Source organism: Tamandua tetradactyla, chromosome 11, assembly GCF_023851605.1.
Source record: "Tamandua tetradactyla isolate mTamTet1 chromosome 11, mTamTet1.pri, whole genome shotgun sequence".
NCBI lineage: Eukaryota > Metazoa > Chordata > Mammalia > Pilosa > Myrmecophagidae > Tamandua > Tamandua tetradactyla.
Window position 1 is genome coordinate 87,275,004 of NC_135337.1, and position 72,089 is coordinate 87,347,092.

The 72,089-nt window shown below is 36.5% G+C and overlaps 2 pseudogenes; both read right to left on the reverse strand.

The window, feature by feature from the left end:
* Positions 1-31,207: 31,207 nt before the first annotated feature.
* On the reverse strand, positions 31,208-36,827 carry LOC143649221 (olfactory receptor 7A10-like; annotated as a pseudogene).
* A 14,944-nt stretch (positions 36,828-51,771) lies between these two features.
* On the reverse strand, positions 51,772-52,690 carry LOC143649222 (olfactory receptor 7A10-like; annotated as a pseudogene).
* Positions 52,691-72,089: the final 19,399 nt, after the last annotated feature.

Below are 72,089 nucleotides of genomic sequence, written 5' to 3' on the forward strand. Positions count from 1 at the left end.
ATGAGTATGATTATTGGTTAATAAGTTGGTTCATTTGTTTACTGCATTTTGGTATTTAACAAGAACTTTTTGTGGCTAAATGATCTGGAATCCATATCTTTCTGCTCATTTAATGAGTCCCTGAATGGAAATTCTGTTGGTTGGTCAAAGAATCTCTCTTTTCTGATGGCTTTAATAATTCAGTAATGGACTCTAGTGTAGAACTTGATTGGTGGAAAAGGATGAGACTTAATTTTGCAATAGTGCACTGTCCCAACTTTTCAGGCAGAAAGTTTGAAATTTGTATGTAGACAGTCATGTGTGCTTGCATATCTTTCAGTTACATAAATATATGGGAGATCGAATTAACAATTAGACAATTTATTGATTTTCTTGGTAAAACACTAAGAGAGGGTATGTTGAATTCTGTCCACTTTGCCTAATATTTCTAAAAAATTATTTTATATAACATACATATTACAGGTCACATGCCTTTTATTTCATTTACTTATTTTAATTTTTATTGTGAGAATATATGTAACATATGCAATTTGCTATTTTACCATTTGTAAGTGTATAATTCAGTGGCATTAATTCCTTTTGCAATGTTAGGTCAATGCTTTTTGAACCCTAACTACTTTTTTTCTCCTTCAACATTTATTTTTCTTTGAGATAACTGTGTGTGTTATTAATTGTTTCATATTAAATGAGGCTTTATTTTTGTGAACATTTTTATGGAATGTCAGGATAATCCCTAATATTTTTTTACCTATGTTACAGGTTATCTCATATGTGCATTCTGTGCATAAAGTAGCACGAATATTGAAAAAATGATTTAAATAATTAAAATGATGTATGTGGATACACCTCTGTGCTTTTTATTTAGCTTTTGTAATTTGCTTCTTTTAAATGTTCTTCGGTTTGCTAATTTTGTAACAATTTTACTTGCTAAAATATTTTCCACTAGGTTGGATATATGCAACTTATTTGCATTTTATTTTAAGTATTTTACAGTAAAAAAGAAAAAAAAGAAAAACCCAAAATCTGTAGGCTTGCCTCATTGAGTTAGATGAAAATTTTAATAAGCTCTTACTTCTCTGTCCTCTCTTCAAAGCCTAACTATCTAGACATAATTTGAGTTTTTAATTCAGATAAGTTTTATTTTTCCTTGTCTCCTGTAAGATATCTTCTGCTTTAACTTTTTAAAAAGCACTTTTTCTGCATTATGTTTATATCGTGGTATCATGACTTTTTCCAATACCAGTGATTTTCAAACTTTGTCATGCCCTGGAGTCACCTTAAAGGCTTGTTAAAGCAAGGAGTGATTGGTCAACCCCTCTGCACCCCTCAAGACTCTCTGATTTAGTAGGTCTGGAGTGAAGATTTGTATCTCACATTGTGGTCAGAAGCTCTCCTTGCCTCACATAATTTCCACTTCCTTAATTTTTCACGTTGTTATGCACCAATAAATTTCTGGTACCCCTAAGCTCCATCTTAGCATCTACTTGGCAGAGAATCCAACAATATGCACATTTTATTCTTTATTACTCAGAAAGGAAGACTTCATTTTCAGGTATAAGACACCACCTGTAATAAGTATAATATGGCTGCCTTCTCTGTTCTTCAGATAATTCAATTAATTTTCCTAAAATGTGTACCATGCTTTTTACTTAAAACTGTGCTTATGTGACACATTAGGAAAAAAAGGAAGCTTGAATACTAAAGTAGGCAATAAAATTCATAGATATCATAGGAAGACAATAACTAAAATAAATCAGGTAAGTACATTTATATTAAAATAAAATAGATAAGGATAAAATGCATCATTAGGAATTGAGTGGTCTATTCATATTGATAAAAGGCCCAACTCATCACAGAGGTACAGCAGTTGTTATACATTGTATGAAGATATCATAGGATCAAGTAAATAAACCAAAAAAAGAGAAAGAAGAAGATATAAATCAACCATCACAGTGAGAAATTCCAACAATTCTCAAACAAACAACATACATATAATATCAATTACATGTGAGAAAAAGATTAAGGAGTTGGTTTATGGACACATTTTGAATGCCTTGTCCAACTATAGAAGAGCACCCATTCTCAAGTACACAGAAAACATTAACAAGGAGTTAGTAGAATATTAATCAAACCTCAATAAAATGACATTAGAAACAAATATGTGAGACTGTTTTATTCTTGTTGGGATTTCATATCCCAGGTAATAAAAATGAAGGGAATTTTCTATGGCCTGGGGAGATGATATCTTAAGAAAGAAAATAGAACTGTGCACAGATCTACAGGAAAGATGAAAAGAATAAGGGTCATTTGGAGAAGTACTGCTGAAGATGATGATTAGTTATTTATGCTAACATAATTGCTAGAGTTTTAAATTAAGAAATGTAAATAGACTTTTTAGACTTTATGATGATTTTCCAGCTAGATTCTTCACATATTTCCAGTCCTTTCTAGTTATAGGTTAGGATCACCTCCCTCTCCATATCTTTGCTTCAACTCAATGTTTGAGCCTTGAATAATAGACATTCACAGGGGTTCTGTGGTTTTACTCAATTTGTTGATTTTTCATAAAGGACTATCCAAAAGTTTGGTGGGGTAGATGCTTAGGCTGTTTGGTTGTCAGCTTTCTGCTGGACCCTTCAGATATTGTGCTTCTGGCAGCCCCATCCAATTTTGCTTATGCTGTGGAACTGAACCACTAAGGAGGTACATCCTTCAGTTGGAATTACTCAATCTTCAACCTCATGTTAATACCACTGCCAAACTACAAAGCAGTTAATAAAGTGTTAATGTAAACAAGCATTTTGGCTCCTGAATCAAGAACAAGTTGCAAATGCCAATATGAAGGTACTGCACTTTTCCATTTCTTACACTTTTGTTTACACATAGTGTCATTTTCTGACCACCCCCCATTTATGTAGAATTCAATCAGGACATTCCAGAGCCTATGTTATGTTACTTGAAGCAGCTAAAATTCTAATATCTTAGTAGAGCAAACTGTCGATACAAAGAGAATATGCTGCCTGTGCTTTCATCCTTAATTTGGTCATTGTATTGGATAGAAGATAATCATGGTTTGAGACTTTTGCCTAAATATCCCTGTACCCTCTATAGGATGCAGTCCAAGAACTACCAAGATGTTCTTGCCTTGGTTTTTGCCATTGAAGAGATCAATAGGAACCCCCATCTTTTACCCGACATTTCTCTGGGATATCACCTCTGTAACACCATACACAGTGAACAGAAGGCACTGGAGAGTACCATCTTTGGCAATCAGGGCTGGACAAGGGCATCCCTAATTACACAAGTAGGACAGAGAAAAAATCTGTAGTAGCCCTTACAGGGACAACATGGGCAGTGTCTGCTTAGATTGGGATATTCCTTGAACTCTACAAAGTACCACAGGTGAGCCTGGGTGGAGGGGAAAGGAAATGTCTCATTTGGTGTCATTTTCAGTTACTTCTCAAGTAAAAATAAGGGAAATGTGTACCTGTGCTTATGCATCTCTCGAAGGGTACAACCAAGTACACAGAAACTTGGCAAGATGTGCTCAGGCCTTTATTTGGAATAGAAAGAAGAGTGCGGGGAAAGGAGAAGAAAGAGTTTCCTTGACTTCTGAGAATCATCAATTATTTTCTAGAAATTTCAGTGATTGGGGCACGATGAGAAAACATAATAAGAAAATATCCCCTCTACCACTTTCCATCATTGCTTAATATTCATTGGACAGAGTTTGTGCTCCTCACCAATCCTCTTCTTTACACTGGTTCATTTCCTGTCCCCTCTTTAGCTTTCCTATGACCTTTTTGATCCTGACCTAAGTGGTCATGGCCAGTTTCCATCTTTCTATCAGATGGCCCCCATTGACACATCTCTGGCCCTTTGCATGGTCTCATTGATGCAGCAGTTTGACTGGACCTGGGTGGGACTGGCCATCTCAGAAGACAAGAGAGATGGATAGGAATGGAGTCTGTGAAGCCTTTGTGGAATTGATCCCCTTCACTGAGAGATTATATTTCTCAAAGGACTGGCACTATCATTTGTGGATCAAGGAGTCCTCTGTGAATGCAGTTGTCTTTTATGGAGACTTTGACTCACTGCTAGGTTTTAACTTTCACAGATGGGAATGTTTAGTGATCTGGAAAGTCTGGGTCACAACCACACAGTGGGAATTTTCCTCCAGTGAGAGAGAGTTTCTCCTTGACACATTCCATGGAGCACTCATTTTATCACAGCACCATGGTGAGATACCCTGTTTCAAAACTTTTACTCGGACAGCTAACCCTCTCACATACCCAGAAGACTTTTACCTCTCTAGGTTGTGACTCACATATTTTGATTGCTTGGTTTCCAAATCTGATTCTAAAACACTGGAGAACTGTCCACACAATGCCTCCTTGGAGTCCATTCCTTTTTGGCAATTTGACAAAGACATGATGGAAGGAAGTTATAATGTGTACAATGCAGTGTATGCCGTGGCTCAGACCCTTCATGAAATGCTTCTTCAGTGAGCAGAAATGCAGTCAGTGGGAAATGAAGATTGGCTGGTGGTTGACCCTTGGCAGGTAATGTCTCTTACATTTCATACTGCATGTATTTCAGAAAGTGTCATAAACAAGCCTTTCTGGGAGTTTCACATATGTTCAAGCCAAGTAATTTAGGTTTCCCTCTCCAAAAGCACAGGGGTTTATTCACTTGTTTCCCTCTCTATGAAGCAAAGCTTGTTCTAGGAGTACAGGTCATCAGAAAGAAGTTGCCAAGTGGCAGAAAAGAAATGAATTATGAATGAAGGTCAATACTTTGTGTTAACAAGGACCTCAACATCATACCCCCCAATGTTTTCAATAAATAATATCTAGACTACTTCCATAAAACTGTTAAATGACAACAGGGAAGGAAATAGTTCTTTAACTGACATGTAAACTGGGCACCATGATACATAATTTACATAAATTTTCTCACTTAATATTGCAACCACTTCAGGCGTTGCTAAACTTGTTTTATAAATTGCTCTGGGAGAATTCAGATAAGAAGGAGTGTGGTTAAATTTAATTCTTCCGTTATATTTTCCTGCATCCCATAACTACAGATTCTTTTGATCTCCTTGTCTTTGGAGTTTTCTCTTGTAACTGACTGAAATTTCATAAACACCGTGATATTTTAGTCCTCTATATGCTTTCATTTATTGTAATTCACTGGATGCTAATAATAATAGTGCATTATAAAACTGGGATTTTAGAGACTTTCCCAAATTTGGATTTTTTGTCCTCAATACTGGGTTGCAATGCCTCACAAAATGATGTTTTACTTTTAGCTTCACCCATTTCTGAGGAACCTCCAATTTATCTATCATGCTGGTCACCCAGTGAGTTTGGATGAAGAAAGGAAATTGGATGCCAGTTATGACATTCTCAACTTTCAGGATTTTCCAGAAGGTTTTGAACTTAAAGTGAATGTAGGGCAATTTGCCTCAGATGCACCACACAATCAACAATTGCCTATATCTGAGGAGTTAATAGAATGGACCACAGGATTTTCAGAGTTGGGTGGAACCAACACCATGTTTTTTTTCATATTACACATAAATTATCAAAATCTTAGCATGGTTGTTTTCTGCCTCCTTCCTGCTCACTAAACAGCCACATCTGGGCATTTAACAACTCACCCTTCAAGTTGAAGAATTTTTATATCCACGGTCCAATGTAAGGAAAAAGAACACATTTTCAAATTCATATTTCTAAATTATTATATATTTCATGCTATACAATGTACATGACATCCCACCAATTGATTTGATTTAGGTATTTAAAATTTAAATATATCGATGGTACAATATCCCAGACAATCTGTTTATTAGAGAACTAAAGTTGCATAGTTTAACAACACATATCTGATTTTCTTCAGACTCCTCATTCTGAATGCAGTGAGAGGTGTCTTCCTGGATTCTGGAAAACTGCTCAGGAGAGAAATCCTGCCTGCTGTTATCCTTGCAACCCCTGTCCAGATAATGAGATTTCCAATGAGACAGGTAAGTGTGCCCACAAAGTCCCCACCTCTCCTTTCTATCCCCTAATCACAGAACAAATTGAACAGGATATGGAGGACAAATACAGAGTCAAAATTATTCCTTCCTGGTTTGAAACTGATAAAAAAAAAAAAAAGCTATGCCTTTTCCCTGATACAAGCTTGTGGGGACAGCCATGTTTCTTTAATCCTGATTCAATATCATAAGATGGAAATACTTTAATTGGGATTATTTCCATGGAAATGTGGCACACCTGAATGTGGGTGTAACCTTTTAATTAGATGGAGATGTGACATTGCCCATTCAAATTAGTTCTTGTATTAATTTATTGGAGTCCTTTAAAGGAGGAAATATTTGGAGAAATCTCAAATGCAGATGCCGACACACATGTTTGGAAATGCAAAAGCCCCAGGGGACATTGGGTACTGAGAGAGGGGTCTAGCTGACTGAAGTTAGGCAGGTGCTGCAGATCTCCCAGAGACACAAACATGTGGAGATGCTTGGCATACTGACACAGAGAAAAGATGCCTAGACACGAACTTTGGAGATGTAGAATCCAGCAGAAATCAAGTTTTGCCTTCCCATGAGATACTACATAAGGCTGAACTCAAAGTTGTTTCCTGGAAAGCTAACTGAAGGCCCATGTATGCTTAGAGAGAAAACCACAGGGAAAAGAAGCTGGAGGAAACATAACTGGGAACAAAGACACAGCAGATGACAATCACCTACCGTGCCATGTGATAGACATTGACCTTTCTTAAGTTATCTTTCTGTGGACGCCTTAGTTTGTACCCTTTTTTTGGCCATAGAGCTGTAAAAACTTGTAATTTGATACATTTCCTTTAAAAGCTGTTCCATTTATGGTATATTGCATTCTGGCAGCATTTAGTTAAACAAAACACAATCCTTATCAAATTAGGAATAGGAGGGAAACATCTTAATTCCATAAAGAATACTTACTGAAAACTAGAGCAAATATCAAACTTGTGGTGCAATGTTGAAAGGATTTCAGGACAGAGAGTTTAAGAATGAGATACAAATACTCAATATTTCCAGTTCTATTAGTCATTGTCCTAGAGGCTCTACCTAATGGAACATTGGTGGGGAAAGAAGTGAAAAGAATAATCACAATAAAATTTACTTCACTTGCAGATGATATTATTGTACAAGATTAGCAAGGGAAAGATTTTATAAACTGAGTTTAGTGGACTGCATATTAGGTTAATATACAAATTTATAAACTTGTATATGCCAGTCACCAGGCATTCTAAAACAAAATTTTAAAAGATGATATTTATAATATTTTGAAAATATGATATGCCTATAACCAAATTTTTTTTAAATGTAGAAAAATTCTGCTCATAAAGTTATAGAAGAGCACTAACAAAAATTTTAATACTGAAATAGATGAGGGTATAATCCGTGCCCTTGAATGAAAAGATTAACTATGTAGAGCTGTCGGTACTCTCCAAATTGATCTATTGATTCAGTGCAATTGCTATCACAATAACAGCTTTTTGACAACTTATGAAAGTTATAAAATTATGAAAGTTAGTATAAGATTCGCATGAATATAGAAAGTAGAACAACTTAGTTAAGGAAAACTGGAAAATAAAGAATGAAATAGGAGTCTTTAGGGAGTCTTTATTCTGCCTGATTCAAGTTTATAAGTCACAATACTGTGGTTTCAGCATAAGTTTTAAAAAGAAAATAAAAGGCACCAAGTGGAAAATCAAGAAACCCACTGATCACATATGGATTGATCAATATCAGGCATGTTGTAAATCTAAATGTAAAAAGTAAAATATCCTTAATGATATCAGAGGAGAAAAATATTTTAACCTTGGGAAAGCAAAAATTTCTTAAACAAGACATATATGATAACATCTTTAAAGGGAAATTTAAATAAATATAAATATATTAAATTACAGTTCTCTGTTCATCAATGAAAAGTAAAGTCACTAGTGGGACAAAATATTAAAAATAGATCAGGCCAATAAGAAATCACATATAGAAGATTGTCTTAGCTTGTAAGCTGTTGGAATGCGATATACCAGAACTGGAGTGGCCTTTAAAAAGAATAATTTAATAAGTCACAAGTTTACAGTTCTAAGCCTATAAAAATGTCCAAATTTACCCATCCAAAGAAAGATACCTTAATTCAAGAATGGTCTATGGGTCACGGACACCTCCGTCAGTTGGATAGTCACATGGATGCATCTGTGAGTCCCTTGCTCTTGGGCTCCATGCTTTCAGGCTCTGTTCCTATTGGGGTTCCTCACTTTACTTCTCCAGAGCTACCTTTTATCTCTTGGTTTCCCTTGTCTCTCTCCAGGTTCTGGCTTGCTTAACATCTCATGGCAACATTTGCTGGGCTCCAAGCATCTCTGAATGTCGATGTCTTTGTTCTCCAAGTTTCAGGATCAATGTCAGCTCTGCTCTGAAGTTCTTGCTGGCTCTGTTATTTCTCCAAAATATTTCCTCTTTTAAAGGAGTCTAGTAAACTAATCAAGATCCACTTGGAATGGATTGAGTCACATCTCCATGCAATGAAAAATCACACCCACTGTGGGGAGCCGCTTATGGCACCGGCAGTGTGCCGGCCATCATCTTGGTGTCTGGCGCTATCTACTGACCACCTTGTGGTCCAACACCATCTTGGATACTAACTCAAGTTAAGTTTTTATCTCAAGTAAAGTTTCTATTTTCTCATGTCTGCTCTGCTCTGCCCAGAAATCTGCTGACTAGCCTCGGCTGGTCCACCTTTGCTACCTTAGTTTCTGTGGATTGGCCTAGCCACCGTGCAATGCCTATCACCTGCTAATGCCTGATATAAGGCACTTCCCCCATCCTGCTGGATAAATACCCTGGATTTGCCCTCAATAAATTGAGACTTGATCAGAATCCTGTCTTGTCTCTATTCTCTGTGTCTCTTGTCCCACCAATTCTCCCTCCCTCCCTCAGGTCCAGGTTCATCTGTCCCGCAGGTCAGGACAAGTGGCGCCCGACAGGGACCTGAGTACGAGGGGTCCAGTGAAGAACGCTGACTGTGAAACCCCGGCTGGGTCGACATAGAAGAATAAGGCGCAAATAAGAGGCTCAAGAGGAGCAGCATAGAGGACACTGTGGGGGAACCTGCCCTGCAGACAGGATCTTCGGTGAGTAGTCAACGCAATTACGGGACAAGCAATTAGTCAGCATGAAACTTTTGTAGAAGGTTTTAAAGATGCTTTAAAGACACGGGGAGTAAAGGTTAAAGTTAAAGACTTGTTAAAATTTTTTGCATTTTTAAAAGAAATATGTCCTTGGTTTCCTCAAGAAGGTACTATAGATGAAAAAAGATGGGCAAAAGTAGGAGATGCTTTAAAGGAGTGTTATGATACTTTCGGCCCAGATAAAATTCCCATAACAGCATTTTCATATTGGAATCTTATTAATGAAATTCTTAGTGTTCGTTTTAAAGATAGTAAAATCGCCACAGTTATAGAAACCGGCGAGGCTCTCCTACAAAAGGAGCAAAATTCAAAACCAATACAGATTGATTCTGGCACAGATACTAAAGACCTTGAAGAGAAGTTCATGATTACATTTAAAAGAAGCAAATTTCATTTTGAGGAAGACTTGATTTCTTTAGAAAGTGAGGATGAAATAGAAACTCAAACTGGAATAAAAGAAAAATCTAAAAAGGATGAGGCCCAAATTAAACATTCTAAAAATATTCATAAAGAAGGGCTTTACCCGGATCTCAAAACTTATAGAATAACATATGATCCGGAAAATGAACAAACTAACAGCTTGAGGAGGGAGTGGTTGGAGGCAGGGGCACAGGCACTTTGTTTGGCCCAGTGGCAGATGTTTGCTGTATTTTTTCCTTAAAAAAATATGCCTATCTTTGTCATTAAGAAAAAATCAGGAAAATGGAGGTTATTACAGGACTTAAGGGTGGTAAATAAAACTATGGTACTTATGGGAGCTTTGCAACCAGGACTGCCCTCTCCTGTAGCCATTCCTCTTAATCATTATAAAATCATTATAGATCTAAAAGATTGTTTCTTTACCATTCCCCTACATCCAGAAGATCAAAAGCGTTTTGCATTTAGTGTACCATCCACTAATTTCAGAGAACCCTTGAAGAGATATCAATGGAAAGTTCTGCCCCAAGTCATGGCTAATAGCCCCACCTTGTGTCAAAAATTTGTAGGTTCAGCAATTTCCAGCATTAGAGAAAAATGGGAGGCTCTATATATTATTCATTATATGGATGATATATTAATGGCAGGAAATAACGGTCAGGATGTTTTAAAATGTTATCATGATCTAACTAAAGCTTTAGCATCTCATGGACTCCAAATAGCTCCTGATAAAATTCAGTTACAAGACCCATATACATATTTAGGGTTTCACTTAAGTGGAAATAAAATCATCAGCCAAAAAATGGAACTCAGATTGGACAAATTAGTAACATTAAATGACTTTCAGAAACTTTTAGGAGATATTAATGGGCTCTGACCTTACTTAAAATTAACCACCAGAGACCTCAAACCATTATTTGACCTCCTTCAAGGAAATTCTGACCCTAATTCCCATAGGACCATCACCCCTGAAAGACGAAAAGCAATTAATAAAGTAGAGCAGGCTATTCAATCACAATTTGTTACTTTTATAGATTATACTCAACCATTAGCTCTAGTGATTTGTCAAACAGCTTATACACCTACAGCTGTGTTTTGGCAAAAAGCACCTATTATGTGGGTGCATTTGCATGCTTCTCCTGTAAAGACTATTTATCCCTATTATCAGGCAGTTGCTGATATCATTCTTTTAGGTCGTGAACAAAGTGTTAAATATTTTGGTAAAGATCCAAACATAATTATTCAACCATATACTATGGCACAGGTTAATTGGCTTTTTCAAACTACAGACTGTTGGCCTGTTGCTTGTGCTTCCTATTCAGGCCAAATACACAATCATTACCCTAATAATAAACTTTTGCAGTTTCTTAGCACTCACGACTTTATATTTCCACTTAAAACTTCCTTGCAACCGCTTAAAAATGCCCTTTTAATTTTTACTGATGGGTCCTCATCAGGCATAGCCGCTTATGTTGTTAAAGATACCGTTATTCAATTCCAAACACACTGTAATTCTGCTCAACTAACGGAACTGCAAGCAGTCATAGCAGTGTTTTCAGCTTATCCAAACAGATCTTTTAATCTTTATATAGATAGTGCTTATGTTGTTCAATCTGTGCCATTATTAGAAACTGCAGCTCGAATTAAAAATGTTTCTTAAGCAGCTTGTCTGTTTATTCAGCTACAATCTCTTATTCAAAACAGAACCCAACAATTGTTTATTGGTCACCTTAGAGCCCATACTAATCTCCCTGGACCACTATCCTTAGGAAATCAATTAGCTGATCAAGCTACACGTACTGACTGCATGCTGTGCAAACATTATCCTTAACAACCAATTACCTGATTTAGTCACAAAAGCTATTGAAGCTCACAAGCTGCATCATCTTAATGCTCGCACCTTACAGCTAATGTTTCACATCACCAGAGAACAAGCACACCAAATAGTTAAACAATACCCAAGCTGCATCACATATTTACCTACACCACTTCTAGGGGTTAATCCCCAAGGTCTAGTGCCCAATGCATTATGGCAAATGGATGTAACACACATCCTGGAGTTTGGTAATCTTAAATATGTGCATCTTAATGTAGATACTTTTAGTGGATTTATATTTGCTACACCTCAAACGGGTGAAGCAGGAAAACAAATTGTTGCACACATGTTGGCAGCCATGGCTATGCTGGGAATTCCTCAGCATATAAAAACTGATAATGGTCCTGGGTATACAGGTCAAATGTTTCAAAAATTCTGCCAACAGTTACAAATTAAACACACCACAGGCATACCATACAATCCACAAGGACAGGGAATAGTAGAACGAGCAAATTTATCTTTAAAAACCACCATTGAAAAAATTAAAAAGGGGGAGTGGTACCCCACTAAAAAGTCACCCAGAAATTTACTTTCACATTCACTCTTAAATTTAATTTTTTTAATCTTGGATCGAGATGGACGTTCTGCTGCAGATCGATTCTGGTGCACAGAGTCGAAAACACAGTTCGCCACGGTCCTCTGGAAAGATCCATTGGATAACATTTGGTGAGGACTGGATCCGGTCCTGATATGGGGAAGAGAATCAGTTTGTATATATTCCAAAGAATTTGATTCAGCTAGATGGTTGCCAGAGCGATTAACAAAACAAATAGATAATAACAATCTGTCCAGGGCAAAAAAGTTGCCCTGAGAAAAGGCATTTTTCTCTCGTTCTTTCTCCAGCACAGCTGAAGCTACTAATAAACCGGCAAGCCCCGCTATAACCTATTCAACAACGGCTAAGCTGACAGACGACTGAAGTCTAAGAACCCATCTACTGGTAAATACCCCCTCATTAAAATCACATGAATTCCTTGTTCTTATTGCTGATTGGTTCCCTTGCCTTGCTGTTTGCAATTGGACTAGTGACAGTCGCCCCTGAGGATTGGAATCCGTTAGAGAAAATTCTGCTTGCCATAGCATATTTATGCACTGCAGGGTGCATCATCCTGCTAATCTGTTTTCCTTAATCAAGGAAACCAATAGCCTTTATCAATATGGTTTTGTTAAGCTTACTGCCATTCAAAATTGCCACCCTACACTTTCTCCTACTAAGTATGCTCAATAGCTTGGGTAACTCTTTCCATACCTCCGATTCCAACCCTCACCAGCCCTGGAAATGGACCTTAGCATGATGGGAAGATTCAAAAATTATACAGACTCAGATCACAACAGCCTGTCCTTCTTTCATTGTTTATGCCTGTACTTTGATTCTGCTTCCAGAGGGCACACCATGCCTTAACACAGCCCAGTACTACTTGTGCCTGTCCTCTAACCCCAGAAAACGGTATTGCAATGTTCCCAATCAGTATTATTGTCCATATTGGGGGTGGGAAACATTAACCACTGCCTGGAAACCCTCCTCTGCTGATCAATACTTAACTTTAACTTGTGCTCCTTTTGGATGTAAACCTCGTGACCACTCCACTAATTACCTATATGATAGATCAAATTGTGATAAATTAAACTTTACCGTACAGCTTCCTAATGATCCCTCTTGGCTGATCGGTAGAACTTGGGGCATCAGGATCTATGTGGAAGGGTTTGACCCGGGAGTTCTTATTAGAATAAAAAAGGAAACAATACAGCAAACATCTGCTATTGGGCCAAATAAAGTGCTTGTGCCCCTGCCTCCAACTACTCCTTCTCACAAGTCAAGTAAGAGTCATCCTGTCACCTCTCCTATTGTTACTCTTAATAATACAGATTCTTCCACTGCACTTGGACCAGCTGATAACCCACTCTGGCCAGTGCTACAAGCTACTTTCCTTTCCTTAAACTCTTCCTTTCCCAATCTTACTCGCAGTTGTTGGCTCTGTCTTTCTGCCCAGCCTCCTTATTATGATGCCATAGCTGTTAATGCCTCATTTAATATTTCTAATGAGGACAATCCCTCTCAATGTCTTTGGCATAGCAGAAAAATTGGTCTTACCATGCAATCTGTTTTTCATTCTGGGCATTGCATTGTTAAAGTCCCCATCTCCCTAAAAGAAGGTCTGTGCACAATCGTTCTCTTCATCACAAGGTAAATACTATATTCCCCCAGTAGAGGCAAAATGGCTGTGTTCTTCTACAGCACTTACCTCTTGTGTGTCAAGAAAGGCTCTTGCTGAAACAAGAGAAATGTGTGTTTTAGTAACACTGTTGCCCCATATCCTCTTCCGTAACGGAGAGGACCTTTATCAGTATTGGGATACACAGCTTCCAGCTATGCATAGGGAAAAAAGAGAGCTCATCACAGCCGTTACCCTTGCTTCTGTTTTTGGTGTGGCTGGCCTAGGTACCGGCATTGCCTCAATCTCCCTTCAACAACAAAGCCTCTCCAACCTAAAAGCTTCAATAGATGATGAATTAACTCGCATTGAAACTTCCATTACCCATCTAGAAAAATCCCTTACGTCCCTATCAGAAGTTGTTCTTCAAAACAGAAGAGGCTTAGACCTTAAGCAAGGAGGGCTTTGCACTGCATTGGGTGAGAAATGTTGCTTTTACACTGACCATTCTGGCATAGTTAAAGAATCTATGGCCAAGCTTAGGGAAGGAATTGCGAACCGTAAACGCGAGCGGGAAGCCCAAGAAACCTAGTATCAACAATTGTTTTATAAATCCCCATGACTAACTACCCTGATTTCTTCCATCTTAGGACCCCTTATTATCATCCTTCTCTTAATATCTATAGGTTCATGTATATTCAAGCGCCTCCTGGCTTTCATTAAAACCCGAGTTGATACTTTTCACGTTATGATGCTTATGAAACAGTATCAACCTATTCCTCCTTCAAGCCCTATCTCTGATGATGTTATAACTGAACTGTAATTGTTAAGCTGTTTGTTTAAGATTCATTACAGGCATAAATAAGAAGACTTCAAACATTGAAAGAACTTATCAGAGAATTTTCCTGCGAACTACTGTCAACGCATCATCACAGACTATTACCTTACCTTTACATGGCTTACTAATACTATTTTAGCTAGAACCTATCCTCGTCAATAAAGTGATGGCCTTATTGAAACAATAACTAAAATGCCATAAAAATGCAGCCCCTTCAGGTCCACTATCTTAGACTGGTCACGGCAAAGTTACGATGGTAATGAACACCTATAAAAAACACTCCATCTGCACATCCCAAAGTGCAGGACTGGGTAGCCAATGACGGGCAACTGGACACCTTAGTCTGAGCGATCCACCACCTAAGACAGAGGCCTGGCCTTATGCTGCCTTGAACCTCCATGACGGGTAAGGTTGCAGATTGCCTACTTTGTGGTGTCCCGACCTAACACAGGCACAGTCCCCTTGGGATAGGCCATTGTTGCAGTCTCCATCTTTTTAAAATAATAAAAAAGGGGGACCTGTGGGGAGCCGCTTATGGCACTGGCAGTGTGCTGGCCATCATCTTGGTGTCTGGCGCTATCTACTGACCACCTTGTGGTCCAACACCATCTTGGATACTAACTCAAGTTAAGTTTTTATCTCAAGTAAAGTTTCTATTTTCTCATGTCTGCTCTGCTCTGCCCAGAAATCTGCTGACTAGCCTCGGCTGGTCCGCCTTTGCTATCTTAGTTTCTGTGGATTAGCCTAGCCACCGTGCAATGCCTATCACTTGCTAATGCCTGATATAAGGCACTTCCCCCGTCCCGCTGGATAAATACCCTGGATTTGCCCTCAATAAATTGAGACTTGATCAGAATCCTGTCTTGTCTCCATTCTCTGTGTCTCTTGTCCCACCAATTCTCCCTCCCTCCCTCAGGTCCAGGTTCATCTGTCCCACGGGTCGGGACAACCCACAACTGGGTGCACTACATCCTGTGGAGATAATGCAATCAAAAATTTCCAACCTACAGTGTTGAAAGAGGATTAAATGAAATGGCTGCTCTCACAAGAATAAATCAGGATTCAAACATGGCTTTTCTGTGGTATATAGTAGCTTCAAAACAGCACAAATGTAAAGAGGGCTCCCATAGAACAGAGGGAAAAATATGCTTTTGAAAAGAAAGGCATGACATGTGAACAGGGACTTCATACAATAAACATGTCTAAATGTAAAGTTCCTATTAGGAGATAGCTCTCAGATTAATTTGTCAGAAGTAAATGGGAAATAAAAATCTTAGTAAAATAGCTCAAAATAGTCACCATAATAGCTAAACCTAAATGAACACTGTCAAGTGTCAGAAAGAATGTGGAAAAACTGGAAATCTTGTATTGTTTGTTGGAGTGTAAATTATTGTAACCATATGGAGAATTGTATGGTATTATGTGCAAAGGTGAATATCTGCATTTTATGTGACTGGTAAATATAGCATAACATTGATACTAGATATACAAAATGCTCATAGCAACATTATAGCGAATAATCAAAACCCAAAACCAAGCACCATCACTCATAAAATGGGTAAAAAAGGAAGATGTGTTAATAAAACTGAATTCTACCCAACAATATTAGTGAAGGAGTTTAAAACCACGCATGGTAACACACAGATTTAATGCAAGTTGGACAGAATTTGACTAAAATTATCCATGCAATTCATTCGCAGTCCTAGGAGTAAGAGAAAAATCATTGGGCTGATAACACTTTGCATTTCTAACCAGACCAGTGTGTGAAGTTTCCAGATCATCAGTATGCAAACAGGGAGAGAACTCGCTGCCTCCAAAAGGCTGTGACCTTCCTGGCTTATGAAGACCCTCTGGGGATGACTCCAGTCTGCACAGCTCTGTGCTACTCTTTGCTCACAGCTGTTATTTTTGGGGTCTTTGTAAAATGCCAAGACACTCCCATATCCAAGGCCAACAACAAGGATCTCAGCTACTTCCTGCTCATCTCCCTCCTCCTGTGCTTCCTCTGCTCCATCCTCTTCATGGCTCATCCTAACACAGCCACCTGCATCCTCTGACAAACTTCATTTGGAATGGTGTTCACCATGGCCGTTGTCCACTGTCTTGGCCAAAACAATCACCATGGATCTGGCATTCAAGGTCACTGTACCAAGGAGAAGGTGAGGCAGTGGTTGGTGTCAGGGGCACCTAACTTGGTTATTTCCATCTGTTCCCTGATCCAGATGACTGCCTGTGTAATATGGCTGGGAACTTCTTCCCCATTCATTGACATCGACACACACTCTGAGCCTGGCTATATCATCATCAAGTGCAACAAGGTCTCCATCACTGCCTTCTACTATGACCTGGGGTACCTGGAGTGCTTGGCCCTGGGGAGCTTCAGTGTAGCTTTCATGGCCAGGACCTGCCTGACACCTTCAATGAAGCCAAGTTCTTCACCTTCAGTATGCTGGTGTTCTGCAGTGTTTGGGCCACTTTCCTCCCCATCTACCACACCACCAAGGAGAAGGTCATGGTGGCCATGGAGACTGTCATGGTTAGGGACAGGTGTCAACTTGGCCAAGTTGTGGTACCTGTTCATCTGATTGGGCAAGCGCTGGCCTGTCTGTTGCAATGAGGACATTTCATAGGATTAGGTCATGATCACGTTAGCTATATCCACAGCTGATTCCATTTGTAATCAGCCAAAGGGGAGTGTCTTCTGCAATTAGTGATGCTAAATGCAATCATGGGAAGCCTTTTAAGGAGGACTCAGAGGAGACAGGTTACATTCCTGCTTTGGCTGGTGAGCCTCTCCTGTGGAGTTCATCCAGGCCATCCATTGGAGTCATCGGCTTTGCAACCTGCCCTGTGGATTTTGGACTCTGCGTTCCTACGGCCATGTGAGACACTTTCATAAATTTTATATTTGCAAGTGTTCCCTGTTGATTCTGTTTCTCTAGAGAACCCTAACTAATACAGAGACCTTCTCCATCTTGGCCTCCAGTGCTGGATTGCTGGGCTGCATCTTTGCCCCAAAATGCTATACGATTTTGTTAAAGCCAGAAAAGAACACTCAGCATGGACTATGATGTAAAACCTGTTCTGGGGGCAATAAGCCTTCTTAAGTTTTAACTCACATGTTCCTAAAATAAAAGGAAGGCCTGAAGAATACCTTCACTGTACTTGCATTCAGATATTAGATAACAATATCATATAATTTACTTTCTTCACTGAACAAGCAACCGTTATTTTTTCTCTAATATTGTGAAGCATTACAACCCTCAGACAACTTTTCAACCTTAAATTTCATTTGTGATTATTTTTAGTTCCTCACATTAAATTCAGTGAAGAATACTGATATACTAGCTAAATTGTGTGTGATAACCACCTTTATGTCATCTTTGTTTTTCACTTGTTTATTTCTAATTTTCCTGGCAAACAGAATGAATATTCCTCTTTTTTAAGCAGGTGATTTGTTATCTTAATGACCCAGGAGCATTTACAGAATGTTCTCTATTTTCCAACAGATTAACATTGTCTCATTTTAAACAGTATATTACTACCTATAAATCTCCCCCTTTTTAGACCCGTTAATGTATTTCATTCATGTTTTCTCTCTTGAACAAACAGAAGGTTGTTTTAATATGCTGGACTTGATGGTATATTTTGTTTGATAGCTGACATCACATTTCCCTTTCCATTATAGCATCAGACCATGAAGGAGGAGTATATCCTTATGAGATCTGTGTCAATCAAAAAACAGCTGACAGAAATGTTATTTAGTGAAAATCAACTAAGAGATGAAGACTTCATCTTTCTCTCTCTAGGTTCTCTACAGTCCATCTGTCATGGTTAGGGACTGGTGTCAACTTGGCCAAGTTGTGGTACCTGTTCATCTGATTGGGTAAGTGCTGGCCTGTCTGTTGCAATGAGGACATTTCATAGGATTAGGTCATGATCATGTCAGCTACATCCACAGCTGATTCCATTTGTAATCAGCCAAACGGGAGTGTCTTCTGCAATTAGTGATGCTAAATGCAATCATGGGAAGCCTTTTAAGGAGGACTCAGAGGAGACAGGTTCCATTCCTGCTTTGGCTGGTGAGCCTCTCCTGTGGAGTTCATCCAGGCCATCTGAGTCATCGGCTTCACAGCCTGCCCTGTGGATTTTGGACTCTGTGTTCCTACGATCACGTGAGACACTTTCATAATTTTTTTTTATTAATCACAAAAAAGAAAAGAAATTAACACAACACTTAGAAATCATTCCATTCTACACATGCATTCAGTAATTCTTAGTATCATCACATAGATGTATGATCATCATTTCTTAGTACATTTGCATCCATTTAGGAAAAGAGCTAGCAAAACAGCAGAAAAAGATATAGAATGTTAATATAGAAAAGAGAATTAAAATAATACTAATAAAAATATATATATATATAAAAAGGAAAAAGAAAAAAAAACAAAAACAAAAGATACAAAGAAACAAACAAACAAAAAACCATATTTCAGGTGCAGCTTCATTCAGTGTTCCAACATAGTTACATTACACTTAGGTATTATTGTGCTGTCCATTTTTGAGTTTTTGTATCTAGTCCTGCTGCACAGTCTGTATCCCTTCAGCTCCAATTACCCATTATCTTACACTGTTTCTAACTCCTGCTGGTCTCTGTTACCAATGATATATTCCAAGCTGATTCTTGAATGTTGGTTCACATCAGTGGGACCATACAGTATTTGTCCTTTAGTTTTTGGCTAGACTCACTCAGCATAATGTTCTCTAGGTCCATTCATGTTGTTACATGCTTCATAAGTTTAGTCTGTCTTAAAGCTGCATAATATTCCATCGTAGGTATACGCCACAGTTTGTTTAGCCACTCGTCTGTTGATGGGCATTTTGGCTGTTTCCATCTCTTTGCAATTGTAGATAATGCTGCTATAAACACTGGTGTGCAAATGTCCGTCTGTGTCTTTGCCCTTAAGTCCTTTGAGTAGATACCTAGCAGTGGTATTGCTGGGTCATAATCCATTCTGCCAGTCTATGTCTTTTGATTGGGAAATTCAGTCCATTAACTTTTAGTGTTATTACTGTTTGGATAATATTTTCCTCTACCATTTTGACTTTTGTATTATATATATCATATCTGATTTTCCTTCTTTCTACACTTTACTCCATACCTCTCTCTTCTGTCTTTTCGTATCTGACTCTAGTGCTCCCTTTAGTATTTCTTGTAGAGCTGGTGTCTTGGTCACAAATTCTCTCAGTGACTTTTTGTCTATAAATGTTTTAATTTCTCCTTCATTTTTGAAGGACAATTTTGCTGGATATAGAAGTCTTGGTTGGCAGTTTTTCTCTTTTAGTAATTTAAATATATCATCCCACTGTCTTCTAGCTTCCATGGTTTCTGCTGAGAAATCTACACATAGTCTTATTGGGTTTCCCTTGTATGTGACAGATTGTTTTTCTCTTGCTGCTTTCATGATCCTCTCTTTCTCTTTGACCTCTGACATTCTAACTAGTAAGTGTCTTGGAGAACGCCTATTTGGGTCTATTCTCTTTGGGGTGCGCTGCACATCTTGGATCTGTAAATTTAGGTCTTTCATAAGAGTTGGGAAATTTTCAGTGATAATTTCTTCCATTAGTTTTTCTCCTCCTTTTCCCTTCTCTTCTCCTTCTGGGACACCCACAACAAGTATATTTGTGCGCTTCATATTGTCATTCAGTTCCCTGATCCCCTGCTCAAGTTTTTTCATTCTTTTCCCTATAGTTTCTGTTTTTTTTTGGAATTCAGATGTTCCATCCTCCAGTTCACTAATTGTAGCTTCTGTCTCTTTAGATCTACCATTGTAGGTATCCATTGTTTTTTCCATTTTTTCTTCTTTGTCCTTCACTCCCATAAGTTCTGTGATTTGTTTTTTCAGATTTTCTATTTCTTCTTTTTGTTCAGCCCATGTCTTCTTCATGTCCCCCCTCAATTTATTGATTTGGTTTTTGAAGAGTTTTTCCATTTCTGTTCGTATATTCAGCATTAGTTGTCTCAGCTCCTGTATCTCATTTAAACTATTGGTTTGTTCCTTTGACTGGGCCATATCTTCAATTTTCTGAGCGTCATCCATTATTTTCTGCTGGTGTCTGGGCATTTGATCAGATTTCCCTGGGTGTGGGACCCAGCTGGTTGAAAGGTTTTTCTGTGAAATCTCTGGGCTCTGTTTTTCTTTTCCTGCCCAGTAGGCGGTGCTCGTGGCGCTCGTCTGTCTGCGGGGCCCACCAGTAAAAGATGCTGTGGCTCCTTTAACTTGCCAATCCGAATCTTGCAGTCGGCCCAGGAAACCGTGTGTGGAGGGGGGCCGCCGGCCTCTGCGGCTTGGCGAATTGCCGGTCCAAATTGCCCAGCTGGCCCGAGATGCCAAGTGTGGTGGGAGGGCCCCGCTATCCAACGTTCCCAGTCAGACCGGGGAGCCACGTGCATGGAGGGGACCCCAGTTGCCAGCCACCCCAGCTGGGAAAACGTGCGCCCCTTGGGTATCTCACCGCAGCGGATTCTCCCTGCCCATTTAGCCATTCCAGAATGGGGTATGCTGTCTTTTTGGTCTCTGTCGTGGCTCCAGGAGCTGTTTCGTATTGTTTCTGTTTCTTTAGTTGCTTTTCTGGAGGAGGAACTAAGACCTGTGTGTCTTACTAAGCCGCCATCTTCTCCGGAAGTCCACTTTCATAAATTTTATATTCACAAGTGTTCCCTGTTGATTCTGTTTCTCTAAAGAATCCTAACTAAGACACCATCTCTGACCATATTAGTACACGAGAAAGTTTTATGTGTGGACCATTTGCTTAGCTTCTTGCAGAATAACCTTCTGAAATGTATGTATGTTATGCCCTGGTTTCAAGAAACAGTAATGATAACATTCCTTTTTATTAGTTATGGAACAGTTATGAAGCACACTGTTCATTTTGCACTCAGAATCTTACATAAAAGAAATTTTTTCCACCATAAGAAATTTATTTTAGAGTTGATTTCCAAGAATGTCTGTCATTTTTTTCTGGGAAAATAATATGTCTTTCATGAAAATGAGAATTCCTTAATTTTCTGATGCTAAGTAATTCAGACTCCAAGTTGATGCTCAGTCACATCAACTAGAGTAACATTTACAATGATTATATTTAAATTATGATCCATTCCTTGGTACTGATTTTCTCTTTTATTAGCCATGTCCAGTTACACCTGCCATGTCACACTTTCCCCATTGCCATTTCCATATATTTCAGGTCAGCATATGAAATTAAATGGGAATTATTGACGAGTTTGGCAGAAGCCACAAAACAGCTGTTGCAATTGGTGCTATTACCAAGTCAGTGAGTCTATCTTAGGGCATATCAAGAAAAAAAAGGAAATCTTTAAAGCCATTGCTTCAGTTACACCAAAAACGACAAGGTATTTGTATAATCTATTGAGATCTGTATATCTCTCTCTTTTTTTTTCACATGGGCAGGCACCAGGAATCGAACCCAGGTCTCCTGGCATTTCAGGCAAGTGTTCTTGCCTGCTGAGCCACTGTGTCCCACCCGAGATCTGTATATCTCTTGCAAAGATATTGCAATATTTTTGGGTCCAGGACTTTTATATAAAAAGACATTCCAGGAGATTGTGGCATCATGCTAGATGTTGTATTTCTTAAAGGAAGAAATTGATTTCTTAATGGAAAATTAAGAATGAAGGATCAACCCCTATAGATTTTCATACCAGCAACGTGTAGTTTGAATATTTTTGGGCAATATAAAACTAACAGGAGAGGCAACATCTGCTGATTAAGAGTGGGTAAGGAGATTCATGAAGCACTGCAGAAACTGATTGGAGGCTTGTACTCTGGTCTGAAAGTAGGGCCAAAAACTTAATGCAGCATTTCCAGACCATGTGGGTGATGCGCCTCTAACCCCTGTTTGTAGAAGGGATAACTATATGCATGTTTTGTAGTAAATAAATAAAGATATATTTTATTTCCAATAAAGTCAAATATTCTTTTGTAGATCCAACATTCTGCCCAACAGAAATACCTGGGTGATGATGATGTTTAAGTTACATTAGTTTAATCTAAGTGTGCATCTTCAAATAAACTTTATCAACATCTGTGTCTCTGGGATTTCTCATAAATCTCATAGATCTGGTTTATTACCCTGGAACATTTATGGTCTGTGAAAAGTCACTTTATCTCTTACACCTCAATATAATACCACCTGTCCTACTTACCTAATTAAGTGCTATGTAAAATGATGACTTCCCTTTGAAATGAAGCTCTTTGAAAAAGTCTAACAGTGGTTACTCTTTTTCCAATTTATGTATCAACACTGCTTATGAAAAAATGTAATGGAGAGGAGTGAGGAAGAGAACTAAAATGCATAAAGCCCCATGCCCGAAATTTTTTTTCGGTTTGCCTTTCTGAATTCATTCTCCTCCCTTCTCCATGCAGCAAAAGACAGAAAGAAAAAACAAAACAAAAAAAAAACAGGCCTGAAAGGAGGCCTGTTTTTGTGGCTTGGGACTATTTTTGCTGATTTTCTGACCTTTGGCCTTTGTAATTGGCTTGACAAATGCCATTGTAATACTCTTGAATTTGAGATGGAAATATACTGAATTTATAGATTAATTTTAAGTTTATTTGCAATAGCGAGTTTTCCCTTTCAGAGACTTGCTGTATTTTTCCATTTATCCTCTCTTCATCATATTTTATTAGTAATATGTAATAAATAAATAAATAAAATTCATTAGTTATATATATGTGTGTATATAAATACATATGTGTGTATACACATATTAATTCAGTAATTTCTTCCAAATCTGTCTTGGTCCAGAGAGAAAACAGAAAGAGAAACATTGATTTCTCCTCTTAACAGAAAATGAATTCATGTGTGAATTAGCTAAATGGACTTCTTTTTAAAAAGGGGTTCTGTACAATAGAAACAAAAGATTGTTGAATTTTCTATGAGTACTTATTCCTCACAGTTTCAAGCGTGAGAAAACAAATATTTCCAATAGAAGATGAAATTTTCCTGTGGGAAAAATAAAATAAACCTTACTAGAACCACATGTGGTGCACTTCTGATTCTACAGCTAAACATTAATTATGTTTATGTAATTAATTATGTACTTAATTATGGTTGATATGAATATATATATCCTTTGCATTTCATTGAAGTAAAATCATCATCAACTGACCCAGGAGTTAGAAAGACCAAAATTAATCAAAGGCAGTGGGTGATAGATGCAAAAAGACATTTTGTGTAGGTAAAAAAAAAATATATATATATATATATATACTTTAATGATCACTGGCATTGTAAATCATCACTGCACTTAAAAAGATATGCAAAATATCTGGGTTGGTACAAATTAATTAGTGAAGAGGGGGGTTGTCAATGAAAGAACGGGAAATGGGGCAAGATGGCGGCATTTTGAGGTTTGGAATGTAGTTGGTCCTCTAGAGCAGCTAGTACATAGCAAGAAACTGTACAGAACAACTGCTAGAGACATAAGTGACCAGAAACACATTGTACACAAGTCTTAATGGGTGGAACATCTGAGATCCCATACAGAATTGTAAGTCTACCAAGCTGGGAAGGCCAGGGTCCATCCCCCTTAGTCATGGCTGGCTAGTTCCACGAGACAAAAGGGATAATGCAGAGATAATAAGACAGACCAAATGTCACTGGCAATAGTTTACAACTCTATAAATTATGAAGTAAATATTTCAAATGTTTGCATTTTATATAGCGTTTGCTTATAAATGATAATAAGAGTTAAAACTAATTGATCATTTAATAAATGTGCCTGTTTGCAAGTATTTTGTGCCCTAGAAAAGACATGTTTTAATTCTGATTCACTCTTGTGGGGGCAGTCATTCTTTTAATACTGATTTAATATCATTTGGTGGGAACTTTTGGTTAGATTATTTCCAGGATGATGTAGCATGGCCAATTGTGGGTATCACGTTTTGATTAGATGGAGATGTGGTTCTACCCTTTCAGGGTGAGCCTTGAATAGTTTACTGCAGTTGTTTAAGAGGAAACATTTCAGTGAAACTGGAAAGACAATGTAGACGCTTGGAGATCGAGACAGAAATAGCCCAGGGTTCACAGTAATAGCCAGAACTTGAAGAGGATAAATCCCTGCCTCCAGCAGATGCTAAGCTAAGAGATGAAACCAAGGGATTTGTCCTGGAGCAGTGACCTGAAGGCCCACAAACACGTAGAGAGAAGCTGGATGCAATAGAACCAGGAAGAAGGACCAGCAGATGCCAGTCACATGCCTTCCCAGATCACCTTCCTTGAGCCAACATATCTTTCTCTGAATGTCTTAGTTAGGACACATTTATGGCCTTAGAACTATAAAATTATAACTTATTAAATTCTCTTTTTAAAAGCCATTCATTTGGTAGATTGCATTCTGGCATCTGGACAAACTAATGCAATATATTGTTGGCATTTTTGAAGAATGAAAGGTCTTAATTCTAGAGATCATTGGGATCCCCAATGGTTTCCTACATAGAACGTCTGATTTTCTTTGCCCTAGACTTCAGCCTGAGCTTCTGTCTACTTTATCAGTTCATGGGTATTGATAAAAGTCAACCGGGATTCAGGACCACTGCACTGAGGACTCTTTCTCTATTTTTTTCTTTACTTAAATTCTTTCAAGAAACTCTAATATAGATTTAATTATTATATGTAAATATCATCTGAAAAACACTTTCCTGAGGCATGGAACTGAATTTTGAAATTCCAAACGTTTTTGAATGACTTTGAAGCCACAGGACCAGCCACTACACAAAATGTGGTACAGATGTGAACACTGATTATATGTACACACACACACACACACACACACACACATCAATAGCATCCAGAAAGATTATTACACATATAAAGTGCCTATTTAAGTAGAGTGGGCTAGACCTCCAAAACTTGTTTGAAAATAGCTTCAGGGATCAATATATGTGGACATAGTGATGTTTCTATTGTGGTTGGTGGGTGAGACGGGATTCAGAATCCTCATACAAGGACTTTGTCTCACCTGGTTAAAATCTCTGCTCATGCCAAAGAACAGTGAGCTAGAAGTTTCTTATCAGTGTAACCAGCTGTGCAGTGATATGCCATCAATGGTGAGACTGAAATTGTGGTGGTGGGTCAAACATTGAAAAATATGACATCAGAATCTTTATTACATACATACATAAGGTATTAATAAATTGTCCAATCAGGATTTATTTTATTGCATTTCAGTAAAGTATATTTGACTGTGCTCTTATATCCTTTAATTAGAACATTTTTAAATAGTAGACCACTTCATATCCCTTATATTTTTCAGTAGAGGAAACACATATGTAACAGTATTCATGGATGTTTTTTCAATTCCAGTCCTTGATCTGAATTTCTCTATAGTGGGTATAAAGTGTTTGAGATGAAAAGCAAATAAACCAAAGAAAATTGCTCTAAGTAGAATGGGTATGTAAAAACTGAAAAGTTTGGCAAGTGTCCAGGATGTGTGTTTCTCAAGGGGGAATACTTTATATGTGAATTACTTGAATCTGAAGTAAACACATAGTGATGTATGAGTGTATCCTATTTCCTCTAACAAACCTCTTTTCTTTTCCAACTATGTCTCTACTTCATGGAATCACAGAATCTAACCAGTGTCTCAAAATTCCTACTCTTAGGTATCTCACCTGACCCAGAACTACAGCCTCTCTTATTTGGTCTGTTTCTGACCATGTACCTGGTCACCTGGATTGGGAACCTACTCATCATGCTGACCATCAGCTCCGACCCCCACCTCCACACCCCCATGTACTTCTTCCTCTTCAACTTGTCCTTGTTTGACTTTGGTTTCCCCTCTACCATAGTCCCAAAGATGCTTGGATATCCATGCTCAGAGAGGAGTCATCTCCTATAGACGCTGCCTGATTCTGTTGTCCTTTTTATTCTTGTTGAAAGTTTGGACAGTATGCTTCTGGCTGTGTTGGTCTATGACAGGTTTGGGGTATCTGTCTCCCCTCCATACCCAGGTATCATGAACCCCTGCTGTGTGGCCTTTTGGTTCTGCTTTCTTTTTCTCATGAGCCTTTTGGACTCCCAGCTACACTGCCAAATGGTGTCACAACTAATGTTCTGTTCATTGTAGAATTTCCTAATTTCTTCTGTGACCCTCTCAACTCTTCAAGCTTGCATGTTCTGACTCTTCCTCCATTAACGTATTATTATATCTTATGGTTGCCATCTTCGGTGGAATTCTAGTCTTACTGATTGGTTTCTCTTATACATGAATAGCTTCCTCCTTTCTGAGAGTCCCTCTTCAGGTGGGAAGCAGAAAGCCTTTTCCTCCTGTGGCTCTCACCTGTCATTGTTTGCTTATTTTATGTTACAGGTATGGGAGTATGCCTGAGTTCGGCTTACACATTCACACAGGATGAACAGGTGGCCCTTCAGTCCTGATTGGACAATTTATTAATACCTTATATATGCATGTAATCACACATCATAGGATGAGTGTAATCCTTCAGTCATCTATATGCTGGTCCCCTCATGCTGAACCATTTCACCTACAGTCTGCATAACAAGGAAATCTAAATTGGCCCTGAGAAAGATATCCAGGAGTCAACCCTAATCTCAATAACTGTGTTATACTTTCTGGGTTTTGGCTAAGGAAAGACTGAAAAGTCACATATCTAGAAATCAGAGTATGCCCCTTGGTCACTTTTCATATCTCTGATATTTTATTTTCTCTTCAAGTCTCATATCTGAACATTGTTCCTTTGTCATGTCTTTTGAGGTTGTGGGATCATAGCTGTGGGTAGTAGATATTATTTAAGTTTCAATTCCTTTGTTTCTTCATTTTTAACCCTCCTTAATTTAAATGATGTCATTTTACAATTAAACAAATAAAGTATGCTCAAATAAAGAATCTATTAACTAGAGTTAATATATCACTGTCATCATCTACTTCTAGGATAATTTCATTCAAACATTATTTGAATTTCCAGCATATTTTAATCTAGATACATGCAAATCCTTTATCATTTAATCTTTACAGCTTTAGAACAAGACTACTTTAAATATACAGGCTGGATTTCATTTATTTTGAACTGATGAAAAAGCATGTCCATTTTCTCATGAGAAAATGTGAAGATATATTGCCGTCCTTACATCTGGCATTTTCCTTCCTCCTTGTACCACTAGATCTTCTATACAAAATTCTAAGAATTCCTCTGAGCAGAAATAAATGGTTTGTTTTCCTGAACTTATTAAGGTCACTTGGAGGGATATATTTACACCCTCTTATAATAGTGCAAAGACAATATATATATATAATGTAATGGATGGGATTTTATCATTTCTTATTGTTTTGGAGGCATATTTATCTCTTTCACACTGAACATCAATTTATTCAGCATAATGATCGACACAGAAAAACATATTATAAATAATCAGCTTGATAGCTTTTTACAAACTGAATAGATCAATTTTCCATCTTTGAAAAACCAGTAGTGTGACTCTAACACTATAGATTTGTTTTGGTGGTGTATTTCAATTTTACAGATGAATTACATAGAATATATTACTTTTGTCTGGCATATTTCACTGAGTGAAGTGTTGGTTTTTCCTTTGCCTGCACCATATCTTTGATTCTCCTATTAAGACTTGTTATTTTTTTCTGGCATCTAGGTCTTTGATTTCCTTAATTAGATTATTCTGGAGATTGATTCATTCTTTTACCTACATTTTTCCTGTTATATATAGAGACTTTATTCTCTATCTGTTCTTTGTTATTCAGCCCAAATTATTCTAGATCTCTAGCATAGGTTCTGTTTAACTGAACTGAATTTTCTTTTTCTTATGCTGCCTAGATGGAGCCTTTTTTATAGGAGGGTCTCCTCAGAGATTATTGAGGATTTTCCCAGACCACACAGGCCCATGTCTGAGGAGCAGAATGTAGTCAATATCACATTTCCTTGAAGGTGAGATCCAGCAGGTAGTCAGACTTTCCTCTGAAGCCTCTAGACTCTGTGGTTTTCCTATCCTGCCTGGCATGTGGCACTTGTCTGTCCACAGCTTCCCACCAGTGTAAAGTGATGCAGTGTCTTTAATTTCAGCAGCGTTTCCCTGCCAGGGGCATGGTTGAGATGGAAGCTGAGGTAATAAGTGGACTTTTCTTGCTTATGTTTTCCAGGCCTGGGACCTGAATTCCCTGAAGAAGGGCCTCCACTTGACCTGGGTCCTGCCTCTCTTTTCTGGAAGACATACCTTTTAGGGAATTGTCCCCAACCATCCAACTATTGACTTTGTCTCTCAGACATGCCTAAATTCCACCCTTGCCTGAGGCAGTGCTGGAACTTGAGAGTGCTTGCACTTATATCTAATGAGGTGTTAAGAATTTTTTATAAAAGCCTTTTCAGAGCCGAACCCCTGCTGTCTAGGTTTGCCAAGCAAGGCCTTGGGTTGGTACATGGCTCAGTGTGTCCCCTTTTCTTGGGGTCCAGTATTTTGAGGTCTCCAACTCAAAAAGCCTCTGTTTCTTTTTTTTTTTTTTTGGTCATCCTACCCCATTTCTGCTGGGGCTAAAATTCCTCATGCCTTTAATGCTTTCTCCAGGTTTATCTGTGCTGGGTGCTGGTTTTCAGTACTTGAAATGTGTGAATTAACTCTGCAATTGTTACTCCTTGCAATGGAAAATCAGTTTCCTTTCCTCTTATGGAACCAACTGGCCAAGCCTATGGCGGATCATCTCTGGCCTTCCCACCTAGGGAGACTTACAATTCTGTATGGGATCTCAGCTGTTCCACCCATTCAGGCAGGTGTACAATGTGTGTCTGGTCACTTATGTCTCTAGCAGTTGTTCTGTACATTTCCTGGCTATTTACTAGCTGCTCTAGAGGATGAACTAAATTCCACACCTCACTGCTCTGTCATCTTACCCCATCTCCCATTCTTTCACTGACAACCCTCCTCTTCACTAATTAAATTGTACTAGCCTAGATATTTTTTATAATCTTTTTAAGTGTAGTGATGATTTAGGATGCCAGTGATCATTAAAGAATCTAGTGTTTTGTTTTGTTCTTACCTATATAAAATGTCTTTTTGCATCGATCCTCCACCAACTCTGAGTAATTTTGGGCTTTGTCACTCCTGGTCAGTTGATGATTATTTTACTTCTATGAAATACAAAGTACATGCGTAATCATATCCACCCTACATTTCCGTGGTGTGTACAGATCAGTGATATTAATTACATTTATTATGTTGTGCTACCATCAGCACCATTCATTACTAGAACTTTTTCATCATCCAAAAGTGAAGCCCTGTACCCAGTAACCAATAATCCCGCACTGCCTTCCACCATCCCTGGTAACCTGGAATATAATTATTGACGTTAAGAATATGGATATTCTTTGAATTTCATATAAATGAAATCATACAATATCTATTATATTATTATCTTGGTCTAATATATTTTCCCTCACTTTTTAAGACTGTCTGATTTTTTTAAAGTTTCCATACATCATGTCATTTAATGACAATGAAAAATAAAAATTGAACAAAAGGAAAGGTGGATCTAAAGTGGAACTGGTGGGGTCCAGGCATGGGCTGCAGGACTGAAGAGGTTGGGAACTGCAGGGACCCAGAAAATGAAAATGAGGTGTTGACTGTGCTTTATGATGACACAATTCTGGCTTGGAATGTTACCAAGAGGTTGTGTGCATCCATGGGGGTTGGTGAGCAAGATCTATTAGAAAGCAGCAAAGAAAAAAAGGTAATCTGAGGATTTTCAATCTCAGATTATGGCACCAAAAAACCATGAAATTTTCCAGTACTGAATGTAAGAATTTACTTTCTCTGTCATCTGTAGTATTGAATATCTTGGATTAATGGTTGAACAATATATAGTAGGAAATGGGCAAGCCTTCATATTGTGGTTTGGTATTTGTAAATGAGGATTATTATTGTAGGACCTGTCATGAGCAATTTCCTGAAATGTCTGCTGCCTGTGAAAATAATTGTTAAACAGCAATATTATATCACTCTAAGAAACACAGAGGTTAGTGACACCATCAACTGATTAATTGGGAGTTATAATGTCTATTAAAACCTCACAAAATTTCAGTTTGGACTGTGCAAGAGAAAGCAATATGTCATAGGTGACATGAGCATTGTGCACACTTAATCAGATTATGACGCCAGCTTTGCGTGTTCCCTCTTTCAAGAGCCAATGACCACAAACCCTGACAATAGGTACTCCGTGTTTGATACGACAAATGATTTTCACCAAAAGGATGTAACACAAGAAGAGCTGAATTCATCTGTCAGAGCCTGAAGTATGCCTTCATCCCTCCAGCAGCTCCCATAATTGTATAGATATATAATAACGTATTAAATATTTACTGCTGAAAATTCAGGTAGCCAAACCAGACAGAATACTGAATCCAGGAAATACAAACAGAAAAGACAAATGACATGATAGGGAATATAGAAGACACAAATGCTTCTTAGAAGGAAAAAAATTAACGATATAGAAGACTAGAAAATAAGTGCCTTGCATATTAACTTTGTATACACTGAAGAAAACAGTCTAGAATTAGGTCTCCCAATACTTTGACTCTGTTGATCATGTACAAAGTTCCAAATTTCAAACAAAAGGTCCCTTTATTGAAAGAATGTTCCTCAGCCAAAGAGACTTTTTAAGGTGTGCTTTATGTCCTTGTTTCTAAGACTATAGATAAATGGGTTCAGCATGGGAGTGACCACTGTGTACATCACTGAAGTTCTTGAGCTTGCCCTTGGGTTTTGGGTAGCAGCAGAGCTAAGATACACTCCAAGAGCAGTACCATAAAACAAGGATACAACTGAGAGGTGAGACCCACATGTGGAAAATGCTTTATACTTGCCTCCAGCTGAAGAAATTCTAATAATGGAGGACACAATCTTAGAGTAAGAGAAAAGGACACCAGTGACTGGAATTCCACCTGCAACTCCAATTACAAAATACAGCACTAGGTCATTAAGAAATGTGTCAGAACATGCAAGTTGGATTACCTGATTAAGTTCACAGAAGAAATGGGAGATTTCCAACTCTGTGCAAAAAGACAATCACAAAACTGTTAAGACATGTATAAGAGCAGTCAGAACACTCAATATCCATGATGCCAGCAGCAGGAGACCACATAGCCTGGGGTTCATGATGACCATGTAGTTCAGTGGGTAAGAGATTGCCGTTTAACAGTCATAGGCCATGATTGTTAAGAGTAAGTTGTCTAATCCTCCAAGAACCATGAAAAAATACATCTGGGTGAGGCAGTTTCCATAACTTATAGTTTTGGTCTCTGTCTGGATGTTCACCAGCATCTTTGGGACAGTGGTGGAGGTGAAACAGATGTCTGCAAAAGACAGGTTAGCAAGGAAGAAGTACATGGGTGTGTGCAGGTGGGTATCCAAGATGGTAGCTAGAATGATGGGCAGGTTCCCAGTGAGAGTGACCAGGTACATCATCAGGAATAGAGCAAAAAGGAAGGGCTGCACATCTGTGTCTTCTGCGAGTCCCAGGAGGATAAATTCTAAGACTTGTGTTTGGTTTTCTAGTTCTATGTAGCTGATGAAGTTTCTGGAAAAGAGACCAAAGCAATGGAAATTTAACCACAAGCAGTTATCATAAAATTAGCAAAAATGTTCTTGGTTGTAGTGTAATCCTATGAAATTAATTGATTCTTCTTATTGTGTATAGATCCACCACCCTTTATCTGAAAACATCAGGAAAATCAAATGTTATTGCTTTTCCTTGATATTGATGACAAGTTTTCTTTGTCCCCATAACTGTAAACATTTTTGCAGGGCAATAATTTTCACTACAAATGCCCTTAGACTTCATTTTCTTTAGCAGCCATGTTGACCAGTAATTTTGTACAATGTGATGAAAAGGTTTCGTTAATGTATATTGGTGATGGTACCACGCTATTTTTTTTTAGCTTTTTATTGCATGGTACAACATACATAAAAAGCAAAGAAATACAAAAGCAATAGTTTGCAAAGCACTCTTCAACAAGTAGTTGAAGATCTGGTACCACACTAGCTTGAATGTAATTAATATTACCAAATTGTACACTTGAAAATGATTGAAATGAGAAATTCTGAATTGTGTGTAAGTTAGTAAAATAAAGATTTAAAAGTAAAATTACTCTGTCTTCATGGATACGAAGATTCAATGTTGTTCAAATGCCTTTTCCTCACAACATGATCTGTGCATTAAATTCAATCCCATAATAAATTCCAAAAAGATATTTTGTGGACACTGTAAGCTAATTCTAAAATCCTAAAATATCTAAGCAATATGAAAGTAGAAGAAAGTTTCAGGACAAATACCACCCGATTTGAAATCTAACTATAAAGACACAACCATCAACCAAGTGTTGTATTGGTGAAATAGAGACATAGACTAATTTTAGAGAATGCAGAAATAGACCCACTTAAATGCAGTTAACCAGTCTTTCACTAAAGAACAAGAGCAATTCAATGGAAAATGTAGGGTTTTCTTAACAAATGCTGCAGGAAGAATGGGTGCACACAATCAAAATGAAAAGAAAAAAAGCCATGCTTTTTATACATTCACAAAATTTGACTCAAACAAATCTTGCACTTTAATCTAAAATGTAAAGTATAGAACTTCTAGAATAAAACATATAAGAAAATTTAAGGGTTATTGGTTTGGTGTTGAGTTTTTGAATATAGCAGACACAATACATGATAGAAGGGTTTATAAATTGAACATTACTCAACTATTAACTTCTTCTCTGTGAAAAACGTGGATAATTGAATGTAAAGAAAATGCACTGATCCAGAGAAAAATATTTGGAAGACACATTTGAGAAATGGCATGCATCCAAATATATGAAGAAATATTAACATGGAACAATAAGAAAGCAAACACCACAATAAAACATAGGGAAAAGACCTGAACAGAATTCTAGCTGAAGAAGATATACAGTCTGCAAATAAGCAAAAGAATAAAAAGTAGTTCAACATCATTTGTCATTTGAGAAATTAAACAGCAATAAATGATGACATATCACATCATCTAAAATATCTAAGAACCTGAAGACTGACAGAACTTTGGCTGCTAAGGTTGGGGAGCAATGAAAACTCTGATTCGTTGTTAGTGAGAAATCAAAATGGTGCAGCCAGAACACAGTTTGGCAAGTTCTTGTACAACTAAATGTGATATCCACATAAAATCCAGCAATTGTGGTCTTAGGTCTGTAGCTGATTTGAAAATGTAAGTCCACAAAAAAACACAAACATGAACGTTTATAGTACCTTTGTTCATAATTTCCAAAATCTGAAAGGAACCAAGATGTCCTTCAGTGGATAAAAACTCTCTGCTCTATCTATATAATGGAATGATATTCAGTGATGAAGAGAAATGATCCACCCAGCCACAAATGTCAAGGAGGAAATATAAATGATAGTTGCTAATTCAAAGAATCTGTTCTTAATATGCTACAGAACTATAATTTCAATTATATGAAAATAGAGACAATAGAATGATCACTGGTTTCAAAAGGACATTAAGAGGATGGGGGTTGAATGGATGAACCAACGGGAATTTTTAGAGCAGTGAAATTATTCTGTAGTACTGTAATTATAGACACCTGAATTTATGCATTTGTCAAAACACAGTTGAACTTTACAATGCAAAGTGAACCAAATATATGAAAATAAAACGTTCATTTGAAGAGTGAAGGAATTCCAGTATTAAATGCAAAATGTGACACAACAATTGATCTTTATTCCAAATGTATGAAACACCCTTTCTGAGAAAATTAGGAGAAAAATGTGTTGAGAGAAATATTGGATGTTACTGGAGTCTAGAAAATGAATGCAAAAGAAACTGAGTATAGTTACTGTATTCTGGTGGATCAAATTTGAAACACAAGCATTTAGGTTTGCTAAATGCTATCAGAATGCAATATACCAGAAATGGAACAGCTTTTAAAAAGGGAATTTATTGTGTTACAAATTTACAGTTCTAAGGCCATAAAAATGGACAAACTAAGGCATCCAGAGAGATACCTAGACTTGAGAAAGGAGAAATTTGTCAAATGGGAAGGCATGTGGCTGGTGTCTGCTGGTCCTTGTTCCAGGTTCTGTTGCTTCCAGTTTCTCATGTCAGTGGTTTCCTCTCCAAGTGCCTGTGAGCCTTCACTTAGCTCCTCTGGGACAGAAGTCTAGATTCTGGCTTGCTCAGCATCCCATGGGAAGACACATGCTGATGTCTGCTGGGCTCTGCATCTCCAAATATCGGTGTCTACACATCTGCTCTCTCTGTCAACACTCAAGCATCTCCAAATGCCTGCATCTCTGTCAGCTCTGAAGCTTTTTAGAAATCAAATTCCACTTAAGGACTCCAATAAGTAACTCCAACTTGAATGAGTGGAGATACATCTACATGGAAACTGCATAATCAAAAGGCCTTACCCATTAATTGGGTGGGCCATATCTGATGAAAAAGACTGAATAGAACACGCTTCACCCTACAATAGTAAAACAGGGTTAAAAGGAAATGAATTTTCTGTTGTACAGAACAGTTTGAAACCGGCACAACCAAGGTTTTGTTTATCAGTTCTTTTTCCTCCATGCGTGTATACTGGGGCAATGCAATTAAGTAAACAAAGGACAGTTGTGGGAATACATTTCCCAGTGTGGAGTGGGAAGTGAGAGAAAACAAGGGCAAGACTGGAATATTCTATGTTGCAATGATTTAGAGTTAGACACATCTGTATAAATTTGTGTGAAGGTAAACAGAGACACTGAATGTTATATGTAGAAGCATTTATAGATACGTGGCTCTGCACGTTTTAGTAGATGGTCTGCCTTCTCTCAGCAGAGAGGACCTAGGGAGCAATAGCAAGGAGCACAGAAAGGACCTTGACTTTGTCTTTAAACTTTTTCCAATACAAGTTTCCTTGGAGAAATGATGTTTTTAGTACTGTAGCAAGAAATATACAGGAAAAACTTGAATCACCTTGTAGTACCAAAAACCTAAGTAGGAGCTAAAATAAAGCCCTCCAATAAGGGAGTATATCAAAGAGTCACAGCACATAGCACAAAGAGATCACAAAACTGGAAGAAATTGAACAAAAAATGAAGTAGCATTTTATCCAACTCAAATAAAAATCAGTTCATACTGAAGAAATAAAGTATTGAATAATAAGGGTCAAATCCCAAGCAGGAAAATTCCATTAATTTATATACATATTGCTCTATCAATTAAGTGGGGTACAATTTCCACTCCTAAAGTGATGTCTTCACGCAGTAGCTTCTTTCCCAAGAAGATATTTGGTGAAGCACAGAGATGAGGAACTTAAAAGTGGAAAAAACAGGAAAACACTGTTGATGAAGGTCAACATTTACAGTGATAACTCATGTTGATAAGATGTACCCTGGATATGATATGAGAAAATAGCATTTTATTTCTGGTTTCTTTCTACAAAATGCACTAACTACACTTGAATCATAAGAGAAACATCATTCAAATTCCAACTAAAGTACATTCTACTAACAACTGTACTGCACTCCTCAAAACTAACCAACCCACTGGAAACAAGGAGAGTGTGAGAAACTGTCACAGTCATGAAAAGATTAAGAATTTATACCATATTAATGTAATGAGTATATGGATGGCAAATGTTAAAAACAGAGGATCTATGGGTGTGGAGTTTATGGAAACTCTCTGTTCTATCCTTGGAACTTTTCTGAAAGTCTAATACTCGTTCAAAAAATTGTTTTTTTTATAAGTAAAGTTATTTCATAAACGAAAAGGCCTAAGAAACCACAAACTCCAAACTTCACTCCAGATGCAATTACATGCCATGAACAAGAATATCATTCCGAGTTAAGTCTCACATTCTTCATACATAGATTAGAATGATGATACCAATTGCTTAGAATAATGAAATAATTAAATAAAATAAGGAATATAGAATGTCTGGCATTGTGTTTATATCAATAAAGAATATCTTTACATGTTATGATTCAACACCCTACAGATTTCATCCTTTAAACCTCCATTACCACTTTCACTATGCAATTTACAGCCCTCATCTTCTCTCTGGGGTTCTTAAATAGCTATATTCCATTGACATAGAGTAAGCTTTCAACAGGGCATGGCATTCTAAAACACTTTCTATAAATCTGGCACCAACTCTTCAAGACCTTCAAACCCAAATATCAATCTTGAAGACACAGCACAAATTCGCTGAGATCCATCTGCTGCCAACCTGTCCAGACTCATGTCCCACTTTTCATTCCTGGGTAGTCATTATTCATCAGATATTCAGAACACATTTTAAACTCAAACGTGGTTTACAGGTATACTGATCCCACATTTGTGACACTCCTGTCTCTTCTTGGTTTGCCTCTACCCACTTCTCCTCTTGGAATTACTCCAAGTTCTCCTTCAAGGACCAGTACAATTCTCAGCACCATTGTGGAGCCTTCACTCACTGCACAGGATGACTCCAAATCTCTGGATATATTTCACCAGGACTTCAGTGCCAACCTAGATTACTGCTTGTACTCATTGTGATGTTACTGCTCACTTTAGATGCAATCTTTTGAAATAAGAATAACATCTTATTCATTTATTTATTCCCAGAATAATATTTAGTGCCTGCCCTGAAGTATTGGATGAATTAATACTTGTTGAATGATTAAAATAAAAAGTGGATGAATGTGTTCAAACACATACTTCAAAGAGATAATCCCTGTAAGTGAACATTAAAACCAAGTGAGACAGGTTAGAGAAAGAAGGTATCTTGGTGTATGCATTAACTCCTTCCACAATCAGAATTTTTAACTAGGCAATACTTTGGATGATTAAACTCTCTCTGTGTTCCCCTGGTTGAACACTTGAAATTATTATCAATAAAAGGGGTCCGTGCAGTAATAACACATCACCCCTTCCCCCAGTGAGGCCTCTGTGACTCACCCAGAAATCATCAAAGTGTTTTAGTTCACCAATGTTGAATCTTTTTTGAATGAAAGCTAAAGTTGGAAGCGCTGCTTCCAGGAAGGGCAGAGAGATGGAACAACTCATGAGGTCTTGAGAAGACACAAATGTGTTTCCTCTTCACCAGTGACAGGTAAAGTAGACCTGGGATAGTGTAGGAGAAGCCTTTAGAATTTTTGTGCCTTTAGGGATTTCATTCCTTGAGCCTCATTAAAAGGTATTTTTTTGTCATTCTATTCCTCAGACATATCATTCTCTGGAGATAAGGAAGAAAAACAGAATGCACATGGGCCAGTTTTGACCCTTGGGTGAAAGCTGTGGAACTTCATGTTCATCTCTTATCCCTTTCTTTACTTTGGGGTTCTGGTATTACAGGATTCCTCTTAATTTTGAATTGTTGATTCAGGAGAGAGCCTCTGGGTAAACTAAAATATTTTCTGTTTCAAATCTCTCTCTACTGATATTTCATCTCCATTTTAGGCTGCCTTCTGTCAACAGTATTTCCATTTGTTTTACTACTTCTCTTTTCCCTGTCATCATTAGTAATATCTGTTAAACTCTGTCCACCACTTGTTTTCAGCCATTCAATAAATATTTATTCAACAATATTGTATGATAAGCACTGACCGGTGGTCTGAGAATGAAGAAAATTATAAGATGCTGTGCTTCTGCTCACACTGTCTAAATGAGCCAAGAGACATGAAAATAAATAAATATACCATGCGAAGGGGAAGTCCTGGAGAAGTTAGATTCCACATGAATGAGGATTGACTTTTTCATTTTTGTTACAAAGTCCATAAGAATTGATAGGGGCTGTGTTGAAGCTGTGGATCAATTTAGGTGGTGCTGACAATATAATAATATTAATTGTTTCTATCCAAGAATGTAGGATATCTTCTCATTTACTTAGTTCTTCTCTAATTTCATTCAACAATGCTTTGCAGTTTTAAGTGTTCAAGTTCTTCACCCCTCTAGTTAAAGTTATTCCCATGTACTTCATTCTTTTAGATACTGTGGTGAATGAATTTTTTAAAATCACGGATGTGAATGTTCTTTCCTGATGTACAAAATTAACCTGATTTAGTTTGTTAAACTTGTAGTCTACATTTAGCTTGGATTGTTTATAAACTCTAGTAGTTTTTGGGTGGATGCTTTCATATTTTTTGTATAAAACATCATATCACCTTGAATACCAATGGCATTACTTATTCCTTTCCAATTTGATACCATTTGTATTGATCTATTACCCAATTTCTTTAGCAAGGATTTATGGTACAATGTTGAATAACAATGATAAAGGTACCCATCTCTGATGTAGGCAACTCTTGGAGTTTTGTTTTTGGGGGAGACAAGGAACAGATACAATTTATCAAATGGACCTTGAAAGAGACAAATAAATGAAAAACAAAGCCAACCAACCAAAAAACTTTAGGCAGAAGAGATTAAATGACTTTCAGAAAAAAACAACCAAGAAAATCAGAGGCACCCACACCTGCAGAAAACCACCACTCATACCAGCAGCCACAATAATACGGCCCAATAAAAGGAACAAATTAATGACTCAACAGAGATACAGGATTTATGACAGTGAACTAAAGAGTTGCTAAAAATCTTCTAAATCAATTCATTGAGTTATTTAAAATGAAGAGGCAGAAGAAAGACTTATTGAGATAGAAACTAGAACATCTGAAATCCTACATGCAAAATGACAAATAGATAAAAGTATGTAAAAATATTAGTAGGAACTCAGGGAAGTGAATGACAACATGAAATACATGAATATACATGTTTTTTGGTGTCCCAGAAGGAGAAGAGAATGGAAAAGGGACAGACGGATTAATGGAAGAAAGAATCACTGAAAATTTCCCAGCTCTCATGAAAGACATGCAATTACAGATCTTAGAAGCACAGTACAACCCAAAGATAAAAAGTCCAGAGACTTACTCCAAGAGATTTACTAATTGGATTTCAAATCTCAAAGACAAAGAGAGAATTCTCAAAGCAGCAACAGAAAAGCAATCCATCACATACAAACAACACTCAATAAGACAACGTACATACATTTCTCAATGGAAATCATGGAGGCAAGAAGACAGTAGTATGGTATAGTTAAGAAAACTTACCAACCAAGAATTCTATATTTGGCAAAGTTGTCTTCAAAAATGAAGGAAAGTTTAAAATGTTTAAAGAAAAACAGACATTGAGAGAGTATGTGAACAAAAGACCTGTTATACAAGACATACTAAAGGGAGGACTGCATGTAGATAGGGGAATGAATCTGGAGAAGAGTGTAGAAGTGAAGGTTAGCAGTAAGGTTAACTGATAGGGTATGCAAAGAAAGAGAAATAAATGAAAAATAAAATATGACAGATAGACTCAAAAAGATAAAATAGTAAAGTACTGACTTTACAGTAATAACATTAAATGTTAATGGCTTAATCTCCACAATAAAAAACATATATTGGAAATATTAAAAAACAGGATCCACCCCTATGCTGACTACAAGAGACTCACTTAAGACACAAGGGCAAAAATAGGTTAAAAGTGAAAGTTAGGATAAAGATATTTCATGCAAGCAACAAACAAAAAAGTGCTGGGATACCTATATTAAATAAATTAGACTTCAATTGTAAATCAAATAAAAGAAACAAAGAAGGACAGTATCCATTAAAAAGGGGGCAATTCAGCAGGAAGAAATAACAATCATAAATATCTACACACCAAGCCAGAGTTCCAAAATGCATGAGGCAAACAATGACAAACTGAAGGGAAAAGGAGACTCTTCTACAATAATATTTGTAGAATTCAATACATCACTCTTATCAATGAGTGGGACATCTTATCAGTGAGTAGAGGATCAATAAGGAAACAGAGATCTTGAATCTTGAATACATAAATGAGCTAGACTTAAGAGACATTTACAGAATATTGTACCCAACAAGACACTTTTTCTTGAGTGCTCATGGATGAATCTCCAGGATAGATCACATGTAGGGACACTGAGCAGGCCTGTATAAATTTTAAAAGAAAATATTCAAAACGCTTATTTATCTAACTGTGGAATAAAGTTGGAAAAATGATAACAGGTGGAATATATGAAGACTTAAAAACACTCTCATAAACAATCTGTGGGTCAAGGAATAAATTGTAGGAGAAATCAATAAATATCCTGAGGCAAATGAAAGTGAGAACTGAACATAAAAACTTTTGGGATCAGCAAAGGCAGTGCTGGGAGGGAAATTTATTGTCTTAAATGGCTATGTTAACAAAAAAAAAAAAGAAGGAAGACCAAAAATCCAGAAATTAACTGACCACCTGGAAGAAAAAGAGAATAAATAAAGCCAGATGTCAGTTCTTTGAGAAAATCAATTTTATTGATGGATCTTTAGCTAGACTCACAAAGGAAAAAAAGAGAGAGGTTGTAAATAAACAAAATCAGAAATGGTAGGGGAAACTATTTACTGGTCCCACAGAAATAAAGGTGGTAATGCGATAACACTATGAACAATTATGTGCTAACAAATTTAACAACCTAGATGAAATGAATGACTCCTGTGAACAGTATGAGCAACCAGCATTGACTTGCAAAGAAATGGAAGACCTCAGGGAACAAATCACAAATAAAGAGATTAAATCAGTCATCAAAACAACTCCTAAAGAGGAAAATCCCAAAGCCAGGTGGCTTCACATGTGTATTATGCCAACCATTCAAGAAAGAAATATTATCAATCTTGCTAAAAGTGTTGAAGATGAGGAAAAGCTACTTAACTCATACTATGAAGTCAATATCACCCTAATACCAAGCAAGGCAAAGGTATTACAAGAAAAGAAACATACAGAACAATCTGTAATGAATATAGATGCAAAAATCATCAACAAAATACTTGCAAATCTAATCCTGCAGCAAATTGAAAGAATTACACACCCTGGTGAAGTGGGATTTACCCCAGGTATGCAAGGATGATTCAACACAAGCATATCAATTAATGCAATACACCACATTCATAAATTAGAGAGGAAAAACCACGTCATCATCTCAATGGAGGCAGAAAAGCATCTGAAAAAAATTCATCCTTTTTTGATGAAAACCCTTCAAGGAAAGGAACAGAAGAGATCTTCCTTAGCATTATAAAGGGAATATATGGTACTCACATTGTTATTTCTTTTTACTTTTTCTCCTCTTTTCCTCTCTTTGTGGAAGAAATGAAAATAGTCTCATATAGATTGCGGTGGTGGGTGCATAAATAAGTGACTATACTTAGGGAAAACTAGGTGATCCTACTGTAGGGAAGTAGAATGCGTGTAGCCCCTCTGGGGGCAGGTTGGTGGTTCCATAAGAGACTAAATAAAGGGTTGACATATGATCCTACAACCCCGTTATTTGACAAAGTCTTGGAAGAAAGGAACTCAAGGATATGAATAGGTAATTAATTTTTAATACTTCTTTCTAATTTGGATGCCTCTTATTCATTTATTTTTGACTAATTTCTTTTAAAAGAAATTCTACTTCAAAACTGAACAGTGATACTGAAAGCAGCCATTCTTGTCTTGTTCCAGATCTCAAGGGGAACACTTTATACTTTCAACATTGAGTGTAAGATTAGGTTCGTTGTTATATATATATATATATATATATATATATATATATATATATATATATATATGCCATATGTGTGTGTGTGTGTGCGTGCATCTGGAAGTTTCATTGTATTTTTATTTCCTGAATGTTTTTAACAGGAAAGGACATTGGATCTTGTTAAATGCATTTTATGCATCAATTGAGAGATTACCTATGATTTCCTCTTTCTACTCTTCATGTAGTGTGTTAGTATATTACGTTGATTGATTTCCTTATGTTGAACACCCTTGCACCTTGGGATAAATGCCACTTGTTCATGGTGGGCAATTCTTTCAATATTCTTTTATATTGAATTAGTTTTTTGTTGAGGATTTTCTATGTATATGCATAGGTGAAACTGGTCGTTTACCTTTTTTGTTATGTTTTTATGTACCTTTGTATTACACTACTGTTACCCTCAAACTTAGTTCTAAAGAGTTCTGTACTCTTCAGTTTGGAAGAACTTCAGTTTGGAAATATTGGAGTTAATTCGTTCTTGAATGTTTGATAGAATCACCATTAAAACTTTCTGGTCCTGGAAGTCTATTTGTTGGAATGTTTTGGATTACTGATTCAATATCCTTATTTGTACATGTCTGGTGATATCTTCTATTTCTTCTTGAGTCAGTTTAGGTAAACTGTGGGTTTCTAGGAATTTTTCCATTTCTTCTTGTTTATCTAGACAGTTGGCATTGACTATTGAACATAGTATTCACGAAAAATACTTTTTACTCTTCAATATCAGTAACAATGTCCCCAATATAACTTTCAGTCTGAAAACAAAAATGTTTGCAATTTTATTGACCTTACCCACAGACCCGTTTTAGTTTCATTGGTTCTCAATTGTTTTTCTATTCTATATTTATCTCCACCCTGACCTTTAATAATTCCTTCCTTGAAGTAGCTTTATGTACAACTCCTCTTCTTTCCCAATTCCTCCAGATATGAAGTTGGGTTATGGATTTGTGTTCTTTCTTCTGTTCTTATGTAGGCATCCAGAGCTCTAAATTTCTCCCTAAGCACTTCCTTCAAAACATCCCATTAGTTGTGGTATGTTGTTTTACTTTTCATTTGTCCAGAGATACTTTATATTTCCCTTCTGATTTATTTATTCACCCTTTGATTATTTAAGATTGGGTTGTTTACCTCTCACCTTTTGTATATTTTCCATTTTGTTCTTTCATTGATTTCTAGCTTCATTCTGTTGTTGTCAGAGAAGATGTTAAATATTTGAGAAGTGTTTTTAAGTGATACATGGCCTATCCTTGATGTTCTAGTTTGATAGCTGCCAGAATACAATATACCCAAAATTGAATGGCTTTTAAAAGGGGAATTTAATAAGTTTTAGTTTACAGTTCTAAGGTCTAGAAAATGTCCCCAAATTAAAACAAGTGTATAGAAATGTCCAATCTAAGACATCCAGGGAAAGATACCTTGGTTCGAGAAGGTAAATGAACTTCAGGGTTTCTCTCTCAAGTGAGAAGGCACATGGGAACACAGTCACAGTTTCTTTCTTGGCTGGAAGGGCACATGGAGAGCACAGCATCATCTGCTAGCTTTCTCTCCTGGCTTCCTGTTTCATGAAGCTTCCCTGGAGGCGTTTTCCTTCATCTCCAAAGCATTGGCTGATGGACTCTGGTTTGTGGTGCTGCAGCATTCTCTGTTCCCTCTCAATCTCTTTCTTTCTCCAAAATCCTCTTTTATAGTAATGCCAGTAAACTATACTTCCACCTAATTCAACTTAACAACCACCCTTGATTAAATCACGTCTCCAAGGAGAAGATCTAATTACAGTATCAAACATACAATACTGAATAGGAATTAGGGAAATTGCTGCCTTTATAAAATGGGATTAGGATTACATGCATCATTTCAAACTGGCACAAGGAGAATGATCCATACGTATTTGAGCAAAATATGTATTCTGCTGTTGGGTGAAATGTTCTGTAAATTTCTGTTGGGTATAGTTCATTTATAATGTTCTTCAAGCCTAGCCCCTTATTAATCTCCTCTCTACATGTCCTAGCCATATCCATATATGACTACAGTGTATTGAAGTCACCAACCAGCAATTTCTTCCTTAAGTTTTGTAAATGTTTACCTTTTGTATTTTGGGGCTCTTTGATTAGATGTAAAATTTTTCTTATGCATTGAACCACTTATCGATATGTATGGTTCATTCACTGTTTCTGGTAACAACTTTTTAATTAAAGTCAATTTTACCTAATATTAGTTGAACTAACCCAAGTCTCTTCTGGTTGTTATATATTTGAAATATTTTTCTCATTCCTTCATATTCAAACTATTTGCATCTTATGTCCTAACTTTTGCCTTTTGTAAACAACATATATTTGGATCACACATTGTTATCTATTCTGCCACTCAGTGTCCTTTGACTGGAGAGTTTCAGTTATTTACATTCAAAGTAATTACCAATAAAGCAAGACATACTTTTATCATTTGTTCACTAGTTTCAAATACATCCTCTAACTTTTTTATCCCTCATTTTCTTTCGTGCTTCCTTGCTTTCTACATAGATGATTGATTGCAGTGATGCAAATTGATCCACTTATGATTTCCTTTCCTTTATTTATCTTTTAGATATGTTCTTCATTGTCAACATGGGCCTTGTATTTACCATCATTAATCTATTAATAATAGTTTGCAATGATTCTAACCCAACTTCAACAGCATATGAAATCTCAGCTCCTATACCCATCTGCTACCCCCCTTAATATTCTTCTTGTGAAATATAAACTTTGTATATTTCATGCCTAATAACTGAAATATGATGATTACTTATGCATTTATATCTTTAGATCTTCTAAGAAATGAAAAGTTTTGTAACTTACAGTGAATATGAGAATGCTGGCATTTATATTTAACCATTAAGTTGCAATTACTTAGATCTTTAATTTTTCACATGGCTCTGGGCTACTATGTTAGGTCTTTTTGCCTCAAACTGAAAAATTCACTGTAGCAATTTTTATAGGGCAGGTCATGATCTGAAAAGCTCACTCATATTCTATTTATCAGAAAAGTCAAGCTCACCACGTAACACTAAGACCAAGAGAAGCATATATCTAGATAACCCTTTTATAGTCTGCTGTTTATCATTGAACTTTGGAATGATATAGATGCAGGAATCTTTCAGCAGAGCTTCCATTTTGTAAAGGGTGAGTTCTGTATTTATCTTAAGCCTACTTCACTAATGTAGATTATCAAGAACTTTCAATATGAAGTTCTTCCACTTCATAATTGTAATTAAAATGGTTACATATGTGAATAGCTTTTTCTCAAGAAACATACATGAAAACATCAGTGTTCTAAAGTATATATATAAAACCTACCCTAAATTGATGAAAAGAAGATAGATAGAATAATGTAAGAAATGTAGCAAAGTTTTATCATTTGTCATTCTGCATATCTTGAGAAAGATGTTGGGGTTTTCTGATTGGGCTTATATACCATTTTTTGAAGCCACCTTTTATGTTTGTAAGAATTACAAAATAAAACGTTGAAGGAAAAATATACTACAGTTGCATTTTAACACCCCACCCTTCATTGTTCTATATTATATTTAATTTTGAGTCTCAGTCATTCTCTTATTTTCAGCCAACACTTTATTAATCAACAAAAAGTAGTGTGCCTTCCATAAAGACAGGGCTACAAGGTTATTGTGCTGGTTTGAAAGGATGCATGAATCCTAGAAAAGCCATGCTTTAATCCTAATCCCATTCTGTAAAGGCAGCCATTTCTTCTAATCCCTATTCAGTACTGTATGTTTGAAACTGTAATTAGATCATCTCCCTGGAATTGTGACTTAGGGAGTCACATCATTTATTAACTTTTTTTGCATGGGCAGTCGCCAGGAAATGAACCCAGGTCTCCAACATGGCATGTGAGAGCTCTACCACTGAGACACTGTGGCCCTCCTAGGAGTCACATCTTGATGTGATCTTGAGTAATCAAGATTGGTTGTTAAAGTGGATTAGGTGGAAACATGTCTCCACACAATCAGGTGGGTTTTGATTAGTTTACTGGAATCATATAAAAGAGGAAACATTTTGGACAAAGAAAGATTCAAGAGAGCAGAGCAGAATGACATAGCCACAAGAAGCAGAGTCCACCAGCCAGTGATCATTGGAGATGAAGAAGGAAAATCCTCCCAGGGAGCTTCATGAAACAGAAAGCCAGGAGAAGAAGCTAACAGATGATTTCATGTATGCATTGTGCCCTTCTGGATGAGAGAGGACACCTGGCTGTGTTCACCATGTGCCTTTCCAAAAGAGAGAGGAACCCTGGCTGTGTTCACCATATGCCCTTCCATTTGAGCGAAAAACCCTGAACTTCATGGGCCTTTTTGAACCAAGGTGTCTTTCCCTGGATGCCTTATATTGGACATTTCTATAAATTTGTTTTAATTGGGACATTTTCTTGGCCTTAGTAAACTAGTAATTTATTAGATTCCACTTTTTAAAAGCCATTTCATTTCTGGTATATTGCATTCTGGAAGTTAGCAAACTAGAACAGTTATCAACTTGCCAAAAAGTGTTGATTAACTGATCTTCCAAGGATATGAATCTATGTGGTACTCAGGCTTAGTTTCTTTTGGTGGTGTTTGAGGAACCTAGCTGTGACTAAAACTATATCTGCCTTGGTGAGGGCAAATCCTTCTATTCCCCACAACTGAATCTATTCATTAATGCAATTGACAAGGACAAGGGTAGTTGGAAAAAGGATGGCTGCCATTGAAAGAATGGCTCTATGTGTTCATTGATTATTAGAAATTCTTCTTCTGAATTTCCTTTCTGGTGAGCATTCACATAGAATGAAAAAATCTTCATCTTCTGTGCTCACTTGAGATGTATAATAATTCATTTGTTAAATTAGCATTAACCTGGCACTTGGTTTACAGCTATTCACCCAAATATCTGCTTATCTCTATATCTATTATGAAAGGCCAAAAGAAGCATTAGTTTTGCAGAAAAGAACAATTAATGTGGACACCTCGGTATAGCATATGTGTCTCACAGACTGGGAACCACAATAACATCAAAATCTTACCACCTTTGCAAAATTCTTACTAGCCAATTAGTCTGTGGTAGACTGAGATAGTCTTTTCAAATTGAAGAAAACTTTGCTGCATTTGGCTTCTTTTAATCATTTGAAAGGAACAATAACTATTGGGCTTCTTTGTATCTTGAAGGCACTTATATCTCATTTGTACATCCTGATCTGCACATCATATTGAATAGTGGTTTAAGTCTGCATGACAGATGGGGATGTTGTGTGGAGACTTAGGCATGGCCATATAGTTGATTTAAAAAGCAGACCTTAGGATGTTGAAAAAACTTTATATCACATTTTCAGGATGATTGTGACTCATTTTAGAAAGAGCATATGGCTTGTTGCTGGACCCAAAATCCTTAATTTTGGGCCATAAAGATGCCACACAACCTGAGCTGTCCATCATAAAAACGCAAAGTCAAAATTTGGGCTTCCATTAAAGAGATCAAGTGAAAACAATGTACTGTATATCAGAGTTGAATCAACACTAAGGACAAGTGTGTTGGATGAGCAAGTGGTTCAGACTACATGGTGCTACAGAAATCAACTAATCAAATGGTCCCATGGGAGAGTCACATCTGCATGGAAACAACTTAATCAAAATAATGCCACTGAAGTAATAAGTCTGCCCCTACAAGATTGAACTAAGGAATAGAACATAGCTTTTCTGTATTACACAACATCCTCCAACCATCACAGGTATTGAGATTCACACTTGCCTTAGTCCTAGAGCTATGTGGTGGGAAAAGCCCTATGAATGAAATGCTAGCATGCACTCTGAGATCACAGCACCTATGTGATCTTAAAAACTTTATCTGGAAAACTTAAATTTAAATTATATTTTCTAAGCAATGACAAAATAGAGTCAAATGTAAACCCTCCCCTCTTCCACCTAAGCCTTCAACATTTCTCAGAAATATGGTTTGACAAATTAATTAAGGCACAATTGAAAAGTCACCATTAATACTAAGAAACGAAGGTACCATAACTAATAGATGGTTGAAAAGCAGGTGGTGGACATAAGCCTCTAACTGTTGCAGATGTAGAAATTACTCAGGCACAGATCAGAAAACAATTATCTGTTACACGTTTGAAAAAATTAAAAGGAATCTTGTATATACATACAATGGCCCAAAAATATTTCAAAATAAATCAAATAGATCACCTAGGGTTTAAATATATGTGATGAATTAAAAATTAAAAGTTTCTGTGGATTGGAACTGAGAGAAAATTATCTGAATAGAATTCAATAACACCTCAAGAAAAAGAAATTATACATAAAAACATTTACATTTGTAAGTTTTACCTGTATCTCTTTCTCTGGGTTCATGCAGTTACTGTAAGTAAAGCATTCCTTGACATTACATTTCTGACCCACAGGCAGAAAAAAGCTTCTCTGACTCATTTCTATGATTTTTTATTCCACTAGCTCTGTTTCCATCCTAGATAATAAATAAATACAAAATATTTGCATTCTTGAAACTCAAGGAAATGAAACAGTTATGTAATCTCAGTTTGGATGACATATCTCAGAGCTAAATGGATGCATCCCAATTCTTCTGGGAAGAGTGATCTGAAATTGAAATGAAAATGAGAATATCGACATTGATAGAAGACCATGAGGAGTTGCTTTCCCAGAGCTTCTCATAGATGCTGGTAATTCATTATTGACTTTTCTTGGGATCTCAGATCATGGCACAGGTGGAAGGATTCACGGCTCCTATGTTCCACGGATGCACACTTTGACACTGTCTACACTTTTATGGCACATTCTAAGTATTAAGGAGTCTGTTACTGCTCTTACAGTGTCTGAGCTTAAATGATATTCCCTGGACCTGATAGTGTTATTCTGAGTTCCCCTACTCTTGAAAATTAATCTTCCAATAAAACATACCTCTTTTGTAAAATTTTGCATGGATATAACCCAGTAAATTATTCCTCAAATTACTCAATGGAATACAATTGAACAGAGCAGAGTTCAGTCAAAATGAGTCTTCTCCTCTTTAGAACATATATTTGATAGTTTGAAGGTGGCAATCCAGGCACCCCATTTTTCCCAGAAATAAATATAGTGTTTCCCTCTATCACCCCAAAAATTCATGAAGGAGTTAGGTTTTTGCTAAAATCTACGTATTAATGACTCCCTTCATGTTTTTCCTTTAGATTATTTGGTGACTTTTTCTACAAGTTTAAAGTGTACTCTTATTTCTGTGAAAATGAATTTTATTTTAGTCCTGAAGAATTTTGGATTCTTCAATAATAAAATTTAATTTTCCATGAGAACAGATGTATCCCCTCACTTCACAGTGAATGCTTTTTTATTAACACCTATTTTAAGGGTTCAGTAGAAGAATAAAATTATCCTAAAAAAGCCAAGGAGATTATTTATCTGAGAAAAATTAAGAGTGTCAAGAATGGCAATTGAGGTAGAGATTGAAATAAAGAATTGGTGTATATGGCAGAGTTGTAAAGGTCTCCGTCATTCACTCAATACAAGCTCTACAAAACACCTTTTGTCAGAACCTTGTATGAGCCATGTATGATAGAGGGGAAGCAGGAAAAACCTTAGGGCATTTTGAAAGACATCCTATCTATCTCCCTCTCCCCTAAATTACACTCCAAGTATAAAGACCTTTTGTGTCTACCATGCAGTTCACATGATAAGCTGTCAGGCAGGCAGAGTGGACTGGTGCAAACCAGTATTTCCCCCCTCTCTTTGCTTTAGGTTCTTGTTCTCCAGAGGATGGTGAAATGGCAGGAGTATTGCATATATAACCAATACTTATGGGAATTTCTCCCTACTGCCTGAATTGCAGAAAATGCAGCATGTTTGTGTCTCAACAATATGGGGGAAATCTTATTAATTTATGTTATGTTCCTGATAAGAGCATAAATATCACCTTTATTGTCTAGGCTGTTATATTTAGTGCTTTCTACTTGAAAGACATACCTCTAACTTCTCCAACAATGTTGAGATAAAGTGTCTATTAAATTACTTAAAAAATTATTGGAGTTTTTTTAAATGATATTTATGCTTAAAGAAAATAAGACATACAGGTAAATAATTAGAGAGAGAAAATGATTGCAAAAGCACTATCTGCCTATTAAGAATCTGGGAGTTGATATATCAACTTTTTGGAAGTGAGGACATTAAGGACACTGTGTACATTGGATAAAAGTGTGCCACTCCTGCATAAATAATATTGGAAAATCTGAATAACAATATATTGTTTGTAGTCATCCCTAAAGAGATTGTCTAGGGAAGACTTTGGAAACCTTCTTTATTTGTTAAAGTATTTTGTTGAGAATCAGAATTCAATAAATGTGGAGTATGGTGGATCATTTAATGGTTGAGGAGAATTTTCAAAAAAATCGGAAACTGAGGATTTCAGCTGAGGTTAAGGCACAATCCAAAACGAGAATTTTTTCAGGACAGCACAAATCAAATCTCCTTTCTCTGTAAACTACAGGTCTGATGTGGGTATAACTAACAGAGTCTGATCATATGGCTTAATGCATTGCAAAATAAATGAATTCACTGATTTGCCAAAGAATGAAAACTACATAAATAAAATAATACATTTTTTTTCAAAATGGAGCATTAGCTCTGAGAAATCTCCAAACCTAAAATGCCACTATTATCCTCCAGTCAAAAAGATGAGTGTGTGGTCAGGTAAGGAACAGAGAAAAAAATTAGCCTCATTCTACTTCCCAAAGAGTACAATAGATCTACTTAAAATCTTGATATTATTTCCTAATATCTTGGATTAATATTTAAAGTAGATATTTCTGACAATGGGCAAAATACACATGGCGCTATTCAGGATATGTAAATGAGGGCTCTTATTGTAGGAAATACTATGAAAAATGTCCTGGTAATGACCCTGCTTATGAAAATAATTCTTGAAGAGTTAAATTATATCACTGGAAGAATCTGAGTGATGAATACAACCATAAACAATTTAAGAATAAGAGTTGTAATATCTACTATGTTCTCAAGTACCTCATGTTGAAATTTAGCAAGAAAAATCCTCTATCAGAGAGTGAATATAGATTATTGAAGTTTAATGATTTGGTGAGTGACAGCAGTCCAATATGTACCCTTTATCTGGAACCAATGACCAAAAACCCTGACAATAGGTACTCAGCATTTAAAATGACAAGTGATTTTCATAAAAATTATATAACACAAGAATGGTTTATTTCTTCTCTCAGGAACTGCAGTACACATTCACTCCTCCAGCAATTCCTATAATTATATATGGACCAAATTACCTATAATAAATAATTGTCACTAAGCATTCAGGCAGAGGAGTCCAACTCAATACTGAATCCACAGAATACAAATGATTTAAAGAAAATACAAAAGATAAGGTGTTTGGATGGATGAAAAGCAAAGATAGAATTCTAGAAATTAAGCAAACATCAGATTATATTATACACTAAGAGTATTTAATTTAGATAGGCTAGTATTCACTTCAGTTAATTGGTATCAAAATTCTAAGCTTGTGACAAAGGTTCCTTTTACAGGGTAAATCTTTACCTGCTGGAAATTATTCTTATGCCATACTTTATGACTTTGTTTTTAAGACTATATATAAAGGGGCTCAACATGGAAGTGACCACGGTGTACATCACTGAAGCTATTTCCCTTGCCTTTGTGTTTTGGGTAGCAGCAGAGCTAAGATACACTCCAAGACCTGTACCATAAAACAAGGACAAAACTGACAGATGAGACCCACAAGTATAAAGTGCTTTATACTTGCCTCCAGCTGATGAAATTCTCGAAATGGAGGATATAATCTTACATTAAGAGAAAAGGATCCCTGTGATTGGAATAAAACCCATAATTACTGTTGCAATATATCTCACAAGGTCATTGAGGAAGGTTTCAGAAAACGCAAGTTGGACTACATGATCAAGATCACAGAAAAAGTGGGGTATTTCCAACACTGTAAAAAAGTCAATCACACAACCATTAGGCCATGTAAAAGAGATTCCAGAACACTCACAATCCATGATGCCAGCAGCAGGTGACCACAGAGCATGGGGTTCATGATGACCATGTAGTTCAGTGGGTGACAGATGGCAACGTAATGGTCATAGGCCATCACGGTTAAGAGGAAGTCATCTAATCCTCCAAAAACCATGAAAAATACATCTCAGTGAGGCAGTTTCCATAACTTATAGTTTTGGTCTCTGGATGTTCACCAGCATCTTTGGGACAGTGGTGGAGGTGAAACAGATGTCTGAAAAAAAAACAGTCAGCAAGGAAGAAGTACATGGGCATGTTCAAGTGGGCATCTATGATGGTGGCCAGGAAAATGAGCAGGTTCCCAGTGAGAGTGACCAGATACATCATCAGGAACAGAGCAAATAGGAGGGGTTGCACTTCTGTGTCTTCTGAGAGTCTCAGGAGGATAAATTCTGAAACACGTGTTTTGTTCTCTAATTCCATGTAACTCATGAAACTGCTGGAAGAGAGACCAGAGCAAAGGAGGTGTAGGTACAAGCAGTGTTCAAAACATTAACAGAAAGGTAATGTCTATATGGTAAGAGTATTAAGTTGATTATTCTTAATTAATATGTATAGTTCTAGAGGCCCTTACATGAAAATATCAGGGAAGTCATTGTTCCTGCTTCTCCTTAATGCCATTGCCAACTCACCATCTTTGTCCATTATTGTAAGCATTTTACAAAGACAGTACTTTCATTGAAATGCTTTTATGCACTATTTTATTCTTCAGTCACTTTGACCATTCATTTTGTATCACCTGATGAAAAAGTTAAGTTCATGGATATCTATAATGGCAGGTCAATATTTTGAATGTAATCATATTACCAAATTATGACCTTGAAAATGTTTAGAAAGAGAAATTTTCAGTAGTATATATATTGTTATAATAAAAAATAAACAAATTTATTCAATCTTCATTGATAGAAAGACTTAATTGTTGAGATGCCATTTCAGCTCAACTTGATCTATACATTAACTCAATCCCATTCCAAGTGGCAGCACTTTCTTTTATGTATATAGGAAAATTAATTCTAAAGTTTATATGGTAAGCAATAATGTTAGATTGCCTAAACAATACTGAAGAAGACCAAACTTGTAGAACACATACTACTTGATTTCTTGCACAATGACAAAGATACAATGATCAAATTACTTGGTGTTGGTGAAATAAATGCATGGTCTAATGTGGAATAACTCAAAAATAGACAAACACAACGTAGTCAATGGGTCTTTGAAAAGTAACAGTGGAAAATGTTTGGCTTTTCTACAAATGGCTGCTTAAACAATAGGATGTCAACATGCAAAAATAAAAGGAAGTTAGCCAAACATTGTATTCATTTCAGAAATATTAACTCCAAATAATTCCTGTACTTAAAATTGTAATGCAAGAATAATACTTTTAGAGTAAAATATACCAGAAAATCTACTAGCCCATGGGTTGATAATGTTTTAGATATCATACCCAAATCATGATTTGTGAGAGTAGAATATTTATAAATTTGACTTCATTAAATAAAAAATTTCTGTCCAGTGAAATACACTGATAAGGAATGAAAACATATTCCATTGATTTGGAGAAAATATTTGCAAAACACGTATTTGACAAAAAAATCTGTGTCCAAATATACAAAGAACTTTTAACACCCAACGATAAAAAGGTACTATCCAATTAAAAATGGGCAAATGACCTGAACACAAGACTATAAAGAAGATCTAAGGTGGCGAGTAAGCATGTGAAATGATACTCAACATCGTTTGTCATTAGGAATTGCAAAATTAAACCACAATGATGCTCCATCACACACCTCTTAGAACACTAAAAAACCTAAACACTGACAATAACAATGGCTCATGAGGATGGGGGACTGTATGAGTTTTCATTCATTGCTAGTGAGAATACAAAATGGTTCAGCCAAGGGAAGGGTTTGCAGTTTATAGTAAAATTAAACATCGTCTTACCATGCAATCCAGAAACTGTGCTCTCATAGACAGCTGATATTAAGGCCATGCAAAAACTTACAAGGGAATTTTAATGCAGATTTACTGATAATCTCCAAAATCTGAAAGGAACAAAGATGTACTTAAGTAAGTGAATGGATGAGCAAACTCTACTATATCAATAGAATGAAATATTATTCAGTGATAGAAATAAACATCCTCTCTAGTTACAAAAGTTCAGGATAAATCTTAAATGATAGCGTGTAATTGAAAGAAGCTGTCTAAACATGCTCCATCAGAAAAATTTCAAATATAGGACTTTCTGGAATAGGCAAAACAATAGAGAAAATAGAATGATCACTGATTATGAAGGGATTTGGAAGAGGAGAGCAGGGTCTAATAGGTGAATCACAGAATAATTTTTAGACATGAATCTTTTCTGTAGAATATTGTCATTATAGACACATGACTACATGCATTTGTTAAAATCCATTAATCTTTCAAACACAAAGGGTCAAGTTTACTGTATGCAAATAAAATATTAATCTTCAAGATCAAAGCAATGCTAGTACAGAATGTAAAATTTGATAAAACAGCCTAACTATATTACAGCTACATGAAACATCATTGCTGGAGGGTTGAAGGAAAAAGGTGCTGACATAATAATATTGGATATAAGTGGAGTACATTAAATGAAGGAAACAGGAACTATGTATAGGCACTGCATTTTAGTGCATACATTTCATCCTTCCAGGGTGTGTGTTGACAATTCTATCACATCTGCACATGCATACTGGAATCAAGCAATTACATAGATGATGGCAGATGAGAAGAATATGTTTCCCACTGCAGAGTTGGTTGTTAACCATCAGCAAGGGGAGGAGGCTAGAATGTTCCATGTGATTATGGTTTAGAGTGAGATAGATTAGTACAGACACAAAGTGTTACATGTGGACATGTTTATGGGTCTTTGTATATGCACAACATGGTAGACTTGCATATATTATCTTACTCTGTCAGTGGAGAGCACCTAGAGGTTCCAGTGCCATGCAGCACACCAAGTGCCCAGACCTTTGTTTTAACACCATTCCCCAATAAAAGTCCCTGAGAGAATTGGCTGACTCTAGACGTGGAAAAGAAATATATGAGAAGTGCCTGGATCACCTTGCAGTACCAAAAAGTTAGTGCTAAAGTATACCCTTCAATGATGCGTATATCGAAGAGACACACGGAACTGATGAGACATCCCATAAACAAACCTGAAACAAGCTGAGCAACAAAAGAACTAAAGTAGAACATCACAACCCAAAGTATAAGGCAAATGTCATGAATCCAAACTGATATAAATAAATTACTCAACGAATTAATAAGAGGAGACAAATTTCCCATGCAGAAACTTTCAAATATTTGTGTAGACATTGCTCTCTGAAGAAGATGGAGCATAACCCAGACTCCTGAATTGTGGGATTCACATAGTGCATTCTTTCCAAAAGTAATACATGGAAAAGGGAGAAATGAGGAACTTCTAAGTTGGGAAACTTGGCAAACATTGTTGAACAAGGTCAACATCAAAAGTGATAAAATGTACCCTGGATACATGCATTAATGCAAATAGACTTTTATCTCTATGGTATTCCTCTATAACCCATAATCCTAGTCTTACCATGAGAGAATATTATACAAATTCCAATGAAGGGTCTCTTTAAAAAATACATGATCATCACCCTTCAAAAATATCCAGGTCGTCAAAGCAAGTAGAGCCTGAGAAATTCTTATTTATAACAAATGAATGTAATGTGGTATTCTGGATAGAAGACATTCAGAATAGGGAAAAAATGGGTGACATATATTGGAAATTGTCCCTATTATCCTTGAAAATTTTCTGTAACACCGGTTTAAAAATTATGTTTATTAAAAAGTAAGATTATTAGTAAAATGCAAAAACGTAGGAAACAACAAACTTGAAGTTTCATTTCAAACTAGATTACATGCCTTGGACAAGACTGTGACTCTGCTGTAAGTCTCACATTATTCATGCATTAAATCAAAAGACTGATAGCAATTTTATAGAATAATGGAAAGAAATAAAGTTATGAATATATAATGTCCAGTATCGTGCTTAATATTGAGAGTATTTTCATATTTATAAGATCCAATACACACAGATTCATTCCCCAAACCTCCAACCTCTCTTACTTACCAGCCCTCATCATCTCTCCAGGGATTTGAAAACAGAAAGTGACCCCAAGTGAGGATTCCAAAAGGCATGGTTTTTCAGGAACATCACCTTCTATGAACCCTGCACTGACTTTCCAATACCTTCAAGCATAGATATTAATCTCATGAACAAAGTACAAGTCTCTCTGTTGTGAGTTTGCTGCCAGGCTGGCCAGGTTCATGGTCTACTTTCCATGCCCTGCTTCTCATTGTTCATCAGATATTAAGAGGTAGTTTTAAACTCAACCACCCCTTACATTTATATTTATCACATATTTGTGTCCCTATCTTTTTGTTGTGCTTCCAGTCCCTTCTCCTGAAATTACTCCAATTCTTCCTTCAAGGCTCAGCAAAATTATCTGTGCCAATGTGAAGTCTTCACTAACCTCCATAAATTGAGTCCAAACATTTTATTCACTTCACCTGGATTTCAGTGCCATCTGATGATGTTGCATGTATTCTTTTCTATGTTTCTTTCCCTACTTAAATATAATCTTTTTGAAATAAGGAGCAATATTTTACTCATTTCATTATCTTGGAAAAAATCTTTAGTGCTTACCATGAGGGCTTTGATGAATAAATTTTTGCTGAATGATTAAAAGAAAAATTAGATGATTCTGATTGAATAGATACTTCAAAGAAGTAAGATTCCATGAGTGATAGAAACACAAGATGAGACAGATGAAGGAAAGCAGATACTTTAGTGCATCCATTATCACCCTGCCCAACAAGCTTTTTAACTAGATAGGAATTTGTATGGTTGTATCTTGTGTGATCTTTGTTAATATCCCTAAAGTTTCCATGAAGAAAAGGGACCCTGGAGTCATAATACATTCCCCACACACTTGAAAAGATTCTGGGACTCACCCAGGAATTATCAAAGAAGAGTCTTGGTTAACCAATGCAAATTCCTTCTTGAATAATGAGTTAAGTTGAAAGCTCTGCTCCCAGGAAAGGCAGGAAGGTCGGACCAATCATGAGGTCTCTAGAAGGCAAAATTATGTTTCCACCTCACCAAAGATTGGTAAACTAGTCTTGACATAGTATAAGGGAAGCATATAGGTTTTCCATACTCTGAAAATTTAATTCCTATGAGCCTCAATAAGAAAGTGTTCTTCTATTTCTCCACTCCTTGAAACATTTAGTTCTTGGAGGTAAGAAAGAAAAACACAATGCCAACTTGAGACACTTTAACCTTTGGGAGAAAGACCCGGAACATTATGTTCATCTCTTATCCCAGTGGACTCCTGTGATGTTACCTCTTATTTGCTCTACTTTTTTGATCTACTACTTCAAGGTTTCCCATAACTTCTCCTTATTGCTGATTCTGGAGATAAATTGAAGGCAAATTAAAGTTTCTTATGTCTCTTCTCTCTATCTTTAGTATTTGGGTCTAATTTATGAGGCTGCCTTCTCTTAACAATGTTTCCTCTTGCTTAACTTCATCTTCTTTCTCCCCCATAGTTAAGAATATCTGCTCTTCTCAGTCAAGTTTTTGTTTTCAGTCATTCAACAAATATTTATTCAGTGATACTGAACAACGGTCTGAGAAGGAAGAAAAGAGTAGTACAAGGTGCCTTCTCTCAAACAGTAAAGGGTCTAAAAAAGCCAAGAGCCATGGAAATAAGTAAATACAGCACCCTGAGGTGGTGCTGCAGTCCTGGTGATGTGCAATTCCATCAGTGAGGGTCAGCTTCTCAATTTCCTCTAAAAACAAACTCCTGGTATTTTGACAGGGAGTAGATCACTTTGGGTATTACTGATGACTTAACAATATTAATTCTCCCTTTCTCAGAACACAGATGTCTTGTCATTTATTGAGTTATACTTTAACTTCCTTTATACGTTTTAATGAACAAGTCCCTCATATCTTAAGTTAAAATTATCCTTTTCTATCCTATGTATCCCCTTTTTTGACAGTTAACCTTATTTATTTTAATATCTATTCAGATTTTAAATATTTCCCAGAAAATTTTAACTTTGATATGTTAATTAAAAATGTATAAATACACTATAGATATACAGGCTAAACATGTGGCACACTATCATCAGAGTAAATTACTGTTTAGGTTTTAACATTTACAACAAGGTAAACTGACATTTCTGTGGTAAAAATACTAAATAATTACTATTTTATAATGTACCTATGGATAATACCCTCAAGATTGTAACAGTTATAGGGAGGGCCATGTTGGCTCAGCAGGCAAGAATGCTTGCCTACCATGCCAGAAGACCCAGTTTGATTTTTGGTGCCTGTTATATAAATAAAAATATCTATCTCCAATTTATTATATTATTTTTAAAAAGAACATACAATACTAATTTCCATAAAGTGGTCATTTAAAATAGAATAGTTGCAAATTTAAAATGCCTTTTAAATACAATTTGGAAATAAAACTAAGAAAAAATATAGTTACCCAGTGAAATCACTCCCTTAGCAACTTAATACATTTGAGAGAAATTGTAAAGGTCAGTGATCAGTAACAAGAGTTTGCTTTGGGGACCAGCTCATACACCTCAGCTTTGTGTCTGGTGGGAAAATGGAAACAGAGTTTTCAAAATGTGATGGCCCAATATTCACCCCGACTTTGAGAGCTTTGTTAATGATATGATGATCAGAGAACTTTTACTTGGTTAATTTGGAACTCACCAAGGCTGGAATTAATAAGATTTGATTTGGTCAAGCCCACACTAGAGACTCTTTTCTCCATTCATATGTGATTGTGCAGTTTTAATATTCACTATTCTAAAGATAATTATTTCTAAGGAAGCTATCTTGCTCAAGATTGGAATTGCCATTGCATTTGGAGTTTCAAGGTAGAAAAACAAATGACAGATTACAAACTTTCTGCCATTGCCAAAGTCATAGAGTAAAGCTTTAGCCAAATAAAAATTGTAATTGAAAACACCAGAGAGGTCTGTCTAATTGCTACAAAAGAAACAAAACCTCTGAGGCCATCACTGCCTAATAATTAAATGTTAAATAATTCAGGGAAATACACAACAAATGAAAACTTAAACACTATAAACATTTGCTGGACCCATTTAAAGAAAAGCTTCTTGTCATATTTACTATCTATTAATCTGTAGGTCAAATAATTGTTACTTTGGCAAATAGCTTGTTCAACTCTTTGTAACTTCCTACCCATCTATCCAGCACCATTGGCAATGATGTTAAGAAAATGCATTGCTTTTGTTGGAAGGAAATAAGATAGAAGATGAATTTTATCTTTAATTTACCCATTACAGCATAGTTTTCCAACACTCAGTAGAAATAGACATCTGTACACATTTCTCAGGGTCAGGTGACTTGCACCCACTGAAAGGACAATGCTGTGGGCTTCCCACCCAGAGCGCCTACTGGTGACCTCCATATTGGCCACTCAGCCTGTCCTTACATGCTCTGAGTGAACAGCCTGTGCATGTCTCACAATGCTTACATTTTTCACTGCAAGAGGGTGTCAGTCCTGAAAGCTACCCCTGACGAGTTTTTGTGTTCCAGTATTTTGCATTATCCCTTTTGAAAGCAAATTCTTCACCAGTGGTTCCCAATGAAATAGGGAATAATTGATTACTCCAAATATATGGGTGCACACATTTTCTACTGGCTACTAAGGACACATTATTTACCCTTGAATTAGAAGAATGTTCCTGCTGATCCCACTTCCTAGAATGTTCCCCCATTTTCTTCATGAGGAGGTGTTCTCTTGCTTTAAGTATCAGCTCTCTCACCTCTTCTATAAATGCTCCATCATTGTTCCCTATGTATCCCATTAGATGTTGTGATGAATGAATTTTTTTGAAAATTCCAGACAGGAATGATCTTTGAGGGTGTACAAAGCACAACCACTTGCATCTTAATCTTTGAGCTTGCATTTGGCTGGGTTTACTTATGAGCTCTAGAAGTGTTCTTCAGGATGGTTTCCTAGTTCTACATAAAGGGTCATGTAGTCTTTACATACAAACAGTTTTCCATCTTCCCTTCCAATTTAGCTGAATATTACTTCATTTTACTGCCTAATTTTTTTATGGCCAGGACTTCCAGTAAAATACAGTAGAAGGGGAAGGTCTTTACTCTATCATCATTAAGTATAATATTGGTGGTGTTTTTATATAGATGTCCATATATTTAAAGTTACCTTCTATTATTTTTCTGAGCTTCCATAGAATTGAAAGGGCATTGGCTTTGTTGAATGCATTTTCTGCATCTGTTCAGAACACAATGTGATGTTCACATTCATTCTGCAAATTCGAATATGAAATTTATTGATTTTCTTATGGTGAACATTTTTTCACTTGTGAGATAATTGCCACTTGGTCACTGTGGATACTTCCTTTTACTGTTCTGTTTGATTCAAATTGTTAGTATCTTTAATGAAATTTCTTTGAGTTATATTCACATACAATATAATCATTCAAAGTATGAATCAGTGAATCAAAAGTATATCATGTGGTTGTGTGTTCATTACCACAACAAATTTAGAACACTTTCATTACTCTAAAAAGATGAAAAATAAAAAACACACGAAATGTCTCAAACTCTTAACAGCCCCTATTATATTGATTTTGTGCCTTATTTTCCTATGCTTCATACCCTACACTGGCCAAAGACAATGCCAATCACATGATTTTCACAATCACATGGTCACACCATAAAAGCTGTACAGTTGTATAGTTATCATCAAGAATCAATGCTGCTGGATTGTATTTCAACAGTTTCAGGTATTTCTTTCAAATATTTTCTAATATAGTATAAACTAAAAAGGAATATCAATATAAGGTATAAATATAACCTCCAGGCTGACCTCTCAACTGTATTTGAAATCTCTTAGCCACTGAAACTTTATTATTTTTTATTTTCATTTTTCGATCCTTTAGTCAAGGGCCAGGGAAAGCTCTTCCATGAGTCATTTTCTATGTTTTGAGGGAGATATATATCCCTGGGCGTTATGTCCCATGTAGAGCAGAGAGCAGAGAGTTTATTTGCAGAGTTATGTTAGAGAAAAAGGCTACCTCTGAGCAACAAAAGAGGTTCTCTGAGGGTGACCCTTAGGCATATACATAGATAGATAGATAGATAGATAGATAGATAGATAGATAGATAGATAGATAGATTATAGATAGATAGATAGATAGATAAATAGATAGATAGATAGATAGATGATATATATATATAATTTGATTAGTTTAATCTCGAAGATGTTTTCTCTCTTTTACTTAAGTTTTCCCTGTTGGTTGTCTTTGTTTTATTGAGGAAAGTCTCCTCAGATGTGACTGACGCCCATCAGATTTTCCCAGACCATATAGGTGTACATCTCAGTAGGAAGGTGTAATTAGTATCAGGTTTCCTGAGGATGAAACCTAGCAGTTGCCTGTGAAGCCTCTTGATACCGTGCTTTTTTTAATCCTGCCCAGCAGGTAGTGCTTGTCAGCCCACAGCTCCCCACCAGTGTAATGTCAATTGTTCAGTACCTTTAATTTTCAGCAATCCCTGTCCCTGTCAGAGATGGGATTGAGACAGTGGCTGAGGTATAAGATGTGCTTAAGCTGTTTCCATTTTCAAGCACTTGGCTCTGAATTCTCTGAATAAGAGCCATCACTCTTGGCATCATCCCCTCCTTTTTCTGGGGAAAGATAGGCCCTTTAAGGCCTTCTCCTTCACCTCACTACTTATTTTGTCACTCAGACATACCTTAACTATGCTGTTGTCTGGGTTACTGTTGACAATTGAAAATGCCTGAGGCTTTCTTTAATGATCTGTTAAAAAAAAAGTTTTAAAAATTCGTTTTGAGAGCTGGTGTCCAGCCCTCACTGGAGGTTCTCCAATGAAGAGCCAGACTGGTATGCAGTACCTTGTGCCCCTCTTCCTTGGGAACAGCTCTTTTGCAGCATTCTGAGCTCAGCTGACTCCAAAATTGTCTGTTTTATTTTTCCTTTTCCTTCATCACCTTTTCTGTCAGATTGGATAGACCTCAGGATTCATTTCCTGCTTATTCTAAGTTTATCTGTGCTCAGAGCTTGTATTTGGTAAGCCACATTTTTTAATTGAAACTAAAATTGGAATGTGGTTGAGCTATTTTCCATTTCTCTTAGTAGGTACTACTTCTTTTCCCCACAAGATGTCTCTTCATAAAACTTGTCATATTAGTGGGGAGGGGCACGAACAACCATGGTTTGGGAGACTTACTGACAGTTCTGCAATGTTACCTTGGCCCTTTCTTCCTTCCAGACTGGTGTACAATGTATGTCTAGTCATAGATGTCCCTCAACAGTTGTTACAGACAGTTTCTGGCTATTTACTCACTGCCCTAGAGGACGAAATTAGTTCACCACCTCCATATGCCAGCATCTAGCCCCACATAATTGCTAGTATTTTATTGAGGATATTTACATTTATATCCATCAGGGAAATAAATCAATAGTTTCCTTTCTTATTATGTCATATGTTTCTTTGGTTTCACCATATTGTTAAACTCATAGAATGATTTAGGAAGAGTTCCCTCCTCTTTTATTTCAATGTATTTCATCAGTATTGGAGTTAATTATTCTTTGAGTTTGATAGAATACACTGCTGAAGCTATCTGGTCCTGAGCATCTCTTTTTGGAAATATTTTATTACAGATTGAATAGCTTAACTTAATATAGATCCATTGGGATCTTCTATTCGTTATTGATTCAATATCATTAAGCTGTATCAATTTAGAAATTTGTTCATTTACTCTATATTATCCAGTCTATTAGCAAACAATTGTTCATAGTATTCATTTATACTTCTGTTAATTTCTACAATACCTATTAATATCCCCATTTCATTTTGCATTTTAGTAATTTGCTTTTCTCTCTTTTTGTTTAATAAGCTAATTTTTAATGATTTTATTTTTCTTTTCAAAGAAACAACTTTTAGTTTTATTCTTTTTCTCCACTGTTTTTCTTTTGTTTATTTAATTTCTCTCCAACATACTGATATCTATCATTCCCTTCCTTCTATTAGCTTAAGATTTAGTTGTCCATGTGTTTCTAGATTCTCTTAGGTATGAAGTTAAGGTTATTGATTTGTGGTCCTTCTTCTTGTTTGATATAGAAATCCTTAGATATCAAGGTTCCTCTGAGCATTGATTTTGCTGCATACCATACGGGACATTTCCCTTCTTCATCTCCAAAAGTCTCTGGCTGCTTGGGCTCTCAAGTCATTCTAACTTTTTCCAAAAAGTTTCTTATTTTAAGGGATTCCTGAAAACTAAACAAGACCACATGGTATGGGTGGAGCAACATCTCCCTCTAATCAAAGATTAATACCCACAATTGGGCATGTGATAGCACCTGGAGATAATCTAATCAAGTTTCCACCCTATAGTGTTGAATAGAGATTGGAAGAAACAATTGCCTCCATGATATGGATCAGGATTAAGTCATAGTTTTTCAAGGATACAAATCTCTTTCAATCCAGCACACAAACCAATATATAAAATGAGCAAAAGATATGAATAGACATTTATCTAAAAAGCATATATAGGTTGTGACAAAACACATGAAAAGATACTCAGCTTCACTAGTTGTTAGGGAAATGCAAATCAGAACCAATATGAGGTATCAGCTCACCCCTCCTTGTATTAAAGGAACAGGAGACTACAAGCTTTGGAGAGAATGTGGAGAAACTGGAACACTTATTCATTGGTGGTAGGAATTTAAAATGATACAGCCACTGTGGAGGGTGATTTGGCAGTTGCTCATGAAACTAAGTTTACAGTTGTTTTATGATCTGGCAATCCCACAACTTGGGTGTGCCGGTTGGAGCTATTACATTTCAAAGAAAAGGACACGTTCTCTTAATCCATTCTTGTGGATGCAGACGTATCATGGGTGTGGCCTTTTGATTAGGCTACTTCAATTGCCATGTGACCCACCCCATTCAAAGTGGGTCTTAATCCATTTATTGGAGACATTAATGACAGGATAAATGAGAGAAAAGGACATAACATCTTAGAGAGAAAGTAAACACCTGAAGTAGCTGAGAGAGGAGGCTGCAGGACAGGAAGCAGAAAACAGTGAAACCCAGGAGAGAAGAACCAGAAGACACTAACCATGTGCCATCACATATCACAGCAGTGTCTAAGATGCTGGTGATCTTTCTTCAGAGAAGGTATAATCCTGTTGACACCTTGATTTGGACATTTCACAGCCTTAGAATGGTAAATTTGTAAGCTAATAAATCCCCATTGTTAAAACCCAGTCTGTTTCTCATGTATTGCATTCTGGCAGCTTTGGAAATCCAAAACAACAGATTTTGGCACCAAGAGGGTGGGGTGCTTGGTTTGCAAATCCAAAAAACCCTGAAATGGTTTTATAATTGGATAAGGGGAAAATTCTGGAGAAATTGTGGGGTCATTGATAGAAAATGCCTAGATTCTTTTGAATGAACTGTTGACAGAATTATGGACGCTAAACTTTCTTCCTATGAATTCCTAGAAAGAAATGACAAATGTGCTATTATCAACTGGAAAACAGGTTTCTTATGTTTTAAAGTCGCAGATAATTTGTCAAAAATGAGTCCTGGTGTTGGATGGAAGGCAGAATTTGAAAGTGATCACTGAGATATTTAGCTGAAAAGCATCCAAACTAAATGTGGAAAATGTAGTATTGTTTCACCTTCCTCTTTATAATAAAATATGAAAAAAGTGATAGGCTGAGAATCGAACTCTTGAATACAAGTAAACTAGAAATCAATAGTTTTAAAGATTTTGTATTTATGAAAAATAAGGCAAAATCTGGAATCTGCCATGTAACTATTTCTTAAAAAGTTCTCTGAAAACTATTGCTTTTCTCTTTCTTTGCTTTGCATATTTGTTATATTTATACAATATTATATTTATTCAATGTTATATTTATTCAAAATCTCAAAAGATAATACTGGTGGGAAAAATAGTAATGATTAGGACTTTTAAAGAATTCTGAGAAAGAATTTATGATTTGTGGGATCTATGTTAGAAACTGTCATTTAGGAGTTAGTCTTTCATGTTCCAGAAATCCACACACTTACTATTAGAGAAGGTTTTTTTTATGTATTAATCATTTGCATTTTAAAGTACAGATATTAAAAGTATACTTCAATAACGTACAGTAAAATCATGCTGTTTTTAAGCAATGAAACTGAAGAATATAAATAAACATGATACATTTTACAAAAAGTAAAGTAATGTTACTTACACAAAGAAACATTTTTGGTTCTAAGAAAACAAAACATCTCAGTGAAGAAACCTTGCATCTCTGTGAGGATTCATCTATAATTTGTTGCTTTGCAAACTCAACAAAATATATTCCAACTTGACATTTGCTTTATCCCATATATGAACATTTCAAAACATGTTTAAAAACTTAGTTGAAATACATACAAAATTATGATGACTTCTGAGTTTTATGTGCTTAAATAACAGAAGAAACTGTAACATAGTGTCCCTTTGGACTGCAAGAGCAGTCTTACATCACAGCTTTGCACTGAATTTTATATTTTCAGGTTTTTCTCCACTTTTTTCCCTACATAGCTGTATCTAAATAAGCAGTTTCAATAAAGGCAATGGAAGGGCTTATATTAGCATCTTTTGTCTGTTTGTTTTTTGAGGTTGGACACTAGTAACTCATTCCCCTATTATCAATCTGATTAGAAAGTTCTGTGCAACTTATGATTATATATTTCATGTGGATTTACTGTTAAGGCCCTCAAATGCAACAGAAGTTTTTCTGTAGGTGCAGGGCTCTGAGCAATCCCTGAGCAAGATGATCTGTACATCTCTTAGTGTAACACAGCAGCTAACTGTGAGAGAGGGATTGAGAAGTCACTTTCAATCTGGAGGAATGTGAAAGGAAGATAACAGTTTACTTGCAAGTGTTCTATTATTATTATTTAATTGCAAGTTACCTACTACTTAATTATCTTACCTTGATTTATGCATTCTTACTCTTTAAAACATTTCCCCCAAAATGGTTAAAATTGTATTTTCGTTAATCTTTATTGTCGTGATAGAACACTTAGTTTCCACAGGTATCTCGTGAGATGTAAAGGAGCCACTAGATTTCTGAGCCTTTTAAAAAGAGAAGGTAATTACCACAAACATTTTCAATTTTTTAGTTTTGGAAATTGTTTCTGTTTTTTTTGTATAAATGGAAAAGATGCAACAGAAAAAACACTACCCTGCCTTCTCCTTGAAGTTGCTATCTGTCTCAATATGTTTTCTGATGTTTTAAGCTTCTAGTTTGCAGCTGTTTCTTTATGGGCGGATAGAACAAACTTGATGTTAAATGGGTTAACCGTGACACAGATTGGAAATCCAGCCAACCAGTGCCAAAAAGCTTGGAGACAATGATGAGTGAAAACACAAGCATGTGTACTAAATGTGGATAGGTGTGAAAGTGGGGATTTAATCCGTTTCTACCGGAACAATGGTTTCAGTATCATCTTCAAGGTGAGGACTACATCTTGCAAGAACAGTCATTTTTCCAGGTGTCAGAAAATGTGGTATAATCTGAAAGGTCACAATCAGCACTTGAATTTTTTTCACATTGGCAGGCACTGGGAATTGAACCTGGGACTCCAGCATGGCAGGCAAGAACAGTGCCTGCTGAGCCACCATGACCCACCTGGCATTTGATTTTGTTTTGTTTTTAGAGACAAGCCCTGAGTCAGCTTGCCATCAAAGGCTGATACTGGTCCAAGCAACAGATCATCCCACTCTGCTCCTGAGACAGTGCCTCCCTTGTCAGGAATCATCTATTTAGAGATGAAGGACTAAGATCTCATTGTGCCTTCCCTTGGTTTTGCTGTTTCCTTATTTGTGACAATTTCCAGCCTAATACCTTGATCCACTCATCAGCTTCTACTTCTGTATTTGCACAGAGGTAAAATTCCCTGAATGGAAATACTAAGCAAAAAACAGTTTACCCTTTCCTGTGAGTAATCAAATTGTACAGCTGAACATTCTTTTAAATGTAGGACACAAATTCGTTCTGGTGACATTGAGTCTTAGAAATATTTCAGTTCATTCTTATGCAAAGTGAAACATCTTGTTTTCCATATCTTGACCATGTCACATTGTTTACTGGTGTCCAGTTGAAAAACAGGGAAAGAAGCATCAAGTGGAGTAGAAGTACTTTAGTATTTTATAATATTTAAACAACAAAAATCAATTAGAAATTGACTTCTGTGTTGACACAGAACAAATTGGGTTGGTGAGCACTTCCCAGAATATATCTATACATTTCCATATAACCTCACAGACAAAAGTCACCTCTGCTTGAGATCCACTGTTTGAGAGACTGAGAACTGGAAACATGTTGGGGGTTCTCAAAATTTATTTGGGTCATAACTTTAGTCAGATACTTAAAACTTTGAATCCCACCTATTTATACAAATGTAGAGTTGGTTCCATAAGAGTACTGGTTTCTAGAATTGACTTTTGTAGGAATTCAATAAGAAAAACTCTACAAATATGCTAAGCTCATGTAATGTTGCAGAACAACATCAAATATAACTTTTAATTAGCTAATATTTTACATAAAGAATCAGCATTGCCTCCAAAATGTGTTACAGGGATACTTGTAATTGTTTGGAAGAAATTCTCAATTGGTCAAGGGGTGCACTGCTTATTGTTTCATATCCAAAGAGCTCAGTTTTCCATTTGGTTGAAAATGAGAAAAGTGATGCTCCAGAAAGACCAGGGACAATATCCTTACCCCAAATCAACACTTTCTTGGAGATACAAGAGAATAGTGAAGGGGATTCATAGTCATGGACATGGGGAAAACTTTAGTTCAGAGGAGGGGAAAGGTGCCAGAAAGTTAGATCTATGAAAGGGAGTAAAACTCACAAAATGCCAAAGAGATAAACCTGAATTTACTTAATGCAACCTGGTCTCTTGGGAGCAGAGAGTGAGCAGGATCCATTTCCATTGTCTCCTGACAAGTGTCCCAAAGGGGATTGTTGGCTGTGGGGTGGAGCCACAAGTGATTGTGCTAATAAGGGAAACAGAGAGAAATGTGTTAATGAAGGACAGCAGGAATTGTGGAAATGGGTATCTAAAGCAAAGATGTAAATAACTCTTCTAGCAATGGGACATTACCTGGCTCCTTCCTAGTATCTGGGTTGGAGGCAACATTTCAGTCTCCATTACAAACAGCCCATGAAGTATTTCACTCTTTCACAGTGAGATGTTCTTCTCAGAGGTAACATCCAAGTGAGTCGGAAATCAAGGTGGAAGCTGCAGGAAAGTGTCAATGATAATGGATGCCAAGAATTTTTGTTTAAGGCCATAGTAGGTGCAAGTGGTACAGTCCAAAACTGAAACATCAGCGGACTTGTGCCTCCTTAAATAAATAAGTTAACGTATTTATGTACAATGTACTTAAATTTTGTTTCTATATAATGTACAGATATTCAGAAACCTCTGGAAAAATACATAGATGAAGAAAACCAATATAGTCTCTGCCTCCTTAGAGTTTACAATATACTATCAAAGTCGGAGTACATTGAAATGAGAAATGGAAGTGATGTACTGTTCTCAGGAATCTATCAGAAGAAGAAAAATATATCGAAGTAATAGATAGTATCAGCATGTGTGTGTACTTACAGAATATCATGGAAATCCTTTGCCTATTATATTAGGTAAAGAACCAGGACTGATGTGATTGTCAAAAACCAGATGAAAATATAAGATATAGAAATTAAATTGCTGAATGAAAAATAGGAATTATTGCATGCCGACTAGACTAGCAATGCTTGTTTGGGTAAAAGTTAGTAATGTTCTTTATCTCTTTCTTCCTAGTTATATCTCTCACATGGAACCAGAAAACAACACCCAAGATTCAGAATTCCTTCTTCTAGGGTTTCCAGAGGCACCAGAATTGCAGTCCTTCCTCTTTGGGCTCTTCCTGTCCATGTACCTGGTCACCATCTTTGGGAAACTGCATATCGTCCTGGTCACCATCACCGACTGGTTCTGGGCTCCTGGTTCATGACTGCCTTACATTCCTTGTCACAAACCTCAATGGTGTTGCATCTCTCTTTCTGTGTGCCCTTGGAAATCCCCGACTTTTTCTGTGAACTTAATCTGATGGTCAAACTTGCCTGTTCAGACACCTTTGTCAATAATAAAGTGATGTATTTTGCAACCTCGCTGGTGGGTGTGGTTCCGCTCACTAGAGTCCTTTTGTTTTACTCTAAGGTTGTTTCCTCCATACGTACAATCTCATCAGCTCAAGGGTAGTATAAAGCATTTGCCACCTGCCTTTCTCATCTCTCATTGGTCTCCTTATTCTATTGTACAAGCCTTGGGGTGTATTTTAGTTCCACTGCTACACACGACACATACTCAAATGCACCAGCTTCAGTGATGTACACACTGGTCACCCCCATGCTGAACCCCTTTATCTACAGTCTGAGGAATAAAGATATAATAAGGGCTCTGAAAATATTCCTGGGATGCAAGCCATAAGAGCATTTTTTGTGCCAGAGGTGAGGAGGAGACTGTGACCTCAGAGGTTCATAAACAGATAACAGCAATTATGATTCTTTGATCAAAACATGGAATTAAGGAGTATCACTTTCTATTTATTTCAAAGTGTTTCCATGTGTTTGATCTTAAGCTACTTCATGTATTAAGCTTTCTTTCTAGCTTACATATTAACAATTTTTCCTATTGTCCACTTTCCTATATTCCCCATGTTTTTTTTCAATCTTGGATGAGAAACAACTTGTAAATTACAAATAGCCCAAAACATTTATAATCACAAGCATCTTTTTTGTTCATTTTACTGAGAGAGTGATGGAAAGTTTTACTACTCTTATGGAAAAAAAATACCTGTGTTATCTAAATCTATAATAGTTTACAACAAAGAATATTGTAATTTTTCACTGTTGTGGCTATCATCTAGCCATCTATCTTTAGCTCAAAAGATCTTTCTGCTACTGCAGACTGTCACATACTGGTCATTCTTACAGCAAGTTATCAGATTTTACCCTTATTATGATCCTGTTGCCCTCTTCAAAACATTGTTCTCACTGCTTATCATGGATGGTCTCTGCATCAGGTGCTATAGGCAAAATTGTTTGCCTAATATATGTAGTTTTAGGAGGGTCTAGAATGAAACCAAATTACAAATAAATGATATGATATCACCATCTCATCACAAGTGATCTTAAAAAATGTTGAAGGAAAATATTCAATTATGCATTGCTTTACTAAAGAAAGATTTATTGTTAATGATGTGGGTGTCCTCATTGAATTATGGAATCTTGGTGCACATATGTGAAGGTAAATGTTCTCTGTCATGCATGGCTGTGTTTTTCATTCTATATTCTCTATTGGCTTTTTCTTCCCACTTATACCTGACAATTTCCAGTGGTGACTAAAAATGTAATTTTTTTTCTTTTAGTCTAAATCAACTGTCTTCCCTTTTCATAGGTATCATAAAAACACAAAATGTCAAGTGAATGAACAAAGTTTGTATTTACTCTATCATCCCTGGTCTTTCTCACAGCAGGTTATCAGATTTTACCCTTATTATTATGATCTTGTTGCCCACTTCAAAACATTGTCCTCACTGTTTATCATGGATGGTCTCTCCATCAGGTGCTATAATCAAAATTGATTACCCAATATATGTAGTTGAAGGAGGGTCTAGAAGGAAACCAAATTGCAAATATATGGTATGATATCACCATCTCATCAGAAATGGGCATAAAAAATGGTGAAGGAAAATATTCAATTATGCATTGCTTTCCTAAAGAAAGATTTATTGTTCATGATGTGGGTGTACTCATTGAATTATGGAATCTCAGTGCACATATGTGAATGTAAATGTTTTTTAGCATGCATGACTGTGTTTTGCATTCTATGTTCTTTATTGAGTTTTTATTCCACTTATGCTTGGCAACTTCCAGTGATGTCTACAAATGTGATTTTTTCATAGATATCATATAAATACAAGTGGTCAAGTGAGTGAACAAACTTGGTATTTAATATATCACCCCTGTATTTCATTATTCTTCAAAATTTCCTTACATCCTCATGGTCAAAATATAACTGATGCAAACGTTTAAATTCCTACCTACAAGATCCCACTGGCAATTGAGGGCTCTGATTTAAGGTCATGAGTTATACCTGACAAACATGTATGCCTTCCAAACTCTCCTTTCTGTCCGGATCAGAACCTTACCTGGTCCCTGTTAAACATAGTTAACTGAAATAAACTTAATAATTGGTGATCATGAAACTGTCTTCAAATGTCTGAATTAGTGTAAACAATCAAGCTGTAGTCTTCTCTCAACACCATTATATCTGTTAGTGTTGACTTTTGTGTCAAAAGAAGACATCTTAAACATAAATGGCTTAAGATGCTGATTTTATGACTTTATGGGAGTCTATGGTGTGGAGCTCTTTTCATCTCTTCTGTGTCCTCAAGAGTCTTTGTTCATTTGCTATTTGGGAGGTGGGTCTTCATTGATCTTCTTAGTCGAGCTCTCTCACTATCAGTGTCTCTATTGCCTGTAGGTTGGGATATTGTGATATTAATTGGGTCAACTGGCCTTTCCTCCACATCATCCAGCAGGTCAGTCTGGAGTTTCTCACAGGGCTGAGATAGGATTCCAATAATGAGTATCAGAAACAAACCAGTGCTTCCTGATGCACACCATCAA